We start from the raw sequence: 71,688 nt of genomic DNA on the forward strand, positions 1-71,688 counted from the left end.
CTTGTTCTGATCGGCTGCAGCTCCTAAGAAGAGAAACCCAATCAGGAGAAGGATGCCGTTTCTTCTAAAGTTGATTTATTTTAAAACTCTCGTCTGCAGCCACATCACCAGGGACGGTTTAAGCAATTCTCAACATGCAGAAATGCAGCATCCCATTGAAATAGCAATGAAAGCGACGTGGCTGCTTTAAAAAGGTGCCGTGTTGTCCCTGGGGGGTTCCCAAGCCACCCATGCTGACGCGAACACCCACCCCTCAAGCTAAAACATGCAAACCTGGAAAAGTGGAATTAAGAGGCAGTGCAAAGCCCCATCAATCTGATCATCCAAGTTCCAAAGCCAGGATTAATCAGAGATTTCCCCATGGGGGTAGAAAGATCTTGATGGCCTGGGTGAACTGCTTAGAGGAGCATTTTCAAAGAGGGGTGCTACCACCGCAGAACTGGCCATTTGCAACCTTTGGTGGCTGAACTAAAGTTGGGTATCTATGGAAGATCATCGTGTGAGGTGAGTAATTTTTAACCTGCAACCCATATTACACCCCTGCCCCCACCCACAGCTGCTTGGGCCCCTCCAAGCTCCCCAGAATGATTGGAAGTTGGGTCTAAAATGTTTGGACCAAGATATTTCCTTCCTTCCTTCCTTCCTTCCTTCCTTCCTTCCTTCCTTCTTTCTCTTTCTTTCTTTCTTTCTTTTTCATTTTGAAGGAATTTAAGGAGCAATGTTAGTAACATATGGCTGCGAGAGCTGGACCATAAGGAAGGCTGAGAGAAGAAAGATAGATGCTTTGGAACTGTGGTGTTGGAGGAAAATTCTGAGAGTGCCTTGGACTGCAAGAAGATCCAACCAGTCCATCCTCCAGGAAATAAAGCCAGACTGCTCACTTGAGGGAATGATATTAAAGGCAAAACTGAAGTACTTTGGCCACACAAAGAGAAGACAGGACACCCTGGAGAAGATGCTGATGCTAGGGAGAGTGGAAGGCAAAAGGAAGAGGGGCCGACCAAGGGCAAGATGGATGGATGATATTCTAGAGGTGACGGACTCGTCCCTGGGGGAGCTGGGGGTGGCGACGACCGACAGGAAGCTCTGGCGTGGGCTGGTCCATGAAGTCACAAAGAGTCGGAAGCGACTGAACGAATAAACAACAACAAGGAGCAATGTGGCTATGTTAAGCCTTGCGCTCATAAAAGGCACTTTGCTGCAAGTGGACATGCTCATGGACTCCACCTCATTTGGTTAGCTGTCAGACAGAAAGGATTTCAGGATGTTTATTCTGCTTCCCAGTCTAGCTTACAGTGGTGGGATTTCCTTATGGCCTCCCATCCAAGCGCTAGCCAAATCTAACCCTGCTTAGCTTTTCCGATCAGCCAACTATTACCAATCGCTGTGCCCCTTATGAGCCTAAGCCCTGTGATAAATTTGGTTCAGTTCTCCTACGGGTGTGCCGAAGAGGCGGAATGAGTATCTTAAACCTTAATCCAATCCAAACTAGTGTGGATATGTCGGTCCCCCCTATTCCTGTGGGAATAGCTCAAAGACAAAGGGTGGCCCCAAGGACGCAAAGCTTTAAAGGGAAGATCAGGATTTTGAACTGGAGTTGAAATACTGTAGACTGGGACCCAGTGCCATCTTTATAAAGACATAATTTCCAGTGGCAGTTGCGTTTCAGAACAGTGGCAGTTTCTAAACTGACTTCAAGGGTAGCTCTCTATATAGCATGTTGTAGTAGTCTAGCCTGAAGGGTTTGGGAGTCTGAATTCCTGAGCCTCCTCCAATTACAACAATTATTTAAGAATCACCCACCAATTCCTGTGCCCAGTTGCAAACCTATTCCTGCTACTACTGTCATTGAGGATTGCCACTTTTATAAAGTAAAACTTGCTTTTCTTCAACCCCTGTGATGTCCAGCATGTTGGGTTGGCGATGTTGGTCTGTCTGAATTCAGAAGTCTCATAAAATTTGTGCATGGTGATTCTGGAGCACTTTTTAAACACTTTATTTTGTTTGTTTGTATTTCTTTATTATGATCCATTTGAACATTATGATCCTACCAATACTATGGGGCATCAAATTCATACTTCTTGCATAAAGTCCAAGTTTTGCACGCAATTGTGTCTTGTCCTAGATTATCTTAGATTGCCTTAGATTGCCTTAGATTGTGTCTCATCAGGGCAATTTTGCTAAAGCAAAACAATCTCATCTTTTTCTTTGAATAATCTCCATTTGCTGTGGTTTCCACTTTTTTCAAAGTGTCATTTTGATCGCATTTATTGCTAGCACTGATTCTTGTGCTGCAAATATTAAGCCTTCTGTTTCCTTCTTGATGGATCCAATCTGAAGCCATTGCCAATTTTGCTAGCTTTCCACCTGGCCTTCAATTTCTTGACTGTGCAGACGTTTATTTTCCCAATTTTTCATTTGCTGCTGTAAGTGTTCAGCTTTTTAATGTCACCTTTGATTCCGTCACGTTCAAAATGTTTTCCTTGCAGACGTTTATTAACCTCCTCTCTTCGCTTGCTTTTATGTAATCGCTCTTTGATTTCATCCTGTGCTGTCTGCTTCACTTGCAACAAGCCACAACCACTGATTTTCCTTGGTAAACACAAGCGATCTATGGGCCTTTTGGGGTGCGGTGCAGAATGTACCGTTGTAGGTTTTCAGGTTTTGTGTCTAAAGTAATGTTGCTCAACCGCAGCAATTTCAAGATGGGTGGACTTCAGCTCCTCGAATTCCCCAGCCAGCATACTTCAAGAAGGGCGGACTTCAATTCCCAGAATTCCCTAGCCAGGTTGAGAAACACTGGTCCAAAGCATCTGTTTCCACTCATGTCCAGTTAAAATACCTGTTGTGTAGCATATTACGGAGACAGCCCAAGTATTAATGGCTTTGATTGTGTTAAACCACTGTTCAGCTTTGATTTTAACATTTTTCTCACTCCTTTTACATATTCGGTGCTGGTTTTCTTTTTCACTTGGGCACGGAAAATATTGTTTGCTTCTCAAATATCCAAACACTTACACCTTTCTCTCCTTGTCAGTGCTTTAATTTTAGCACCATTCCGCAGTTCAATTCCATTTAAATTTTAAATTTTCCCTTTTTTTATCTGCAGGGTTGCACCATTATCCTATCCAAATTCCATTTGGATATCCTCACCAAAGATCTGAGCTATATCTAAAAGTGAATGTATTTCTCTAGAGGACTTTGCATATAGTTTCACATCATCCAGATAGAGCAAATGGGAAATGTTTGTCTCTTGCTTGGATTAATTCATAGGCAGAAGACATTTTTATTCAAAATTATCACCGGTACAATCCGAGCCATATTAAAAAGCAGTGGAGACAAGGAGTCTCCTTGAAAAATTCCCTTTCTGGTTTTAACTTCCCTGAAGCCTTTTGTATTTTCATCGACGTTGTTTCCCATTTTTTCCCATTGCATTATTTAAAGAACGTTATAATTTTCTCATGAATCCCAAAAAGGTCCAAACATTTTTAAATCCAACTATAGGGTAGTGAATCAAACACTTTTTGTAATCAATCCAAGCCATTATTGTTGTTCAGGATGTTGTTCTTCTACTATTTGCAGAAGAAAAACAGTACAGGTCATCCTTGTGTAGCAATTGCCTCATTTAGCAACCATTCACAGTTATGACAGTGATGAAAAAGTAACTTTACGACCAATGCTAGCGTGGACGACCTTCACCGGTCTGTAAAGCAAAGGAAAGCTGAAGTCAGATCGTAAACACAGTTGTGGTTTTACTTAGCGACCATCTCAGTTAATGACTGAGTGGCCGGTCCCATTTGTGGTAGTTAAATGAGGACTACCTGTAATCACTTCAGCCTCTCACCTTAATGGGCAGAAGCACTAAATATGGACCATTGGAGGAACATCGGAATCTTGTCCATGTTCTCCGGCTCCTTCTATACGGCGGTCTCGATATCACACTTTTCGGGGAAGGAGGGCTGTTTCCACCTGTTCACTGTTTGGATAACGGAACCCCCTTTAATTAGGCTGAGCAGTTACTCTCAGGCTGCCTTAGGGCTTACATCAATTTGGAACGTTATTGAGTAAAGCAGAGTGATCGGTGGAGGGGCTTACGAGCAGGTGGGGAGAATGCAAGTGAGTCAAGTTAGACGGTAAGGCTGTTTCTCTCTATTCTTATTGGCACTGTTAGGAATCGGGTTTACAGGCTCAGGAATTTATAGTTGCCTGCATGTTATTTCGACCGGGTCTGTAGACACCTTGTGGCGAGGGTTGCTTTTGTGTAATGCTAGTTGTTTAATTTTATTTTGTTAATTTCAATTGCGGTTGGACTATGCCCCAGTGGGTGGCGTGTTTCCATCCTTGCCCCCACCAAAACACCAATATGCTTGGCAAACTATTATTGTTGTTGTTGTTGTTGTTATCCACAACAACGTGAAATCACAGCTGCCAGTTCTTTAGCTGGTGTTGGCCTTCGTTTGCATCGAGTTCTTCCCAAGAACCTGGGAGGTTGTAATGTACCGGCACAGTATATGTGTGGATCCAAGCAGTGTGGCCTTTTGTAAGTGACAGATGGGAATTTTGTCAAGGTGCAGATTTGCTAAGTGCCATCTGAGGCTTTTTGGAATGGCAGCCGGTATGCTGACAGCCCCCGGGACCACCACGGCTGGTTATGCCACAATCTTTCAACTTCGATTTTCAGATCTTAATACTTTGTGATCTTCTCCAATTTTTTGTTTTCTATTCTACTATCCCCTGGTATTGCCACACCAATTATCTACACTTATATAATTCGGAGGAGGAGGAGGAGGAGGAGGAAGAAAGCAAGGAAGGCCTGCCTAAGAACTTTCTAACTGAAGGCCCAGACCCAAAAGCAAATTTTCTTTCATCCAATTGAATGAAAACTGGTGAAATGCAGGTAGACATCTCTGCTCAAGGCTAGAATTTTAGGGGGGAGACCCTGGGGTGCTGTAGCAGGACAGCAGTGGCTTAAGAAAGAAGGATTGTGTGCTTGGCAGTACAGAAAAAGAACACGGTTTTGTAAATCACAGCTTGAGGACAAAACAAGGCCAGTGCTTGGGAGTAAAACTGGCATTGGGCTGTTCCAGTGACGTTGCAAAGTTTGGGGAAGAAGGGCTGGTATGTTTGGCGGAAAAAACGGTGACATTATTGACCCGGGACCATAAGCTATGTCTCTGTGGTCGGTTTCACTTGCTGGCCCGTTCTGACAGAGCTGGCTCGTAGGCCTAATGGGGCAAAATAAGGTCCCTTTTTTCAATCCGAAGAAGCCAGTAACGAGTCTTGTGGGGGCAAGAACAAATCCAGCTTTGGTACAGCTCTTTTTATTTTCAGTTTGCTGCCTGTCTCCCAGGTCCACATTTTCTGGTTTCCCCTTGCTCAAACCCTGCCTCTTGTGCCTTCTGTCTTTCTCTGTTTCCTCCTGGTAGAAAGAACAGCCGGGCAATGGAGACGGATAAGTTCGCCTCCCTCCTACTCAAGACATCTTGATTTGCTTTCCGGCGTCCATGATTCCCCATTCTCAGTGGGGGCCTCTCCTCCCCACTTCTCTCTCAGCCCTCACTTCTAATTCTTCCTCTCTTCTCCCCAGATCTGAGCTGCTGCTTCTTGTTAAAAACGTTTTAAACACCTGCTCATCCCTCCCTCCTATTTTTTTCCCTCTCCCTCTTTTCTGTCTCTCACAGCCAAGGTGCCTTTTCACACCTAAAGGCTTCTGGGCAGAGATCCAGGGAGTGAAATCTCCTCTGTCTAACAAGGGGAGGCTGTCTGTGTACACACGCCTGGCTGTGTGCGGTTATTTCCAGGGGATTTAAATATATATATATAAATATATATATAGGGGCAGATCCACCACTCCTCGTCCTGCTCTTCCGTCTGTTTCTCTCCCCTTTTCCCTATTTTAATGCATCCACAAACACAAGCAAGTTTGCGCCTCTGGTCAATATGGGGAGGGAGGCGTGGGGGGAGAAATCGAAGCTACAAAATGGCCATTAACTACAGTGCAGTTAAGAGAAGTGGGGTGGGGGGGGGAGAGGGAAGAGTTTATTCTCTAGGGCTTAGTGCCAAAGGGGTGGGGGCGGGAGGAATCTCCGCCAGCCAATCGATAAAAGCTCCCTCCAGCTTTCTGTCTCTTTGCAAATCAATTTCTCCACTCGTCCTTAAGAGGATGGATCGGGTTACTGGGATTTTTGCCTCTTTGTAGTTTCCTGGCAGGGAAAGACGACTTCGGTGCTCCAGTCCCTACCATTTGGGGAGGGGGGGGCGCTTTGTTTATTTATTTGTTTATTTATTTATTTGTGGAAGCGGCCGCCTTCCGCCCCTTGCACGAGCGAGTTTCATCCTGGCGCGTAAATTTCATTCCCACTTGCGCTGGCGAAGGTGTCCCTCCTCAAGCAAATGTCTTTTCCCTTGGCCAGTTTCACTTCTCCTGACCAGTTTCCCACCCACTGGTAAACTGCAGGCAGGCGGGGGGGGGGGGGGAAGAGAGATTGTTCTTGAGAAAACAGGCGTGCAGTTCGTGGCAAAAAGGGGGGGGGGAATAAAGCAAGTAAACTAATGTTAACGACACTTGGCTTTTTTTCCCCCAAGTGAAATCATATCCGTTTTCCGTTTAATTCGGGAGTCCTATTTTTTTTCGGGTCTTCTATATCTGTTTTGGGTCCTTTTTTGGTGGGGGGGTAAATTTCCCACGGCTTTCCCATCACTTCGTCATTTGCCCCCACCGAGATCTTAAAACTAACCAATCCTCAGGCCGGCAGAGGTGTAATCGGGGTGGGACGCTTTGCTTGGCCCCCTCCCCCTGAAAAATTAATGGAGGGAGGAGAGGTGGATGAGGCATATTCTGTTTTGTTTTGTTTTGTTTTATTTATTGAATTTATCTCCGCCCATCTCCTCCCATCGAAGGAACTCTGGACGGCTTTTCTCTCCCCCCTCCCGTCAGAAGGGGGGGGGGGAAAGGAAGAACTGTCACGAACAGAAAGGGAAGCAGTGGGAAAAATCCCTAATTCCTCTCATTTCCTACTGCACTTCTGCTCCGGGCTATTCCCTTACAGAGTGAGTGTGTAGACCCTGCAATGCACATTTACTCCCAAGTAAGTCCCTTGTGCTCAGCCTGGTTTGACAAACCTCTTCAGGCTTGCAGCCTCAAAAATAAATAAGCAAACAAACAAACAAACAAACAGACAAATAAAAATACAAAAGCACCACTTCTTTTTAATAGAAAGGATGCCCTTTCTTCCCACTTACCTTTAAATAAATAAATACGTAAATAAATGTCGTAACTCTCCCCACCCTCCTGAAACAATATGCAAAGGAATAGCATCTGGGGGTGGGGGGTGGGGGGAGAGACTAAATAATACTGAGGCTGAAAACCTCTTAACCTTTCTTTACTCACCCCTCCCATTTTGTTTAAAAACATGCTGTTGAGGGGGGAAACCCCTTGAGCTCTATCTGATATACCTTCCTAACTATAAAAACTGCAGTTTTTCTCGCTGCCCAGATGTGTTCTTCGCATTAACTTTCCTCCCCTTCCTATTTTTCTTTCTTTTTTAACACAACCACCTGTAAATTCCTCAACGGCCCCCCTCCCCGCTCAAGCTTGCAAGGTTTTCTTTCCTTTTTAAAAAACACAACCTTTTCGGCGGGGGGGGGGAACACAAGAAGAAACGGGGAAGGGCTGCGGGGCGGATTTACTGTATCTCTCCCTAGCTGCAAGATATTCTTTAATTTCGCCCCCCTCCCCGCTGTTTGCAGGAAAAGTCCCGGCGACGTTTCGCTTCTGCAGGCGGGGCGGGGGGGGGCACGCTGGAAAACGCGCCTCTTAAGATTCGTGCTGAGATTCAAAGATTGAGGCGGAAGGAAGAGGTAGGAAACGCGCGGGGGCTCTTCCCGAAAGGAAGGCTGTTTTTTTTTAAAAAGGGGGGTGGCGAAAGCGGGGGGGGCGGGGAAGGGGAAGCATCCTGGCAGCGAAAGTTTTCCATTTCAGCTTTTGCAAATCTCCTTTAAAAAGGAAGGAAAGGTTGGGAGTGTGACGGAGTTCTCCGTCCTGCCTCTTGATCTATGCGGGGCGGGGGGGGGGGTGTCCAGACTCGTGGAGGGGTTTGGGGGGCGTTGAGGAGGGGGCTTTGCAGAAGATCCATCCCGGTACTCATCCGATCCGCCTGAGCTGAGAAACTGAGCTGGGTTTTATTTTCTTTTTCTTATTATTATTGGTTATTTGCCCGAAACTGTAACTGCGATCAGATGCAAACAAAGAAAGCCGGAGCGACCTGTCCTTTGGAGGTCCTTCCCGGATAATTTCATTTAAAAGCAACAAAAAAGCCAACACCGAACTTTATAACAACAACAGCAGGGAAAAAGCGGCCGGAGAAGGATTCGCGGGGGGCGGATGGAAAGGAGCGAAGTCCCGATGCGGGAAGAGGGACGGGCGGCTGGCGAGACGGCGTGCTTTTCGGATTTAAAGATATTTTTTATCCGACAGCATTCCCGCTGAATTTCCTTCGGATCCTGGCAGAAGGCGCCGGTAAATGGATTCCCCTGCCTCCCCTTCCCGCTTTTCTTCTTCTTTTCTTATTTGAACAGGGTTAAAACAAAATCGAGTTATCTATCTCCGTTTCAGGGCTCAAAACATTTGCAAGGTTGGCACCGGTTTAAAAAATGGAAGGGCTTTTTTGCGGGGGGGGGGGGATTTGCAGGCGGGAAGAACAATCCTCCCTTTTGATCCAAATCGGAAAGTCTGCGCAGTCTTGTTGCCCTTATGCTTAGCCTCCAGCTTCCCACTTTTTTTTTTAACTCTTGATGTGAGCCCTGCTGAGTTCAGTTGACATAAGCTAGGTGTTTGTGTAAGATTAGCATCTTTTGAAAGATTATGGGGGTTTGGGGGTGTGTGTGTGAACGTTCTGTGTATTAACCAGTTTGGATTTCCAGGGACGACTTACTTGAAAGTAAATATCACCGCTGTACTTTTTAAAGGGGCAGTGGGAAGGGGGGAAATGTAGTCAAGGACAGATGGGGAAGACATGCAATTTTATATTTTGTGGAGGATGGGAGGCTTGGAGGGAGCGATACTATCAATGACTTGTTTGTACCGAATGCTTAAGTTCTTTTCCTAATTGGTTCCATTTTGGGTAGAATAATATCTAAAAGCCCTTGTTTCCATCTGAAAGAAACTCTGAATGAGACAAGCGAAGAGAGATTTTTATTATAGCAGTAATAATAATAATAAGAATAACAATAAGAATAAGAATTACTGAACTTGGTTAGAACGGGAATCATCAGAGAACGCCCAGTCTATAGATGGTGATGTTTGTTAGATGAACCAACACAGTAATAAGGCTATATGTACCTGACATTGATATGCTTACAACAACCCAGTGAGGTAGGCCAACAGGGTTGGCTTCGTACCATGAGAAAGCAGCTTTCTGTAAGTTGTTTGCAATCCTAAATGCCATTTTTGGGGGGTGGGGGAGTGCAGTGTCCAGAGTTCCCCCTAGAAGACTTGATAAATAAAATAAAGTGATTGCACCCCAGAATTTCAAGGCTGCCCTTGCCAAAAACCTATAGGGCCTGGTCTGGCCAATTTAAGGCAAAAGCTGGTGTCGTATGTAGCTTTGTATAAGTTTGAAACCGCCCCCCCCCCAAATCCACATTCCAGCCCTGCTTACTAGACTGAGATGTATGTATGTATGTATGTATTTATGTCTCAAATTTGTCCTACTGCCCATCTCCCCCCAGGGAGGGACCCTGAGGGGGCATTGATATTTTCCAGCAATGCCCTCCCCCTGGCAGTATCTCCCCACTGCCAGGAACATAAAATGTCCTCTAAATATGGGCCACAGCAGTTTATTTATATTTATTTATTTATATTTCAAATTTCTGTCACTGCCCATCTCCCCCAAAGGGGGACTCTGGGCGGTTGACAACACAATAAACAAATTAAAACCATAACACATAGAATGCAATACAAAATATCATTATAAATCAATCAATATACGACCCTTGTGGCAAAAAGCTCTGATTCAATGGGGAGGGCACTACGGCGCCAATCACCCCCGGAATTATGCCAATATTCCTTACAATAGCCTAGGGAGGTAGGCCAAAAGTCCTTTCATATTGGAGACTGGCGCAGGCAACGAAGGGCAAATTGATGGCTTGCCTAAATCCACTTTGCCAAGTTCCCTTAAATTGCAGATCTTTAGTTTCTTGAAATTCTTGTGCCCGGTATGAGTAATTTATTCCCTGCAATTGCTTTTAAATTCCCCTCACTCCCATTAGACAGATTATGAGATAAGGTCTGCGTGATGGAAAAGCTTGGGTTACAGGGGGAAAAAAGCACATTTCTGGGAATATTGTAGGGTGAAATAACCATTCCACTTCCCTTTCCTTCTTAATATCAGGAGCCAGTGATGGACAACTCCTAATCTGGATTATAAATCCCAATCCACACGGATGATCTAAGGGAGAATTTGGAGCTTGCGTTCTGTTCCTATCTGGCTTGTCTGGACAAGGAAATTGGGGGCTTGGCTGCCACTGACCGTTGGGTAAAGGGGACAAATGGCCAAGTGGTTTAAGGATTATCTAAGTTTCGGGAGCAGGAGGTCTCCCCCACAGCCCCCCAAACCAGATTACACCGAGAGTGAGATCTTGAAGGCGTATCGGGCACAGAAAAGTTTAGACTTTGAGGATCCGTACGAAGATGGGGAAGGCAAAGCTGATCCGGATCCCGGAGGGTCGCCTAACAAGGGGGGCACCTGCAGTGGCAATTTGGAAGGAAAATACGGCTCCCCCAAGCACCGCCTCATTAAAGTGGACGCTGCCGATCTCAACCGGAGCAAAGCTCTCCTCGCCACGGCTGCCGAGGAAGCAGACGCCCCGTTAGACCAGGTAAAAGGCGGTTTCAACACCCTCTTGGGACAGTGGGCAGTGTGGGTCCCGGGATGTTTTCTTCCCCGGCTTCTGTTTTTCTGCTTTATTTTCGGGGAGCTTGAGAATTTCAAATTCCTCGGGGGCTGATTTCCTTGTGGCAAGTGGCTGTAGCAGTGTGTGTGTGGGTGTGTGGGGGGGGCATTTTCCACGTCCCACAGAAGAAGCTCATGTGTTGAGATTGAACGGTGAAGGGGAATCCAGGAGGCCGTTTGGTGTGCATTGAACCACTGGATGTTCGCCCTCAGCCCTGCCCTCCTTTCACAGAATTCACGCACATGTGCCCCACTCAGCCCCTCAACATTTCCCCAAGTTCTGCTGTGTTGTCCTTTGAAAGAAATACAGTATTTTAGCACATCAAAGGCATACTGGGGGACAGAAAAAAAAACCAGGGAAGTGTTTCCGCCCAAGTGAAAATTTACCCCAATGAAACGTTTTACAAGCAAGTTTGGCATTCCTCTCTCCCCACTCCCCCAGGGCCAATTTTTTGATCTTCCTGCCTCTTGGAATAACTTTTGAGAAAGAACTCCCAGAAACAGGAAGATGTGAACGTTTGGAATCCAAGAGGCAGGCTGTGAAATCAAATCGATGATGTGGGGTGTCTGAGAGGCAGATGTGATGTATGTTACTGAATTTAAAAACAAAACAAAACCACAACAGCATTCTGCCTGAAGTGCTGTGACTAGACCTGTCGCTGCCGTTTGATCTGTGGCAGTCCTTCCCGCATAAAACATGCGCCCTGACAGTCAGTTGTCAAGTGGTTTGTGTGCACATGGTGGGTGTGGGAGCAGGGCTTCGGATAGCTGTTGATTGACTTGTTCGTGGTGCTAGTCCTCATTAAATTGGAACCGTTGCGACAGAGAGTTGCGAGCAGGAGGCAGAACTGACTAGCTTCAATCACCACTATGATAAAATCACTCCCAAGGATGATCTTTCCAACCTGTTTTTCTTCTGATGCATTGAAACTGCAACCCCTCGAACAGCATTTCTCAACCTTGGCAGCTTGAAGATGTGGGGACTTCAACTCCCAGAATTCTGGGAGTTGAAGTCCCCACATCTTCAAGCTGCCAAGGTTGAGAAACACTGCCCTAGAATTTTGCACCCAGCCCCAACACACTTGGGGATAGCAGAAGCAGGGAAGTCTGAATGATAGAAAACAAAAAATTATCATTTTTTGAAGTCTCGGGATATCAAAACGGATGTGTGTGATTTGAGTCAAACCTCAGTCAAACAGCATCAAGCTGTTCACCTTCTGAGAAGCCTTAAAGGAATGTGGAAGTTCAGTCTGGTTTGAAACCAATTTTGCGCCACGGCTTCTGGGGAAAAAAAAAAATTAGGCTGGTGTTTTGCCTACAGTCTTGTCTTTTGAAAGAAAATAAGATCCTAGTCCCTAAGGTTCGGGAGAAGGAGGAGGTTCCTTAGGTTACAGCACACCTGTGGGGCATCTTGCTCTGTTTTGCCTGACTGGCTATCCTGAGATGTGGTTTGTGAACTCTGCCAATGGGACAGACCCAGCTGGCTGTGATTTATGAACTAAACCATGCTTAAACAATCTTGGCTCATCTCGAAGTGTGACTTCAGCCACTGATCCCCTTTCAACCGGTGACCTTTCCCACCCCTTCTCTCCTCACACCTAGCTTTGGACAAGACGCCTAACTGGGATTAACAAAAAACCACATATCTGCATTGGCCTAGCATGCTAAATGTGATTAGGATTGAGTTTGGCTTGCTGGAGTTTTTTGCTGCCTCAGGTAGTCCTCACTTAACAACCATTTTTTAGTGACAGTTACGGACTTATGACGGTGCTGGAAAAAAATGACTTACAACCGGTCACATGATCACGATTTGGGTGCTTGGCAACTGGTCTGCATTTATGACCATTGCAGCGTCCAGTAGTTATGTGATCACCATTTTCTACCTTCCCGGCTGACTTCTGGCAAGCAAAATCAATGGGGAACTGCGTGGTTCGCTTAACGACCACATGGTTCGCTTAACGCCTGTGGTGATTTGCTTAACGACCACTGCAAAAAAGGTTGTAAAATTGGGTTGGATTTGCTTAATGACTGTTTTGCTTAGCAACTGAAATCCCAGGCCCAATAGTGGTCATTAAGCAAGGACTACCTGTAGGATGAGCTCAGCTGCTTTGGTGAGTTTAGGATTTGGTGTGATGTGTCAGTCAGAAAGCTCGGTAACCAGGTTAAATGTGTGGTGTGATTGCAGTAAAAAAAATCTATGGACCTGATTCTGATCTATGGCAAAGATGCAAAATAAAAAAGGTAGCCTCCTTCAGACGGAACTCAACTTGGTGACTTCAGGAAGTCCGCTAAGAGTCGCTGGATGTCGGGTGACCTATAAGTTTAATAAATGATGATTATTAAGACACCCCCATTACTTTCCTGGCATCAGTAGAGAAATGGTTTGTTAACTGGCTTCTACCAAGATTTTATTTTTTTTTTGCTTTTTCAGTCTACTCTCCCAGCCTGGGAGTTTATCGTGGTCTCCCATCCAAAGACTAGCCAGGTTTTACCTCACCGTACTTAGCTTCCAAGCCTAGACAAGCTCATGTTCAACCTGCCTTTGAAACAGGGATGTGGGAGCTACATCAGAAAACTTGGCTAAGGGCAGGGAAACATGTGAACGGGGCCGTTATGGGGTGTTCAGCAAACGGTGGTTAAAAGACTCCAACGTATTAATTAAAGCCGTTCGTGGGTTGTGTGCATTTGCTGTGCTTCTCTGCGTCTGCATCCAGAAGTGGGTTTTTTGACGGTGAAGAAAGCCGGGACTTTGATTTTTAGCCCCACAGGAAAAAAGCATATTTGAAGGAAACCCCAGCTGTTTTCATTTTACATCCTCAGATTCCCTCCTGTCCTTTTAAACGTATATCCCTGCAGAGGGTGCCATTGGAAAGTTCATAAATATTACACTATTTTTGATTAATTATGTAATTCTAATATGTTTATGATATTATTCATGAGCTTGTTTTACTTGTTTTAATTTGTCTGCCCCCACAGGGGGCCCTTTCACACGGGAAGGGGATTCATAAACAATGCCATGTATAAAAGAAATTCCTGGGTTTGAAATTATAAAAACACAGGATCAGGGTTCTTGATGTCTTGCGCGCCTGTTCCCTGGGGCGGCTGAGATTGATGGGAACTGTAGTACACCGTCCACAGAGACTTCTAGATCAAAAAGTGATGAATAAGACATTTATTATTGTGGGGGCCACATTGCACAAAGGCTTTAACTCTTACTGGTGGCGTGCAGAAAGTTTCACCTTTGAGACCTTTTTGGGTTCGAAATGCCCCCTTCCAAGAATGAGTCCCACTGCCTTGACTGTTCGATTGACTGATTTTGCATCTATATTTGATCGATTGGTTGGTTGGTTGATGGATTCTTAGCTGTTCACAGCCCTTAAGAGTGACCCAGTCCAACAATAAGTATACAAAATAAGAACTTCAGCAACAGCAACCATTTGGGATGTGGTTTGCTACATTTCGATCCTGCTTTGCCTCCGGCTTAAAATGTTGCTGAAATAGGAGAAGTATCTAGTTTGAAGCATAAAACAGGGGTAGCGGTAGGTGGCGGGGCCATGAAAGCAAAACCCTGCGTCTTTGTTACATGTGTTGCGAGACTTCACTGACAGCCTTACCAAGTACACCAGAGAGGAAATGTGGCCAGATGAGCTAATTCTGCTTTATTGTAAAGCTACATTAACAAAATCTTGCAAGTCTGAAAGTACAATTCGCCCCCCCCAGTCCCCTTGACAGCCTGAGAATCTAGGGAGGGTCCCTTCTGAGCCTCTTTCTCCCTCCATCATGCAGCTGTGGGCTGTGTCCTCTCTTATCTGACTGTTCCCGCGACAGCATCTCTTCACCCCATCTCCCAAGGTCTTTCCCACATACCATGACATCACCCTCCCCTTCAGACTCATCCCCCCTGTCTCCTTTACAGCCCGAGAAACTAGGGAGGGTCCCTTCTGAGCCTCTTGCCCCACCCATTATGCAGCTGTGGGCTATGCCCTCTCTTATCTGACAGTTCCCTAGGAAGCATCTCTTTCCCTGTCTCCCAAGGTCTTTCCCACATACCATGACATCACCCTCCCCTTCAGACTCATCCCCCCTGTCTCCTTTACAGCCCGAGAAACTAGGGAGGGTCCCTTCTGAGCCTCTTTCTCCACCCATTATGCAGCTGTGGGCTATGCCCTCCCTTATCTGACCATTCCCTTGGCAGCATCTCTTTGCCCCAGTCTCCCAAGGTCTTTCCCACATACCATTATCTCACCCTCCCCTTCAGACTCATCCCCCGTCTCCTTTACAGCCCGAGAAATTAGGGAGGGTCCCTTCTGAGCCTCTTACCCCACCCATTATGCAGCTGTGGGCTATACCCATTCTTATCTGACCATTCCCTAGGCAGCATCTCTTTCCCTGTCTCCCAAGGTCTTTCCCACATACCATTACATTCACTCACACGGTTGTGGCTGCCATCTTGACTTTGTTTGACACCACCTGCGGATACCCTTAGTTCCAAGCACAGTGAACCATAAAAGAACCAAGTCACCGAAAACCAAGCTGAAACAAAACGTGACCTCACTCATCAGCCACCAATTGTTTATAAACTCGATTACTATAAGTGTATTGTGTGAGCACTGTTTTGGTCTTGATGCTCTCTCACCCTGACTTTTCACCCATGGCATGCTCTCTAAGCGCATTAACGCTGTCATCAGCCTTAAAGTCAGTAAATAACAGTGGGGGATCGTTGCGGCCAACCCAGTGGGAAACGTGGCTTGCTCCCTCTGACCCTTCTGGGGAAGGTCTGAAGCAGAGCTGCAGGCCCGCTTTCCTTCCACCAACATTCTCTCAAGGGAGGTGGGTTGAAATTGCAGTTGTACAGAATCTTAAAAGGAGACAGGCTGGAAAATGTTGGGCAACTTTGCAGGCAGTAAACGGTTAGGCAGGGTCACTTGATGAGCTGACTGGATGAACTTAACAGGCATCGGGGAGGATTCCACACATGGGGAGAGGGACCAGGCTTTGGGGTTTAGCACCATATAATGTGAAGCAGACCATCACCTCAAGCCACGCAATAGCATAGCTCAGTGTTTCTCAACCGTGGCAATTGTAAGAGGTGTGGACTTTGACTTCCAGAATTCTGGGAGTCGAAGTCCACACCTCTTAAAGCATGGTGGCTGGGGAATTCTGGGAGTCGAAGTCCACACCTCTTAAAGCATGGTGGCTGGGGAATTCTGGGAGTCGAAGTCCACACCTCTTAAAATTGCCAAGGTTGAGAAACACTGCTCTAGAGGAAAACTGAGTTTCTACCCTGAGATTAAAGCTTACGTCTCTGGGAGTTGAAGTCCACACTCTTAAAGTGGCTAAGTTTGAGAAACCCCAGCATAGCTGCTTGAGCATCGCAGGATGGGTGAACACAGCAGCTGTGTTTTGTTGAGATGGGTTGAGCGTGTTTTGTGAACCAAGCACTGCACCACCTCGTCATCCATTGATCCACTTATACCCTGGATTTCTCTGCTTCGACTGGCTATAACTCCTCAGTTTCGACAACTACCGGAGGGTGTCAAAAAAGTCAAGACGGCACGAAAGAAAGGAAGCGGGCTTGAATTGCACAGACACAGGCCCCTCCCAACACCATGGATGCCCCTGTGTGGAGAAAAAGGCCAATATACTTAGATATGTGTGAAGCAGATCGGTGGAAAATGGAACCCTGGTTCTATTTCTGTCTTCCTGCATGGACACACTTTGACGCCAGCTGTTTTTGGAAGAGGTGGGGTCTGCAGAGATGTGTTAATGGCCTTGGGGGAATTCTCACACGGCCCTTCCCCTCCTTTCCATCTCTCTTGGCATCCTCTTGCATAGGTGTTTGAGGCAGAATTTCACACTTTGCCAGCGAGATCACAGCTTGCTTTTTATTCTCATTCCTTCCCTTTCAGTTCCCTTTCTCTGCTTCCTTTTGGGGGGCTAGCTCTAAAGGAACCCCCAGTGGGGAGCCCTGTAAGATTAGGGGCTACCTACACGCTCTACCCAGAAACAGGATGATGGCGTGTGGGCTGGCTTAATGTTTCTGTGCACAGATTTTTATTTTTATTTTAAACAGAACTCCTTGCGCATTTAGAAAGGGCCATGCAAAGTTGGGAAGGTTTACTAAAGAACCAGGTCCACAGGAAAGATAAAACCGAAGCATAATTCCCTTTCTTGTGCGGGAATTAAGAAATGGCTCTGCCTTGATCCAGGTGTGCAGAGGGTCTTCTGCGCATGTCTTGTGCCATGTCTCCAGCTGACCAAATTGGCTTCCTTTGACTTTTTCGAGTCGAGAGGCAATTCCATAGCAAGGTGCCACCTCAAATTGGACTGCGCAGCAGCATCACGCAATCTGTGACGCATCTCCTTGTATTGAGGGCAGCCACAATCAGATGGATGCTGAGCCCACTAGAGCATTAACACTTGATATGGAGCTGTGAAATCTGATCTTTTCTTTGAACTGTCTCTTGGTTGGACAAAAGAGAAGCTGTGGAGAAGAGTGGATTTGGGGGTGGGGGGGAAATAAGAGATAAAGGTAAATGCAGGAAAATTGGTGGCAAACTCTTCAAGGACTGGGTGCTAAGATGAAAGTGGGGCTGTGGATCCAAACATCTTGAGTGGTGAGTCTTGATTCAGACTTAGGGAAAGATCTTCCCAAAGATGTGGGCCCTGTGTCAGCCCAGTTACTAAAGTCTGGAAATGAAAGCTGCAAGGGCATAAACAAATGCATTAGGCCCAGGACAATGTAACTCCCAGAGGCATTCAAAAAAGTCAAGATGGCAGTCAGGCTGAGTGAGCCCTTTTAACGCACATTAAAAGTGCAATGTATTTTTTTTTAACCCCTGTGCTGAACTTGGGTTTTGAATGGTGTGCTGGGGCCATACTCCTGTAAGTAGAATTGCTGAGGACAAAGAAATGGATGGGTGCAGGAGAAAGCCATTTAATTCTACTTCAAAATGAGGTTAATATGGATCACGCAATTATTCCCCACAGATAGGCCATCCTTTCTCTCCCTTGTCAAGTTAAAACTGAGAATTTGACAGTCGCCTCCGGAGGGCGGGTGGGAGTTCACTCCAAATTTGGGGGGGGGGGGCTGTATATCAGCTTACAGTTTCTGCTTCTGTGACCCTGTTTTAGCTGGTTGAACAAGGGAGTCTAAGCCCAGCACTGAATGGATTACCACTTCTCAGTGTTTGCATTTCACAGTTAGCTTCCTCCGCTCCCCCCGGCCCCCTCCGGTGTCCGATTTTAATTAAAATATCGACAGCGTTTACATGGCCTTCGCTCGTGACATTTAATTCACCTGTGATAATAGATCAGAGCACTTAATATATATTCTGATGAATATATTCTCGATAATGGAGTTGGGGAAGGGGGGCCCAAATTCACAGCAATCAAGTATGGGAATTAAATGGTGGAGGGGGTAAAATCTGAAATGTGGTCCGGCAGTGGGCATCCATGGGAGGGGGGAAGGGGGAGGTGACATCACATCCACCCTGTTACAATGTCATTGCACAAAAGATGGAAATGTGGACTCTTGCTTCAGCACATTGGCAGTCCTTAGCAATGTTTGTACGATGGGTGTGATGTCATCGCGGCTTGTACCAGCTGCCTGTGAATCTTGCCCTTCCTCTCCTTCTGCTGGATCCAACTCCCATTATCCTCAGCCAGGATGGAACCTGGGGCATAAGACCTATCTTTTTAGGATTGGGCAAAGCTTCTGTTTGAAATTGGATGGAATTGCTGAATTGGTTTGATAAATCATGGGTCTTTGAACCAATTGGGCAGTTTAACCTGGTCTTTTGCACCCAGGCATGCAAATCTTTTTAAAAAAATGGATCGCACTGACAGTTTGACCTGAATGTTTCCAATCTGATTATTCAAGTGCGCTTAGAATTTACCAAGGTCGGAGCGCAAGAATTTGGGTTTAGGGGGCAGAATTGCTGAGCAGAAGACTTGATCTTTCACTTGATCTTTGTTCATTTCGATGCGCTCTGTTGCTGGGTAGGCCAATATGCACAACTATGCACAAAAATATGCTTTCCATCAGATTACAAAAACATCAGCACAGGAGGGAAGGGGTAGAGAGACCCCTCTAGCTTTTTTCTCTCCCTTTGGGTGAAACAATTATTAGGTTTATTAATTTAGGCATTTGATTAATTATTGGAATTCACTGTGGCATTTCCTAGCGGTATGCTGTCATTGCTTTTGACCCCTGAAACCTCGCCATGTACCATTATCTTACAGTTTTTAGTCTATTTGAGAGTACACTGGGGGCATTTTCATGGAATTAATAAGGTAAGAGTGAGCAACCGGGGCCTCCTGGTCAGACTTGGCCAACATGTTTCTTCCGTTTGGGCAGCTGTTGGATCTGCTGTCCTCTGCGCTTCCAGATTTTGCTGGTTCAGTGGTTGAAAATGAGTGGTGCAGAAGGTGAAAGATTTGTGGAAGCTCCAAGACAGACCTACCTTGCAACGGGAAAAAAGAAAATCATGGAATGTAAGAAGTCCCTTTGGAGATCATCTAGTCCAACCCCTGTCCAAAAGAATCCACTCTCACAGCACCCTGATTGATGCCCTTCCCACCTCTTTTTAAACACCTCCATCAAAGCAGAGTTCCCCACCTCTGTTCCATTGCTGAACAGCTTTTCCTATTAGGAATTTTTCCCCAATCACAGAATCCTAACATGGAAGGGACCTTGGAGATCATTTAGTCCAACCCCTTTCCCAGCATCCCTGAAAGATGGCCATCCATCCTTTATTTAAATACCTCCCAAGGCAATCTGTTCCATGGCTGCACCACTTTCTCCTTTAGGAAGTTCTTCCTTAGAGTAAAATCCTGTCAGCCTCCCCAAGTGGACCAGACAGGAAACACGGCCAGATGAGCTAATTCTTCTTTATTGTGAGGGTACATTAACAAAATCTTGCAAGTCTGAAAGTACAAATCTCCTACCATCTCATTTACAGCCTGAGAAACAAGGGAAGGTCCCTTCTGAGCTTCTTGCCCCACCCATTATGCAGCTGAGGACTCATGGCCCTCTTCTTTCTATAATCTATCCTGTCTAATAATCAGCCGTAAATCACAAGTTCATTTCTTTCATTTTTATGCAAAAAGCCCATAAGAGGTTTCCAGTCACTAGTAAATGTAGATACAGTTAGTCCTTGACTTACGACTATCCGTTTAGCAACTGTTCAAAGTTATGACGGTGCTGAAAAAGTGACTTACGACCGGTCCTCGCACTTACAAGTGTCATAGCATCCCTGCAGTCACGTGATCAAAACTCAGGCACTTGGCAACCGGCATGTATTTATGACAGTTCCAGCATCCCAGGTCATGTGATCATCATTTGTGACCTTCCCAGCTGGCTTCTGACAAGCAAAGTCAATGGGGGAAGCTGGGTTCACTGAACGACCACTGAACAATCACGACGATTCCCTTAATGACCACAGCAAAGAAGGTTGTAAAATCGGGCATGTCATTTAACGACTGCCTCACTTAGTGACGGAAGTTCCGGTCCCAATTGTGGCCATAAATTGAGGACTACCTGTAGTATCTTTGCTCTAATCAAATAAGTTAACTTATCCTTCTCAGCAAGATCTGTCCATTTCACCAGCCATTCCTCCATAGTGGGTAGTGTCAAATCACTCCATCTCTGTGCATATAATAATCTTGCCGCAGTAATCATATATTGAAATAATCTTCCTTTTTTTTTTCTAACTGTCCCATCTGCAGCGTTCCAACCTTGTTCTGGCTCTGCTTCCATTGCAGCTTGGAAAAATGTCTTGCTTTCTGTAGCATTACGGATGCTCCTTTTCTTCACTGGTGGGGTGAGGTACACAAGGGTTTGGGAGGAAGATGAGAAATGCCCCGGGGATTTGTTCCTTTTCCAAGTATATCCTGATGAAACTCCTTCCCAAATCCCCATCAGCTGGTCCAGGAAAGAAAAATAATGCCGTTGTGCCTTTGGTCTTCCTTCCCAGTTGCTCAGTGTAAAAAGTTTGCATTACTCACAGTTTGAAGATGAACGGCAAGAAGAGGGGAAGGGAAGGTGTTGGGCCCGTCTGTCCAACCAGATGCTTCTTCCAGGGGTTGATTTCAAGGCCCTGAGGCTGAGATTATGGGACTTGGAATTCAGTGCTCCTGAGCAGAACCAGGTCGCAATATGAAGCGGTCCAAGGTGGCTTGCAAGTTTCAGGTTACATCCAGAGATGCTGGGAGAAAGAAATGTGGCAGCGTGGGATGATGCTTAGGTGCTGGATTGGGTCCAGGGCTAGAATGCTAGTTGCTGATTTTAAAAAAAAAAACATGGGCCCATCTGGGTTGGAATTTTGCATTTTTGGAAAAAAAAAAAATCTTGATTTTTGGGATGATTCGGCTTAGCTCTTCGAATCAAATTAACAATTCACAATGGATTTGGGGTGATTGGTAAACCTCTGATATCTTGTATTATACCTTTTAGAGGGCTTAAATGACAGTGGTTGAGTTTTCCTCTTGCGGAATAGCAGAAAGGGTCTGGTGGCACCTTTTCAGACTAACAAATTTTATTAAAAAGCAAATATGTTCTTTTTAGTCTGACCAGACTCCTACAAGACTCCTTCTGAGTTTTGCTTGCCATAGACTCCTATGGTATCAGGAAACAGTGCTGTCCTTTCGGTTTCATTCATTCATTCATTCATTCAATTTTTATCCCACCTTTATTATTTTTATAAATAACTCAAGGCAGCGAACATCCCTAACACTCCTTCCTCCTCCTCTTTTCCCCACAACAACAACCCTGGGAGGTGAGATGGGCTGAGAGAGAGGGACTGGCCCAAGGTCACCCAGCCGGCTTCATGCCTAAGGCGGGACTAGAACTCTCATACTATGCCTGATTGGCTCTTGGGCTGAGAGGGAGGGACTGGCCCAAGGTCACCCAGCCAGCTTCATGCCTAAGGCGGGACTAGAACTCTCATACTACGCCTGATTGGCTCTTGGGCTGAGAGGGAGGGACTGGCCCAAGGTCACCCAGCCGGCTTTCATGCCTAAGGTGGGACTAGAACTCTCAGCCTCCTGGTTTCTAGCCCAGCACCTTAACTACTAGGCCAAACTGGCTCATATTCATATTGGATTTATGAAGGACTCCTCTAATTTTTTCCCTTCAACAACGAGCCTGGGAGGTAGGCCAAGCCAAGAGAGCACAATTGGCTTCAACGTCACCCAGAAAGCTACTGTGGCCAAGGGGGGACTTGAACCAGGATCTCCCCAATCTTGTTCCAGCACAGTGTTTCTCAACTTTGGCAACTTGAAGATGTGTGGACTTCAACTCCCAGAATTCCCCAGCCAGCCTTGCTGCCAAGATTGAGAAACACTGATCTAATTTGTAAGAAGCTAAAATAAATCACAATTGCGCAAGCTTTTGGCATCACAGAAATCTTTTTCTGGTGGGGCATGCAATGTGTCACCCCCCCATTCCATGCCTTCAATCAAACGCAGCCCGGGTCAGGGTGGTGGCAACAAATGAGAACGAGAAAGGAGGAGAGCCGTCGTTTTGCAGTGGAAACAATGTGCATTGGGCGCTGGAGATCTCAAAGAGATGGAGCACGCACTCATGCACATGGGGCGGGGGCAGGCGGAAGAAGGATGCTTCTTTGCACCCCCCACCTCCGTCCCCCGAGCACCATTCCGCAGCTCTCAAATGGCGCACACTGGGGGGGGGAGGAAGACGATAATTGCTTTGTGGAGAGAATAATTACATGTTTCCATAGGATTGTCTTCCTTGCTTTCTCTTGTCCTTCTAAGCGCATCTAATGCGCCATCGGGCGGGGGGGGACGGCAGCCATTAGGGCAAACGAACAGAGGGGGCTGAGGGCAGTGGGAGGGGGCACCTGTCGGGGACGCGTGGGGCTGATGCCCAGGCAAGGTGCGGCAGGGCTGTCTCCCTTGAGGGGGGCGCTCAAGGGCACCCGGCGCACTCAAGGACGATGAGAGGGGGACATGGGACGGTGGGGGTCCTGAACCAGCACATCCATCCATCTGGGGCTGGGATGCCGGGATGCTTTGCCCTGTAGGAGGGTGGCAGCCCTGAGCTTGGCCAGCATGTCTCCAGTTCAAAACGGCGGGCTGCCATCCTGACCGCCACAGAGCTGCCCCCCTCCCTGGGGGCGAATCATGTGGCTGCTTTTGTGCCCTAACGCTGAACACGCCCCGTTGCTCCTGGCTTCTCCCAAGGCTTTTATTTCAACGTGCAAGAGGCATCTACAGGGGTTGGGGGACGTTGTATCAGAGGATGAAAAGTAGCATCGTGCCATTGCAACGCATGTGTTGCGATGTCACAGGAAGGTCAGGAAGGGGTGGGGTTGGTTGTGTGGTGGTGATGATGCCACTTGGGCAGGTGGGAGTGTGGCTCCCTCCTGGATAAGACCTGTGACTCAAAGGAGTTTGGTGACTCAGGCAGAGAAGCAACAGGCCGCCCACGTCTCATACATTAGAGATAAGCCTCTTCACTGTATCACAAGTGAGTCCGTCCTTGAGTTGCAAAGAAAAGGCAGGAGGATTTTAACCCCCAGCTCGTTGGAAAGGTGCACTCCAGATCACTGGATCACACAGAGGCCGGACAGGCAACCTCCTCATAGCCATAAAATGATCCTTTAAAGATCAATTTGACCTGCTTTGTGTGAATTGCTAACCTACTGTTTACAGGCAGCCCTCGCTTAACGACCACAATGGGGACCAGAATTTCGGTTGCTAGTGATGTGGTCATTAAGCGAATCTGACCTGATTTTACAACCTTTTTTGCGGTGGTCATTAAGTAAATCACGCGGTTCCCCATTGATTTTGCTTGCCTGAAGCTGGCTGGGAAGGTAGAAAATAGTGATCACATGACTGCAGGACGCTGCGATGGTTGTAAATGCAAATGCAGATGTCCCCCTCTTTGGGGGGAGATGGGCGGTAATAGAAATTTGAATAATAAATAAAAACTGGTTGCCAAGTACCCAAATTGTGATCACGTGACTGTGGGGAGGCTGTGACGGTCATAAGTGGGAGGACTAGTCACAAGTCGTTTTTTTCAGTGCCATCGTAACTCCAACCCGTCGCTAAACAAACAGTCATTAAGCAAAGACTACCTGTATATATCTGTTAAAGACCTAGAGTTGCACACCAGTCTTGGTGGGTGTTAACCTCGGTTGCATTTCTGGGAGCTGAAGTCCACACACCTTAAAGTTGCCAAGGTTGAGAAACACTGCACAAGATGACGGATTTGTTTGGAGGTCGGGCATTTGAGATCCCGACTGATTGCGAATGCTGCAGGGCCCTAACAGTCGGAATGTGACATCTCTGCTGAAACCACTTGTTTCTTTGCCCACAGGCCCCTGGAGAGAGTGAGTATTCAGACCCCTTTGATGCTCACCGGGAACCAAAAGGTGACATGGAAGAGGATGTTGAGTTGGAGAACAACGGCTACATGGAGCCCTACGATGCCCAGAAGGTGGTGGCTGGTGAGTGAACATGGAAGGGGCAGGCAGGAACATGGAAACAGCCCGTGGTAGATGCTACCCACTCTTTGGAACTGCTATGCCAGAAGTTCAGCCACCCCATGCAGAGTGGCGGGTGCTGCACCAGTAATGGAAAAAGCCACTGGTTAATTTTAGATCCATCACTCTCAACCCAAGCTACCCCGCAGGGCCGTTGTGGGGTTAAAGGAGGGGAGATCTCCAGGTGTGCCACCAAGAGCTGGGGGGGATACCATATATACTTGCATATAAGCCCATCCGTGGATTAGCTGACCCTTGAATTTTTCACCAAAATACTGTGAAAAATGCACCACCCGCGGTTAAGCCAGCCCTTGAAATTTTGGTGTGTTTCAACTTTCTCAAATGGCTTATCCATGGGTCATCCCTGGATTATTCATTCAGGATCAGTTTTTCCACAGATGGGCTTCTATGCCAGTATATACGGGATATACGGGTACCTTAAAAAAATATTACCATTTATACCTGTGGATAAGCCCATCCACAGACAAGCTGAACCCAATTTTGGGGGTGTATTTTGGCACCTAAAATTCTTGGCTTATTCACAAGTAGATCCAGTATATGGGTAATGAAACAGTAATAAAATTCTGCAGGAAATGAAACTGCACTAAAGGGCATCCAGCTGCTAAAGAAACCTTCAGAGAATCATAGAATCATGGAATCCTAGGGTCGGAAGGGACCGTGGAGGTCATCTAGTCCAACCCCCTGCCCAAGGCAGGAATCAACTACAAAACTGACAAATCCCAGGTTTCTAGTCCCTATGGATGAGAAGGAGGGATTGAAATGGTGAAGGAGAGACTGAAATCTCATTCTGAGTGATGACTTTTAGAGTTAGGGTGGAATAAAAAACAGATAATATCTAACTGGGAATTACGTCCATTCCAGGAGACGGGGACAACCCTTACTGGGGGGAGGTGGGGAGGATCTGCATTCCCACTGTTGATCCAGGCGCCAAGCGCTACCTAGCTAATTTAATGTTTGCGTAGAAATCTGCTTTCCGTTGGTCAGATTCATAGAACCCAGAAGGGTCCAGTGTGTTATGTGAATCCAGTAACTCTCTCAGTAAAGGGGCAAAAGAGAAGCGGTATGAGCACAAAACCTGGACAATTATGAGTCCAAGGGCTTCCTTGTCTGGGTTGGTGTTAACTTTGATTGCATTTCTGGGAGTTGAGGTCCATGCATCTTAAAGCATGCTGGCTGGGGAATTTAGCATCATGACCTAGTCCAGTGTGTCTCAACCTCAGCAACTTTAAGATGTGCAGACTTCAACTCCCACAATTCCCTAGCCAGCATTTGTGGACTTCAACTCCCACAATTCCCTGGCCCGCCTATTGCTTCCTGTCCGGCCAGTGATGAAAGGACCGCTGATGAATGAAGACTCTCCTAGCGCAAGGGCTTATGGGCTGTTGAGTAGGACTGGTGGGGACTCCTAATTTAATACAGTATGATTCAGTGGTGTCAGTTTGAAAAGTCAGGAGCCGGACCAGCGACTGGCTGATCGTGTGAACACAGCTGCAGAATAGCTGTCATCCACGCTGATGCATATGACGGGATCCTTTCCTGAAACAGCGTCTAAACTTTTTGCCCAGATATCCAGCGGAAGAGCGAGTGGGACGAACAGCGGGTGAAGAAATCCCGGATTGGTCTGCAGCTTTACGACACCCCATATGAGGAGAAGGAAGTGGAGGCCGACCCAGAGGCCGTCCCCACGGATAAGCCTCGCAAGAGCCGCCTGCCCCAGGAGGATGAGCGCCCGGCCGATGAATACGACCAGCCATGGGAGTGGAAGAAGAACCACATCTCCCGGGCTTTTGCTGGTGAGTGTGCAACCCAGGAGGGAGACCTCTGATTTGCAGCATTGGTGCGATTCAAGTACAGGTAGTCCTCGCTTAGTGACCACAATTGGGACCGAAATTTCGGTTGCTAAGCAAAGTGGTCATTAAGCGAATCCAACCCGATTTGCAGTCGTTAAGCAAATCATGCGGTTTGCCATCGATTTTGCTTGCTAGAAGCTGGCTGGGAAGGTCAAAAATGGTGATCACATGACCATGGGATGCTGCAACGATCATAAATGTGAACTGGTTGCTGAGCGCCCAAATTGTGATCACATGACCATGGGGACGCTGCGACTGTTGTAGGTATGAGGACCGATTGTAAGTCGGTTTTTCAGCACCGCCCTAAGTCTGAACCATCACTAAATGATGGTTCAGACTTGTTAAGTGACGAGTACCTGTAAAGGCTGTGATTTTGGGACTGCATCGAAGCTGGCTGAAACTTAGCTAGGGTTAAAACCAGCACTAGGTCTTTTGCTGATGTGGCTATCCCTGATTTGTGAAAGCTGCTGCTGCTAAGTTTCTAGTCCTCTGTACACTGTACAAAAGAGTACAGAGGAACTCTTTTGCATTTAAGGTGGAATCAGTTTGAATGTGCAGTCAGCCACAAAAAGTACCAGATGCTCTCACACAAAAATACACTTTTACTTGAGTGTAAAATCCACCTGCAAGAGAACCTCTCTTAAAAATAAACGTGCAACCTTCTAGTCCTTAATGCTTTATCTTTTTGCAAACTATGTATCCATAGCCTGTTGAACCCCTTGGTAGATGAGGGGAAGGGATAAAACTGTTGCAGCATGAGAGGTTAGCTTCTGTATCATGCCCCTTTAGTAAAATTAAACTAAAACATTTAAAAAAGCCTTTTTTTTTAAATTGCAAAGTTAGATGCGATGGAGAAAAAGGCCTGAGAGGTTGTTGGGAATGTCTTATACCATCAGGAAACCTTTCCTAATATTTTCCTCCTGTTTCCTAGCCATTTCAGTCAGGTGGGTAATGCTCTGGAGCTGTTGGTAACTCATCAGCTCCATTATCTCTCTCCATCCAACTATTGGAAAGGGATTCTTGTGCTTCCCTGAATTACCAGCTTCAGCATTTCTGATTAGACCAGTGTTTCTCAACCTTGGCCACTTTAAGATACGTGGACTTCAACTCCCAGAATTCCCCAGTCAGCCTTGCTGGCTAGGGCATTCTGGGAGTTGAAGTCCACATGGCTTAAAGTGGCCGAGGTTGAGAAACACTGGTCTAATCAGAAATGCTGAAGCTGGTAATTCAGGGAAGCACAAGAATCCCTTTCCAATAGTTGGATGGAGAGAGGTTGTCCTAGGACTACACAGTAGGAAGGGGCCCCTTTCCAGGTTTGGTCTGTGCCGAGTCTCCACCAAGGACTGGCCAGCAGCTGTGCTTATCCAGTGAAGCCTCATTTTATTGAACAAAGTGGGCAACAGGGTGTGTCCACTATTGGGGAAACCCTCTTTATCTGGAGATTAGGGCCCTGGGCTTTTTGGCCTTGGTGTGATGTCAGCCCTGCAAGGTAGACCAGACTAAGAAACCAATGCCATATAGGTCTGGACTACATCTGTTGTAAAGGTATAACAACCGAATCCTGCATGCGAATTTATCTTCATGTGAATTAGGGAGATGCTTACTCACGTTACTTTCCTGGCCCAGACTCAAGCCCCTCTTATCTGACCATCTGCCTTGGCAGCGGCTTATCCTCCTCTCCTTCAAGGCCTTTCCCGTTGCCCCCTACATCCAATAATGTCCACGCGCATTGTTGGTGTGATGGCATCCTCCCGGAAACACCAGCATTTGCCTCGTTTCTATGACACCTCCACCCAACCAGTGTAAATCACGGTGGATAGCCGGTCCCTTGTCGGCAAAACCCGTTGCACTGAGGTCCCCTAAAACAGGTTTTATGGTAGTTTATTCCTTGCTGGAAATGTTTCCCTTTTGTTATCCAGCGCATCGCTAGCTCACCGACAAGGCAATGATGACAGGATAACAAAAGATAGAATAAATGGATAGGAAGGAATTGTCCACTAAGCTCTCATCTTAAGGTAAATAAAAGATAGTTTGGAAGGAGATGAGTGATGGCTAGTTTTCTTTTTTTTAAAAAATGCATCGTCCTACAGCATTAGTTTCTCATACAACACTCAAAAGTCCTTTACATCTGCTTTCTCCACAGGACAGTGTTTCTCAACCTTGGCAACATTAAGCTGTGTGGACTTCAACTCCCAGAATTGGCTGGTACATTGCTGGCTGGGGAATTCTGGGAGTTGAAGTCCGCACAGCTTAACGTTGCCAAGGTTGAGAAACAACTGCCATAAGAGGATTTCATTGTTGCATCCTTTACGGATTCTGAACCACCAATATCTCCCCCCCCACCCCAAATTTCATCTTCTTCCTATTGGCAGCTGTAATAAAGAGACGCAGCTAAATCCCATTTGTCCATCTCTCCCCCCCTCTGTTCCAGAATCATTCCTTAAACCCTTCCCCTGATCTTTTTATCTCCTCCTTTTATCTTTATCCCCAGTTTTCCCTCCCTCTCCCCAAGACCGGGGCCTTAATTACGACCAGCGATGATCCGTTTTTTGTTTGGAGAAGCACAAACGCCACTTAATGAAATAATAGATGCGGCTGACTGTCTGGAATTAACGTGCCCGCTCTGGGTTGGGGGTGGCAGACGACTGCTGAACATTAAGCCTGATTGAGGCATGTGTGCGTGTGTGTGCCTGGGCGTGCGTAGGCTCTTCAGATCTCCCTCCTGTTTTCCATCACTCATTTTGAATGCTGAGAGCTTCTTTCCATCCGGATGATTGGTGCTTCCCTGTGGGTTTCGCACCGCAGCAAAGGGGGGCTTGGATCAATGGAAAACCCAGCGGTTTGTTTTGAAAAGCAGCAAAGCCCCTGGATGCCCAGAGATTCGTGTTCTCCTTGTTTTCTCTGCAATGTTGGCAGCACAAAGATAAAATTATCTTCGGCAATATACCAGCAAACGGCTCATCCATAATTGCATGCACAGAGCGGAGAGCCGTTGTTTTTATTGCTAGATTGCATCTCCCATTTTTCCTCCGAAAAGCTCCAAGCCAAATTGTTTTCCCCAGCCTGTTTTTATCCTCACGGCAACCAGTGACAACTAGGGCATTGCATCCTCACCCTTTGAGACAGACGGCCAGTAAAAATGGGCGAAGTCTGTCCGTTTCTTTAAATAAAATTTAAAATGTCAGCTTCTTCCAATTTCTCATTTTGGCAAATATCTTCAAGTCCTCAGATGGGAGAATTTTTGCAAAGGTTCCCCCCATCCCTCGCATGTATTTTGGAGAGCATTTTTCCCAAGTGCTGGCACCCTGCTTAGAGTGGTGCAAAATGGGCAGAGTGCTTGAGCAAATATTTTCGCTTGACATAATGGAGGCTTGTGCAAACTTTTCTCTAATGCTCTTTGTTTTATAAGGATGGGAGAATCCCATTACCACGTTTGGAGAGCGGGGCATCGTGAGCGGTGGCTGGGTTTTAGCTTGTGAAGGGATTGAAAAATGTGAAATTGATTAACAAGGAAAGCTGGATTCTCTTATCTGTTCCAGAGGAAGATACAATTCATTAATAATTAATCCACTTTAGCTGGAACTTATGAGAATCCAGACTTAAGAAGGACTCCATCTAAAAAAAGAAGGACCAGGTTATCTCCCAGGTGATTCCTACAATACCTGGTTGAAAATCAGCCTGAAATGTCGATTCATGCAGATTTTTGTTTCCAAATCCTGTTTGAAGCAGGGGTATAAAAAGTAAGGGTGGGGGCCATGAATGGCTTCCCAGGAACCTCTTTATTGCCCAGAAGTGGTGGACCCCCCAAATTAGACCTTTTGTCATTTTTTAAAAGGGTTAAGGGGAAACTATTTACTCCATAAAACTCTTGAGCTTGTCTTCCCAGCCCCCAGGGCACAGCCCTGCAAGATTTGTAAGCCAGAGGCTGGGGCATTCTGGGAGTTGAAGTCCAGACATCTTAAAGTTCCCAAGGTTGAGAAACACTGCTTTATGGCATCCTCTCTATGGTGACAAATTAATTTAACTACTCAGTCCTATTTTAGTTCTACTTTAGCATGCTGTGTAAAGTTACGCAGCGGATGTGTGAATGGGGTGTCTGATCTGCTCTGGATTTGCACCCTTCCAAGCAACCTTGTCGCTTGAGGATCAGGAAATGTTGTTCTGAACATTCTCTCAGCTGGCTTTGAAGCATTTCTTTGCTTACCAGACTGTGGCAAAAAGACTTGCCTAAAGGATAGATTGCATTTCCCTGCACGAGTCAATGGATCTGGGGCATAGCTGCTTCCAGCTAAGAGTTTTAAAAGTGTTTTAGTGGGTTTTCTAAAAACCCTACAGGTTAATGGAGCTCTGGAGAAGAGGTGCTTCTCAACCTTTCCCACTTTGAAAATAAATGTGAAGGAGTGATGACCGCCCCTCCATTTTTCAGCCAGAGAATGAAGTGGGACAGCTCAGAATTCAGGAAAGGAGATTTCTTTTTGAAAACATGCTATCAAAGAAGGAGAGAGATGCCCCCTAGAGCCATCAATATTCTTTCAGCCCACTCTGGGGGCTCTGAGGACACAGAAAAGTCACATACAGGTAGTCCTCGAATTACAACCACAATTGGACTGGAATTTCCATCATAAGTTGTTGCGGTCATAACTTGAGTCACCATGTGACCCGACCCGATTTTATGACCATTTGTACAGCAGTCATTAAGCGAGTCACCAAGTTCGTTAAGCAAATCCAGCTTCCGCAATGGGGGTTTTTTGCCGGAAAACGGCAAAAAAGTTGCAAAACGCGATCACGTGACAGCTGGAGGCTGCAACCGGTCGTAAATGTGAGCCAGTTGCCAAGCAACCAAAATGCGATTGTGTGACCGTGGGGGGCGGGTTGCAATGTTTTGCGATGCTTGGAAGTGCTTTATAGGCCATAAAGCACCCATTCTGAGGCTGTCATAACTTCAGACTGCCATTAAACAGTCGTAAGTCAAGGACTACCTTATGATCCGTAAGTTGTCTCTTTCTGGCTTAGCTGGTAAGTGGTCCAGCTGACAACTTTGGCTGCTGCGTCTTGTCAGCAATGATATTCTTCCAACAGGATCAGCCTGGATTAATCAGAAAAAAATGACAGGTGAGGTGCCTGCAGTTGTCAAAGGCTGCCTGTTGTCTGTGAGTCCCCTGCTCTCAGAAATCTATTTTGCACATCAGGATTGGATCTGAATGAGATCTTGGCATCTGGGTTTCCCCATTCCCCAACTACTGTTTTAACAGTGGGCAATCCAACTAGAAAGTGCCAGCTGGAAAGTGAGGGTTGGAACCCTGCCATCTACTGATATTGGGGATCAGCAATTTGGGGTCTGGCGCTATCGTTCCCCAAATGCTGTTTGCAGCCCCATTAAATCAAAGACATGGCAGTGAAACCCATTTTGTTGAAAAATTTGATAACTGATAGCCCATCAGATTGTCAGAGCTCACACAGTCCTCTTAATCTCGCCTCAGAGTTTCACCAGATCTCATGCGCAAATGCCAAAGTTTGCAGAATGTTTTGCAAGGCAGTTGAAATCTCCTGAAAATTAGGACCGGGTTCAAGGCAGGGTTCCTAGACCATGGTACAAGGGCACTGAATGCAGCTTTTTTTTTTTTAATCTGTTCGGTTGTGTCTGATTCTTGGAGACTGACTGGACAAGTCCCTGCATTCGGGACTTGGCAAGGTTTTTTCGAAGTGGTTTGCCATTGCCTCCTTCCTAGGGCCGAGAGAGCAACTGGCCCAAGGTCACCCAGCTGGCTTTGTGCCTGAGGTAGGACTGGAACTCACAGCCTCCTGGTTTCTAGCCTGATGCCTTAACCACTACAGGCAGTCCTCGCTTAACAACCACAATTGGGACTGGAATTTTAGTTGCTAAGCGAATCCGACCCGATTTTATGGCCTTTTCTTTGGTGGCCGTTAAGCAAATCACCACAGGTGTTAAGTGAACCATGTGGTTGCTAAGCAAATCAGGCAGTTCCCCATTGATTTTGCTGGCCAGAAGCCAGCTGGGAAGGTCGAAAATGGCAATCACGTGACCACAGGACACTGCGACGGTCATAACTGCGAACTGGTTGCCAAGCCCCCAAATCATGATCACGTGACTGGGCATGCTGCAACAGTCGTAAGTGTGAGAAGCGGTCATAAGTCGTTTTTTTCAACACCATTTTAAGTCCGAACCGTCCCTAAACAAATGGTTGTTAAGTGAGGACTACCTGTACACCAAACTGGTTTTCCTTAATGCAGCTTAGGGCCTGAAAAATGGTTGGCCTGATATTGATTGCATGTAAAATAGTTCATGAGCTGCACCTAAAGTTTAGCTCTGAACTACAGGATTGTACCACAGAATAGGTGAGGGCAGAATTGCTCAGCCAAGGGGGATCCACAGATGGAACAAGTGCGTTAGAGAAAAGACAGAATCTCACCCTCAGTTGATGCTGTTACTAGAAGACTTTTGGGACTGAAATCCAGGGTCTCTTCTGCAGAATGGATGGGAGAGCATCTAAAAGGGACGGAAAGAAGACAGTGAAACCTTGAACTCACCAACTACATTTAATGGAATTTAGATGCAATGGAACACATTTCCATCTAGACCAGTGTTTCTCGACCTTAGCAACTTTAGGATGGGTGGACTTCAACTCCCAGAATTCCCCAGCCAGCATGCTTTAAGATGTGAGGACTACAACTCCCAGAACTCCACTTGTGTCAGCGCAAAAGACACGAGTTGTCTCACAACGCGAGTGTGATGCACTTTCATATTTAGCAGACATTTGGGAATAACAGACGACTCCTCCCCCACCGTCCATTAAATGAGGTTTCACTGGATTGCAAATCAGTCCAGAATCTAAGGATGGACCAAGTCAGGGCCTCCACCTTTTGGGCTCCCATGTCTATCAGCCCCTTGCAATGGAGGGGTTGTGGGGATAGGGGTTCCAGGCCAGTAATGCCCACCTCTGCTCACGGGACCTCGGTAAGGCTGGCATAGGGGGCTTCCTCCAGTCTTCCCATGTCCGTCTGTCTGTCTGTCTCGTTCAGTCTTTATTTTATCATGCCAATTTTGTCTTCTCCTTCCCATCCCTGTTCTCATCTTCTCTCTCCCCCCTTCTCATGAACTTTTGTCCCCTTCCCTACAATCTCTCCACCCCACCTTCATGCCGTCCCTTCCCCTTGCAGTAGACATAAAGGAGAATAAAGTATTGCCTTGGCCACCGCCCGTAGGACAACTTATGGGGACAGAAGAATCCCTAGATCCAGAAGGTGATGCCTTGATTTCAACCCTCCCCTGATTCCTGTTTGCTTTCAGCCGGTCGAGAACCTCTCCTTCCCTTTCCTCCACCTCCTCCCTCGCTACAGCTCTTTTGATCGTTCGGAGCACTGCGGTTTCTCGCCTCCCGCTTGGTGGACAGAAGCTGCAGTTTGGCAGGCAGGCATTCAACAGGTATGGCTCCCTCTGACCTCCATGTTCCTGTGCCAGATCGATAGAAGCGCAGACGGTCTTCCTCTAGGCCAATTGCAAGAATCGCAAGTCCCTTTTCAATCCCTGGAGGGGCCCGGTCCCAAATGTACGGCCGCTGGGTAGCCCCTTGCCAAATTAAAAAAATAAAATAAAATAAAATCGTGCCATCAGATTTGGCAGACTCAGAATCTGGTGTTGGCTTTTACCAGAAGTTCGCTTTTCATCATTCATGGGAATATGGGAAGCCTGGAATTAATCAGGACTGATTTTTAAGCTTTGTCTGGATTGATTTTCCAACTTGGAGAAACGGCGGCGTATTTCCTTTTTGAATGAAGAAGGCATCAGTAGCTGTATTTATCTGACTGCTGCAAACATGGCTCAGAGAAAAGAGGCTTTTAAATCTGACTTTCATATATTTCAAAAGACTCTGAAATCCAAATGTCTTATTTTTAATCTTAGAAACCCAAGCATTGCTCTTTTGACTTGGGGCTGAAAAACGGGGGTGATCTGCGTGATGAGTTTTGCAGGAATGAAATTCGAAGCCTATCACCTCTCACACTTTTAAAAAAGTTGGCACAGAACAGGGGGCTGGATTAAAAAAGCTTCAAGCTCCCATCCCGTTTAGCATTTCTAAGTAACTGTTTCTTCCCATCCTGGGAATTTCCCCCCTTTCCCCCTTTTTCGCACCTTTCTCTCTTTCACCGTTGCTCCTTCTGTTATGTATGTGTCAACCGTGTTGCATGGGGTTGCCTGTCCCTGGCATGATGTTCCACTCACTGCCTGTTCCTATGCATTTTCCACATCCCCTTTTAATCCCTCTCCCAAATCTCTATTTCCAGAGTTGTCTGTAAAATCCCAACTTTTGGTCCAAGTGAGAAAACAAGATTTGCAATGTTGTGATGCCCTCTCTGCCTTTTACGTCTGTGTGTGGCGTCCTGGTGCATGTTCAAAATGGGGGGAGCTTGTGCTGTGATGCCTGTTTCTTCATCGGGGGCCTCCCCTTTCCTCTGGAGACACCAAGGCCTATTGCTATCACTTTGAATAACGCAGTCTTAATTAACAAAGGTGAAGTTAAGTCTGTGCTATTTTCTTGGCAAGAATATGGAAGAGTTTTGCAAACTTTCTTCCAAGATCGCCCAGTCTAGCCTGCAGCCCGGAAATCTCCTGGTGGTCACCCATCCAAGGGCTAATCCAGTCCAAGTCTGTTTAGCTTCTGAGCCACGATAAGATAATTCAGATGTTGCTACCTGCCGAGATCTCACCTTACCCACCATTTTGATGACATATAGATCATCACACACGCACATACACACAGAGAGAGAACCCTACACTTTTAATGTTTGTGTCTCAGCAACCTAAAACTGTTTATGTATCTAGTTATATAGAGCTAGAAAAGGAAAACTTATAAAACTAATAAAACATTTATTCCTAATGGCATTTGCTTCAAGGAAAGTGCCTATTTCTGAACCCAACGCAGAAGTACTGGGCTTTTGGCGGGAAAAAAAAAGAGAAATTAAACAGTTGTCGGGGTGTCCACAGGGAGGGGGTCAAAAAAGTCAAGATGTCGGCCACAGCCGTGATGGAAGCCCTTTTAGCTGCTCTGGGTCACTTGCTGAGAAGGGCGGCTATAGAAATTGAATAAACAAACAAACAAATAAATAACAGTTTGTGACCACCATCTTGACTTTTTTGATCCCCTCCCTGCGGATCCCCTGATAGATGCTTAGCCTTCTGCTCCACTGCAGTTTCCAAATTTTTACAAAGCAATTTGGGGGTTCTCCTTTCAGATAAGACTCAGGATAACCCCAGGCTGCATTTTGAGAAGTTTTTTTTTTTAATTCTTGGATGGTTGGGGGGTTTCCACGGGTGCAGCAGGCATCTTAAGCCCAGCAGAGACTGAAGGCATCAAAAGTGTTTATAAACACCTTGAACCTTGTGCCACGGCCACGCGTAAAGCATCATTTTACTAAAACCCAGAAAAACGTCGAAAACGGTGCCGAAATTTCAACACCAGCTACCCACTTCAGGGGGTCGAAAAAGTCAAGAGGGCCGCTGATGGCAAAAGGCAAGATGGCATGTAAAAAGGGGGTGGGGCTTGCCTTGTGCAGCTGCCATCTTGACTTTTTTGACCCCTCTCCCCATGGAACCCTGATAGCAAAGCCGTGCCAAGCAGAAAACCTTGTCTGGGATGGAAAGTGCCCGTCAGCTCGTCCGAGACGCCTCTCCGACTGTCTCAGAGTCTGTCCTGCTCCTCCCACAGCGCAGTTCGAAACCCCCGAGTGGGACCGGACCTCCTCCTCCTCATCATCCTCGTCCTTGGCCCACAAAGAGCACCGGCCGCGTCCGCCGAAGCCCCTGACGGGGTCCGCCAAGTTGGGCCGGCCACAGAGCCCTGAGTCTGGCACCCCCCTGGCCGAGCGCATCGACCCGTCGCTGCCCCTGGAGAGCCAGGCGTAAGTGGCACCGGCGGGGATCCGGGACATGGGTGAGGGTCTTGGGGAACGGGGCCCGCCCAGCAGGCAGGTGGCCTCTCTTGGATTGGCTTGATTTGCACTGTGTGCGAGTTGGGCAGCCATATATTGTCTAATCAATCAATTAATCAACCAGCCAACCAACCAATCAACCAATCAATCAATCAAATGCCCGGGTACCTCAAGGCTTCCTCCGTCCTTGGGGCCTTCTATTATTATAGGATGATGATTTATCCTTTCCTGATTTATACTGTTTTATCACTCATTCAATTTTTGTTTTTTAATTTAGCACACTCTTATTATTATTTATCTTATTATTTATTGTTTTCAATATAATTTACTCTCACGATTTTAATTTTTATTTAATTTACATTTATTTACTATTATTTTTATTATTGATTGCAAGCTTAATTTAATGTTATTGTTTCCTATGTCGATTTTCTTTGTAGAAAATGTCCATATTCATCACATGTTCTTCTATTCCTTTCCTTTCCTTTCCTTTCCTTTCCTTTCCTTTCCTTTCCTTTCCTTTCCTTTCCTTTCCTTTCCTTTCCTTTCCTTTCCTTTCCTTTCCTTTCCTTTCCTTTCCATCTTTCCTTTCCTTTCCATCTTTCCTTTCCAGTATATGTTGCCCAAATCAAAGATTTTGGGCAGCTCATTAGAACAGATAAAAACAAAGCCAGCAAAAAAAATCAGAAAAGCATCATCTGCTGAAGTCATAACTATGCCAAAGGACGCATCAAACCAGCAGGCCCCCTCTAAGGCAGCCCCAGACGTTTGGCAGAAAAAGTCCGTCTTTGCTACCCCGGGCCTCAAGAGACAAGCTCTCGCCCAAGCAGGGCGGGGTCCCCCAAAAGGCCCGTTCCCAGAGCCAGGCTCCTTTGCATCCTGGGAAGGGGGTGGGGGGTGGGAGCCCCCAGCATCTCTCCCCGGATTATCTGCACAGGAGAAACCAATCCAGAGATAACAAGGACCTGACCTATGAAGAACTTCGTACCTAAAGCACCTGACATTGCATCAGAAGAAACAAACTGTCAACAGAAGATACCCAAGATCTGGATGCATCTTTAGCAAATGCCAGCCCTTTGAGGTAGGCCAGACCAGGAAACAGACTCCACAAAAGTACTGGAATTCTACTTTATTGCTAGAGGCTGCAATAACAGAATCTTGAAGGCCTGACGGTGTTTCCACTTGCATCTCTCTTATACCAAAGACAGTCAAGGCAGGACAGTCTTGAGTTTCTTTCGTACACTTTCCTGTTTTCCCGGGCTAAGTTCATGTTTGGCTAACTGCAGCATTGCTTCTCCAAAGTCATCTCTTGTCAGCCCTGAAGTCATAGGCTGTGAGAATCACCTTGAGGAAGGGGAGGAACAGCCGCAGGAAGGCAACGGTCAGATAAGAGAAATCTGAGTCCAAAGCAGGAATGTAATTTGAGAACGGATTTAAAAGTACTTTGATCCCGGTGGTATCAATATATAATCTGTTGCAGCAGGGAGATAATCTCTGGCAAAACTTTAAGATTAAAACCCACAATTGCTTGCGTCTTATTGACCTATTTCATTATTTAATGTAGGTTACAAATTATGTTCTGAAGCTAGGATCTTTAACCAAATATAGGTAAGATTGTGCATTGGAAACGTATTGGCAAGTTTAGGAATACAGGCAGTCCTCGCTTAACAACCATTCATTTAGTGATGGTTCAGATTTGTGGTGGTGCTGAAAAAACCCGACTTATGACCAGTCCTCAAATTTATGACCGTTGCATGTGATCACAATTTGAGCACTTGGCAACCGGGTGGCATTTATGACTGTTGCAGTGTCCCGGGGTCACATGATCACCATTTGTGACCTTCCCAGCCGGCTTCCAACAAGCAAAGCTGGATTCGCTTAACGACCATGTGATTCACTTAACAACCACAACAAAAAAGATCATAAAATTGGGCACGACTCACTTAACGATGACCTTGCTTAGTGACAAAAATTCCAGTCCCAATTGTGGTCGTAAGTCGAGGACTACCTGCACTCCTTCCTCTGTGGATATGTCCAGTTGTTGGTGGGGGAGGAGAGGTCCTCTCAGCGGCTGGTCCCTTACGAAGTTTCGTAGCATTTGGTCTTCTCCTTCCCACTTCGTAACATCTCCATGAAGCCACTGGGGAGCTCGTTCTTCAGAGCGTAGCACTGATCCCCTTGTGGTACATTGCCATCCCAGGCCAAGTGGTCACCCTGCTGAAGTCTTGCCTTGGTGTGTGGAGGTTACAGTCTCCTCAAGGCTCCCCAGCAGGCTGAAGTTGAACCCCAGCAAGACAGAACTGTAGGTTGTTCGTTGAGCTTCTCCATCAGCCTTGTGTTGTCTCTCCCTGGGGGAGAATTGTCCCTGACGGAGCAGGTCCGTGACTTGGCGCTGGTTCTGGAGTCACGGCGACTCTTAGAAGGGCAGGTTGAGGCCATAACCATGGTCAAGGGGACCTTTGCCTGGGCTGGCTGCTGTGCCAGCCCTATCTGGAGTTGGAGAACGTCACAACAGCGACGTCTCCTTATCACTGCTCGGCTGGACCACTGCCACATGCTCTGTGTGGGTTTGTCCTAACAGCCAGGAACCACGCTGAGACAAGGAACAGGTCTCTAGTGTTTTATTGCTGCTACATAACAGGAAAATCCTAACAAACTGAAGAAGCGTGGGAAAAACCCAGACATATAAACCCCAAAGGTTAAGGCGGGCCCGATCTGTGTCTCTTGGAATGGCCACCTAATTCCTCAGTGCTACGCATGCGCTTTACAGCCTGGATGGGAGCCCCCTGCTCGCCATCCTTACTCATGACAGGGTTCCTCTGAAGACCCCAGACCCCACTTTGAGAACCACTGCTCTAGTGCCCTCTCAGAGCACCCCCCACAAAAAGTTTTGGCCCCACCCACTCTTGTGACATCATCTCACTGGCCACACCCTCTGGGATCCCCAGAAGCCATTTTTCTTAAAAATGTGGGCGAGACAGCAAATTGCACTTCCCTGACACCACATCCCATGCACACCCCACATTTCATTTCCTTACTGCCTTAACCTCTTTCCTAAACCCGCTTGCGTTTCTCTTCCAGAGGGATGCAAAAAACCTCCTTGGAAGTGATGTAGCTGTGAAAGTGCTAAAGGAGGATCAAGAAACCCCAGATCCAGCTCTGCCATGGAAGGTCACCAGGTGGTGGTGGGGCTAAAGGGGGAGAGACCCCTGCGTGCCCTTTCGCCCCCCACCTGCCAAAAAGCTGAGCTGTATTTCTAATGGATAAGGATAAGGCTGGAACTTGCCTTTCCAACTATTTTTTAGGAAGCAATCTTACAATGAGTAATGGCTGTTGCGTGGAGATATAACCCACCAAAATTGGTACTAAGAACATCTGTGAGGGGGGCAAAAAAGTCAAGATGGCAACCACCACCGTAGTGTGATGCACCTTTTTACATGCATCGCACATGACCCATATAGAAAAAGAGGCGGGCCTCCCATTGCACGTTTGACTTTTTGACATCCTCTCTTGGTTTAGATTTTCCAAACAAAACCCATTAATTTTTTTTCTTTTTTTTTTCCCCTTCCATTTTTCTTTTTCCTCTCCAGCAAAGTTCAATAGATATTATTCCACGACGTATATCGACTGCTCAAAAGTAATTATTATTGGTGTCCTGTTCCCCACAAATTGTTGATGTTTTAATTATATTTTTGTCCCAGTGATTTTTCTCATTAGTGGCTATTGACCAAATTATCAGGAACTTGGCGTGTGAATAGGTGTAAATAAGTGGTCACTTTATCGTGCTGGGAAACGTGCCAGGCAGAAGGGAAGTTGTTCAAACAGGGGTTGGAAGAGGGAGTTTGTCATTCCTATAATCATTTGCATGCTTTTTTTCTCTTTTACGAACCACCTAGACAAGTTGCTATGGGAACCAGGAATAACAGAAATATTAATGATAATTGAACATATCTTGCAAGGCTGTTGTAAAGGAACAGCACAGAAGACTTCTTCCTCTTCCAGATTTAGACTGCAACATTTTGTTTAATACATCTTTGCCTGGGCACTAATATTATTTCTTAGGTTTTTTATCCTGCCTTTCATTCACAAGCTCAAGGTGGTGCACACAGCGTTCCTATTTTTTCCCATAACAATGACCCTGTAAGGTAGGTTGGGCTGAGAAACTGGGCAAAGTCAAGGGTTGTTGTTATGTGGGTCTTTATAATGTGCATTTTTAAAATCCTATTTGTGGGTGAGCACCTCACTTAAATCATTGATTTAAAACCCCTATTACAGGTTTGCATCAGACGTGGGGCCAGAAGCTAACTCAACAGGCTCGGATTCCCACATTAGGGTAGATTAGGGATAAACCTGACCAGCTGAACCCAGACAAGCTTAGCAGATTGTTTGACAACAGCCACCCCATTTCCCACCCATCTGAACCCCATTTTCTGGCCCTCTAGCAGCTGCCTCAAAGTGAACGTGGTTCTTTTCGGACCCTGATTCTCACAGACTTCTCTTTAACTAGATTTGTTGAGAAGGAAGGTCCATGGGATTCTAGTCCACTTGGACCTGTAGGGCAACTCTCTCCCCAGTATGGCTTCCGCTGTGTTGATGTCCAGAAATAACCACACCCCATTTATCAGGCTCTTTGGCAGCTGCCTAAAACCCAAAGGGATTCTTTCCAAGCACGATTTTTCCAGAGTTCTCTTTAACAAGGCTTATTGAGATGAAAGGGAATGGCGTTGCAAGTATTCCAGCAACGGACGCATCTTGCATTTGCAACCAATATATCCCTGTATACGTTAGGGTGGAGACTTCCTGATTTTTTTTTCCCCTAGTAACATTCCTGAGATCTGGCAAACTAACAGGATCCTGCAGCTGGTCCTCTTGCATCTTTATCCATCTGGGAACTAACCCACCCGTCGTTTAGCATAGTGCACAGCTTGGCTTTGGGTGTCTGAGGGAGGAAGATGATGTTCAGGTCAGCCAGGATACATAGAAAACAAGCTTTGTTGGTGGAATAGTCTACCTCTGATGTTGAACAGGGGTGTTTAACCCAGAGGAGGAGGATCAGCACTAGGAGATTGGACTGGTTCAGTCTTCCCCAGCCTGTAACGGTATGTGGGAAAGACCTTGAGAAATAAGGAATGGTCAGATAAGAGAGGGCCGAGCCCGCAGCTGCACAATGGGTGGAGAAAGAGGCTCAGAAGGGACCCTCCCTTGTTTCTCGGGCTGTAAAGGAGACTAGGGGGGATGAGTCTGAAGGGGAGTGTTATGTAAAGGTATGTGGGAATGACCTTGGGAGACGGGGCAAAGAGATGCTTCCTAGGGAACGGTCAGATAAGAGAGGGCATAGCCCACAGCTGCATAATGGGTGGGGCAAGAGGCTCAGGAGGGACCCTCCCTAGTTTCTCAGGCTGTAAATAAGGAGGGTGGGAGATTTGTACTTTCAGACTTGCACAATTCTGTCAATGTAGCCTTACAACGAAGTAGAATTAGCTTAGCTGGTTGTGTTTCCTGCCTGGTCCACCTGGAAAGACTGACATCAATCTTGCAAGGCTGAAAGTCCAATCTTCCCGCCATCTCCTTTACAGCCTGACAACTTAGGGAGGGTCCCTCCCAAGCCTTTTGCTCTGCCCATTATGCAGCTCTGGGCTATGCTCCCTTTATCTGACTCTTCCCTCGGCAGCATCCATTCGCCCCGTCTGCCAAGATCTTTCCCGCATGCCATTACACAGCCTGGTGCTCCCCAGCTTGCACTGGGTCTGCAACACCCCCAACTGGAGGAGAGCACAGGAGGAAGTCTGGGCCAGACATTCTCCGAGGATCATTCCAATCTCGTGTTCATGCAGAGTCCTCTCTCCAACAGGTAGGTGAAAATGTCTGTTGGGCAACCAAGCTCCCAGCTACGAAAAGCAAGGGGAGGTAGGACAGATGTACCAGGATGACTCTGGGTTCCTGTGCCCCCATACAGGTGGTTTCATGGCCCCATCAGCAGAGCTGAAGCCGAGACACTCTTGACGCTGTGCAGGGAAGGCAGCTACCTGGTTCGGAACAGCAAGACCAGCTGCGATGAATATTCCCTCTCGCTCAGGTAAGGCAGTGCCATCACCTCCCCCCTCCCCTGGGGCCCTACAGGTAGTCCTCAACTTATGACCATTTGTTTAACAACGGGCCGATGTTATGTCGGCCTTAGAATGGGTGCCTTACAGCCTATAAAGCACTTCTAACCATCACAAAACCTCGCACCACCACCACGTGGCCACATGATCACATTTCGGGCGCTTGGCAACCGGCTCGCATTTATGATGCTTTTTGCCATTTTTGAGATGCTATTTGCCCATTGGGGAAGCTGGATTCATTTAACGACCTTGGTGATTCACTTAATGACCCATGATGCGCTTAACGACTGACATAAAAATGGTCATAAAATCGGTCCGGACACGTGGTGACTCGACCTATGACCACAATGACTTATGATGGAAATTCTGGTCCCAACTGTGGTCATAAGTTGAGGACCATCTGTATTCTGTTTCTCCTCTCTTTGTGGACCCCCTCCAGGAAGGGCACATTTAGAGCTAAAACATGCTTACCTCTGATTTTTTTTTTTCTCTTTGTGGGATGAAATAGAATAACCAAAACATAATAAAAAGGCGAAAATATGCAACAGTGATTCTACAGTCAAAAAAGAAACGAATGCATGCTAGTGTTTAAAGTGAATTAAAATTGAAGGGGGAAAAAGAACTGTGAAATATTAATACAGAATTAGTCCTTTCATATACTGCTAAACCTAAACCATATAGGATCACATTGCTCCGCCTTCTCATTTTTATGAGATAAAGACATTTCAGAAATTAATGGGGAACACATTTCTGGAATCCACTCTTTAATATTAGGAACGTAAATTTATTTCTGCTGATGTAGAACAATTCTCTTTGCCAAACCTTCAGATTCCATAATTTAGGAACGTCATTTAATACTATGTTTACAACTTTAACTGCTATTTTCTCCCCAAAATTATATGAACGTACATATTAACTTGAAGCCAAAATGCAGCCATGGAGGGTCATGTCCAAACCATGAGTCAGTTGCCTTTAGGCTTTTTGCAAGGCAGACACAAGGAATCTGATAGACAGCCTTTTTAAAACATTCCTTGAAGAGTTCAGAAACAGTGATGCACCTTCCTTATTCTTTACAGCAGTGTTTCTCCGCCTTGGCATCTTTAAGATGGGTGGACTTCAACTCCCAGAATCCCCCACACAGCCTAGTGATGCAGCCATAAACTAACCCTTGGGCTTCACCCACGTGTGATGCCCAGAGGTAAAATGTGGTAGATAAACTGATGGTTAGCAGGCACAACCTTAGAAATGAGCTTCAGCGTGGTCTCCTTAAGATAGTGAAGCTCACAGTACAGAACAGCCCAAGCAGGCTCTTAATCTAAAAGAAGCAATAGCACGTAATCAATCAATCAATCAATCAATCAACATGAAGACCCAGCTCTCTGGAGAAGGTTCTGATGCTGGGACAGGTGGAAGGAAAGAGGAGAAAAGAATGATCATCAGCAAGGGGGAGGGACTCAATTACAGGGGCACCCTTGGAAAACCAGATTGTCCTGGAGAAAATCTATATGGTCACTAAGAATCAACACCAACTTGATGGCACATAATCAATCAACCAACCAACCAACATGGGCGCCATTCGGCAAGCAGAGAAGAGAGTTTAGAGCATTTTTTTTTCATGGCTGAGTTCTCCTTCCCTAAAGACTTTTGGACAGAGGCTGGATGGCCACCTGCCAGCGATACGATTGTAGGACCTGCATGAAGCAGAGGGTTGGATTAGATGACCTCTAAGGTCCCCTTCAGCTCTATAATTCTAAACTACTTCTCTCAGAGCCGCTTAGTTTTAAGTCAACTCCTCTAATTTAGGAAGAAAAACCCTCAAGTCAATCACAGCGGTCCAGTGATATCTGAACCATCAATTCCTAATCCTCCTCCCCACCTTCTTCTTCTTTTTCTTTTTCTTTTTCTTCCTCTTCCTCTTCCTCTTCCTCCTTCTCATTATTCAGTTTGTTCTCTAGCTGTTTGTTCGGGGGTTTTTCCAGCATCCATCGGCAAGTTTTTCATGCATATTTCTCCCACCAGCCTGGAAATCTCATTTCGATATACATTTCGAAGTAGGTTTCCTCAGCAAATGCACGGAGCTTAAATGGATTCGATATGCAGCCGGGGGAGCCTCACTGGGCGACTTGGCGAAGGGGATGGTGGGGGGGCAGCTCCCTTCTGCATCTCCACCCAGGAGATGCCAGTCCGGCCTGTTCGGATCAGAGTTTGCAGGCATGAAATCTTCCTGCCTCCCCGAGAGGCAGAGGCCTCCCAACCAAATTCTCTGCTGTGATTATGTGGTGGGGAGCTTCCACCTCATTAAATCCCTGTGTGCTGGGACCGGAGGAAGGAAAATACAAATTGACAGGAGGGGTATAATCTGTGTCGGGAAGGTCAAAGCGGCACCCCCAGGGTTCACACTGCCCCCTTCCGCTCATGGGGCCGCCAGCCCTTTGATCACACCGTGCCGTGTCGTCGGCTGCTGTGGCGCAGCCTTTTGTTCTCTTTTCTGCTCGGTCAGACCCGTGAAATTACAACCGTTTTTCCTTCTGGCAAACAGAACACCTTCCTTCGGAGATGGAATTACCGTCGTTTGGCCTGCGATTCTGCCAGACAGCAGAGTCAGTGCCTGAATCTATCCTCTTTTTATTAAATAGGAGCAGTCTCCATTTCTGCATAGTCTGTCTGTCTGTCTGTCTGTCTGTCTGTCTATCTATCTATCTATCTATCTATCTATCAATCAAACTTTATCACCGCCCACCTCCCTCCCAAGGGGGCATTCTGGGCGGTTTACAATTAAAACGGAATTAAAATCAGAACAATTACAAACTCAATAAATACACTAAGATAAAACTTGACGGAGTCAAAATGGCTGAGAGTTCTTATTAATCCATGAGTATAGTAGGTCCATCGGAAATCACTATCTCCACATAGAGATAAACCAGGTTGACACCCCATTCGAAAGAGACAATAAAAAAGCTAAGGAGGAAACAAAAAGAGCAGAACATCCTCTCCAGCAGCCAGCGCCCAGATAAGCAGGGATTAACACCAGACAAACCATCAAGCAGAGAAACCATCAAGCAGAAAACGATGCCCTGGTCAAGGAGCTACCAAGGAGAAAGCCACATGCCCACCAACACTGGCAGGGCAAGCTCCTGTATATAAACAGGGAGCAAACTCCACACTCAGCAGCACTGATGATGCTGCCTAGTTGGGTAATGAAAGGTCTGCAGGCCAACCACCAAGCTCAGAGGGCACCAAGGAGTCCACAGTCTCCAGTTTTGGGAGAAGGGGTCTGTGCCCGGGTGGATGGTAGATATTTTTTTCTGCTGCTTTACTTTTGGGAGGAGCCCCTTTAAGGATGGAGATAAAATCAGAGGCAGCTGGATAACGATGCTGAAAGCAGAGTCAGTGAGAAGGGGCTGTAGAAAAGGCAAATGCCTTTTTTGAGTTTTCGGATCTAGGGAATCGATCATTCCTACTGGCCTTGTCTGGGGATATGGTCTCGATGTTCGGCACTGTGGTTTTTAAGACGATCTTTGAGAAATTGGAGCAAGCTCAGGAAAAAGCAGGGAAGATGAAGAGGCGTGGTCAGTTGGACAGCCTATACGTTGATTGATTGATTGATTGATTGATTGATTGATTGATTGATGAGAGAAAGGTGTGGGCATTTGGGATTTGAGGGAATGGGGAACCTTGGGCCTGCAGAAGGGATGACGCTAACGAGGGTCATCTAAGTCAGTGTTGCTCCATCTCAGCTGGGGAAATTCTGAGAGTTGAAGTCCACCCATCTTAACGCTGCTGAGATGGAGTAACACTGATCGAAGTCTTCTTGAGATCCCTGAAAAAGCCTCAACAGAATATGCGGGGTCTCTGTTGCCCAGAACCAGAAGCTCAGAGAGGTGGGTGGCCTGCAGAAGACACAGTAGCTTCTCTTTCCCACTTTCTCTCTTCGGCCTAAAACGATGCCAAACCGACCCGTTAAAGCTTTGCAAGTCTCAATCCCCACCCCCATTTTGTTCCTTGATCCCCTTGGCTCCCCCTTGCAAAAGAGGGGTCCCCAAATTCAGCTCCCCATGATGTCACAACGCCACAACGCCAAGGGAGTGACCCTTCTCCTGCAACATCAGCTGCTGCTTCAGGGATGGCTCCCGGTTTAAAAAAAACAAAAACCCAGCTTGTCCCATCTTGTGTGCGCCTTGTGGATGCACCTCGGGAGGAATATTGTAAGCACGAGAATAATTTGATCTTGGGGGCCACCAGAGGCATGAGGGAGCTTTCCCTCCCTTGCAGAGGCACGGGGAGGAGGGGGTTTCGAGACCTGCAAATGGTAGGTGTGGTGTCACAACGGAAGCCCCACCCCTTTTGGACACAAAGTTCGAATGCCAACAAGGCAGAACTTTGGGTAAACAGCTCAGACTTTCCACCCAGCAGGTAAAATAATACAGGTCGTCTTCCTTTAGGGACCACAGTTGGGACCAGCAACTCGGTCACTAAGCGAAGTGGTTGCTAAGTGAAACCACATGGGTGCTTACAATCTGACTTCAGCTTTCCTTTGCTTTACAGACCTGCAAAGGTCGTAAAGGCGAGGTTGGGTGGCAAGGTTCCTTTTCCATCACCGTTCTAACTGTGGATGGCCGCTAAACGAGTCAGGCGCTAAATGACGATGACCTGTAACGCCACTGAAAGCGGGGAAGAGTTGTGTCCAGTTTCTAAAGCTGCGAAACTGCATTGTTTCCTTTCCTCCCTTGCCCCTCCAAATTCTGAAACTTCTTTTCAAGGGGGGTTTAATGTCAGGGGATGCCCGAAAGCTCTCTGCTTAAAGCTCCTTTGAAAGGATTTTGGCTCCAGTCTGTTGGACGCAGCATTGTTTGACTGCATGGCATTCTAAATTCTGGAAGAAAATGAGTTCTTCCCCGGGGAGATGACCAATCTGGAATGCGGTATCCAAGGAGCGTAAAATGGGAAGCAGGGATTAAACAGGGGAAACATTAAGGCTTGCACAAAAAACACGCAGGGAGATTGTGCCAGGTGTGAATGTATTTCGTGAGCAATGCCCGAATCACAGCGATGACCACCTCCAGATATGCTTGCCCTTAGATGCGCTGGATGATCTTCTGCGATTCATCCCCACATTCAGGTTGATCCTCAAAGCTGTACTCCGCTTGGGGCATGACACCTCTGACCTTAGGGTCACCTTGGGGCAGGTCACAAAATTTGTATTTACTTATCTACTCATTCGAGGCCTGTAGCCCCCCACCTCAACAAGTGACTCTGATTTATGCCCCACTTTCTTCCCCAGGAGCAGCCAAAGTTTTACGCACATGAAGTTCACCCAAACAAAGGACAGCAAGTACATCTTGGGCCAAAACAGCGCCCCGTTCGACAGCATCCCAGAGGTCGTCCACCACTACACCACCCGAGAATTGCCCATCAAGGGGGCTGAGCATCTTTCTTTGCTGTATCCGGTGGCGGTTCAGACTCTGTAACGCAAGCGGGGCGGAGGCCGCAAAGTTGCTCTGGGTCCAAAGAGTCGGCCCTGAACGTCGTCTGGACCAGGGATGGTGTCTTGCTGACAGTCTCTCCCCTTTCGATGGGAATTCCTCTTGCTGGAGAGCGGCTGCCCCCCCCTCTTCGTCTCCTGTTTTCAAGCAATAATGGTGCCACGTTGCTTCTGAAATACCACGCTGTAATTTCCTGTTCTTCTTGTAGCTCGCTGGCAACCTGGAAAGGCTAGCTCAGAGCTTCTCAAACTTGGCAGCGTTAAGACATGTGGACTTCAACTCCCAGAATTCCCCAGCCAGCTTGCTAAATGTCTAAAAAGGGCCAAGCTGGACCTAAGGTGGCTGGGCAGGAGCAACCATCGTACCGTAACGAGATTTCCATTTTATGTCCGAATGCCCCTTCGCAGCCCAACTGTTCGAACTCTGCCCTGGAGAAAGAGGCGGGCACTGGCTGGTCGTACAATGCTCTGAGATCGGCGGGCATTCAAAATCCCCCCTCCTGTTGAATTGCTTCTCTGAATTCTCCGACAAGCCGAGGACGGGGTCCCGCGTGCTGTCTTTTCCTGTCTGAAATGTTCCTCCTTTGCTAAGCCATTTGAGGATGGTCTGCCTATGCAAGAAAGCGGGGGAGAGGGGAGCATCCCTCTTCTTGACTGTTAACGGAGGGCTGGGGGCCTTGCAGGGGTGGGGGGGGGGTAGGGCAAACCTTTTATCTACTGTATATTTGCAATGGCTACACTGGGGCTGAACGAGCTCGAATCTCCCCATTTACTTCTTTTCTTCAACACTTTTCATGGGATCCACTGACCCACTCGTTGCAGGAAGAGAAACTGACACGGAGGGGCATTTTTGGTTTCTCTGGTCCTTCTCCAGAGACGGATCAGGAAGGAGTGAGGCTTATCCCTCGCTGAATATTACGGTGGCCCCACGTCACCTGTTTGTCTTCCCCCATGACATTTAGCAAGGAAGAACATGCTCTGGGCATGGCGCCCTTCTCCTCGCACCTCCCCCTGTCTTTGTCCTGTATTTCCTTGGAAGTCTGTGCGTGGACCGTTCCCTCCGTACGTCCGGTGTTCTGGTGCAATATCCCCCCGCCTTCTGTTTCCTTCACCACGATAGCCGTTCCTTTCCATTAAATGCTGCCGTTCCTGCGTGGTGGGTGTTTCGTTTTCCTTTCCCCGTGAGGATGGGACAGGGACTTTGCAGGCCAGAAAGAGCGGCACACCGAAGAATCAGATGAGGCCCTTGGGTGAAGCCCAAGGGCCTCCTGCCAGCCAGTTTTGAGTTGCTGCCAGCCAGAGCAAGCAAAGTAAAACCAGATGTGCAAATATAAGAGAGCCTCGAGTAATGGGAAGGGCCGATCTGTGCGCGGTTCGCCCCACTTCTTCCTCCTGGCCTGCCCCTCACTTCTGAGCTGGCAACCAGACAGATGGCCTCCCTCTGGACCAGTGTTTCTCAAACTTGGCCACTAAGATGTGTGGACCTCAGCTTATAATTCCCCAATCAGCATGACTGGCTGGGGAATTCTGGGAGTTGGAGTCCACACATCATAAAGCAAGCTGGCTGGGGAATTCTGGGAGTTGGAGTCCACACATCATAAAGCAAGCTGGCTGGGGAATTCTGGGAGTTGGAGTCCACACATCATAAAGCAAGCTGGCTGGGGAATTCTGGGAGTTGGTCCACATGTCTTAAAGACTAGAGCAGTCTTTCTCTAGACTTTAGGCCTATGCAATATGGAGTGGCATTGTGCCACAGAGGGAAAGCAGCTTTTAAGGGGAAGAAACAATGCAATTTTTTAAAAAACTACACTGCCCGGCATTGTTCAGGAATTGGATGGCTCTAAATCTAATTATCAATAATAGATTTAAGCCAATAATCAAAAAGTACTTGATCCTGCAAGCATTGCATTTCTTGAAAGCTTCGCCTCGCTCTCCAGATGCTATGATTTGGGATATTCCCATCATGCATTGCTTGGGGCACCTCTTCCCTTAGAGCGGCTTTGCGGGTCAGGAATATGGAAGTGGGAAGGGGGACATTCAGGTAATCCTTGCTTAGTGACAATCATTTGTTTAGTGACAGTTCAGACTTACGATGGTGCTGGAAAAACCGACTTACAACCAGTCCTCACACTTAGGACTGTCACAGCGTCCCCACAGTCACGTTTGAGAACTTGGCAACTGGTTCCCATTTATGACCGTTGCTGTGTCCCATGGTCACATGATCGCCATTTTCAACTCTCCTGGCCAGCTTCTGGCAAGCAAAATCAATGGGGAACCGCGTGATTGGCTTAACAACCATGTGGTTTGCTTAATGCCTGGAGGGATTTGCTTAATGACCACTGCAAAAAAGGTAGTGAAATTGGGTTGGACTTGCTTAATGACCACTTCGCTTAGCAACTGAAATTCCAGTTGTTAAGCGAGGGCTACCTGTACGTGGGTTGCCTGAGCTGTTTCTGCCCACTTGGGACAGCCCTTGCATAATTCCTGGTTTTGACTGGAATTGCACGCTCCAGGTGGTGCATGATGAGCAATTCAGGCCCAGCGCACCCCTCCTTTCTTGTCTGTGTGCAGCACCTGTCCCGAGTCCATCCTAGTTCTGTCTCCTGGAGGACACCTGTCTCCATAGAAACGAGCAGATCTGCCAACTGCATCCCCCATCACTTCAAGGTGAAAGAGGCAGGAGCAGCATTACAGCCAGCCCAACAGCAGTTCCTCACCTGAGGTTGCAGGCATCGGCCACAGCTCCTCGGCCTTAGCAGGAGCCCCGTGGGGCAAAATTGTACAACCCCCCCCCACACACTTTATGTTTTTTCTCCTGATTAGGAGCTTGTGGGTGCTCTGGGTTCAAAGGACAGAGTCACGGAAGAAAACCACTCAGCAGTTAAGAGCCCAAACAATGGGGAAGTGAATGTCTTTTCTGGCAGTCTCAGTCACCCCGTCTATGATATGCGGGGAGACCAAAAAGGTCTAACGCATTCAGCCATACCTTAAGGGCACCCAATGTCTCCGTGGGGCACATTTTAGCTCTTGGGGACAGAGAAGGAACCGGCCATGCTCTTCTCTAGGTCTCCCAAATTTAGACTATAGAATCATCAGGTTGGGAGGGACCTTGGAGGTCATCTAGTCCAGCCGCCTGCCCAGGGCAGGAATCTTCAGACCGTGCTGGACAAATGTCTGTCCTGCCTTGGTCTGACACCTTCCAGCGATGGAGCCCCCAGGACTTACCATAGACTCCTAAGAGAGGAGGGGAGCTCGGAGGTCATAGAATCAGACTCATAGGGTTGAGAGGGATCTTGGAGGTCATCTAGTCCAACCCCCTGCCCACGGCAGGCATCCCCAGACCATGCCAGACAAATGTCTGTCCCGCCTTGGCTCGGAAACCTCCAGCGATTTTGCTTCATGGCTCTTGCAGTCAGGAAATCCCTCCTCCTTTCGAGACTGGATCTCTCTCTGTAAAACTTCCACCTGTTGGTGCTTGTCCTGCCCTCGGGCACTCCGGAGGATCACTCCACCCGCTCTTCCCTGGGACAGCCCTTCGAGAATTGCCAGGCTGGGATCACATCTCCCCTTCGCCTTCTCTTCTTTAGGCTGGAAAGACCCAGTTCTTTCCCCTGCTCTTCACAGAATCTGGCCTCCAAAGCCCTCTTCATCTTTTCTCTGCACGCTGTCCAGTTCTTCAGCATCCCACTTTTACTGTGGTGACCAAAACTGGACACGGTGTCCCAGGTGTGGTCTAACCCCTGCAGGTAGAGCAGGTCTATCATTTCCCGTGATCTCAACATTAAATCTCTGTAGATGCAGCCCAGGATTGCATTAGCCCGTTTGGCAGCTACAGCACACAGCTGGCACTGGCTTACTCTGTGGCCCACCAGATCGCCCAGATCTTTCCAGAATTAATGACCAGTACCATACCTTTTCCACCATTCTCTGCATTATGTCACAAGGTGGAGTCACTCAGTTCTCCCCAGTTGTCACAGCCCCGAGTGCCCCTCCCACCACCGGGACCCCTTTGGCCTTCCCTTTCCACATCCGCCCCAGTTCCTCCTCCAGGCCCTGGGACCTCTCTAGCTTCTCAACTTCTCCTTCCTGAAGCTTCTGTCTCTTGGCACTGCCACATCAATCACCACCACCGTCTTCTGGTCCTTGTCTACCACCACGATGTCCAGTTGATTGGCCAGGACCTGCCTGTCTGTCTGGATCTGGAAGTCCCACAGGATCTCAGCCCTGTGATTCTCCACGACCTTCTGTGGAGTCTCCCATCTGGACTTGGGAGGGTGCAGCCCATACACTGTGCAGATGTTCCTGTACACAATGCCAGCCACTTGGTTGTGCCGTTCAGTGTCTGCTGTTCCTGGCTGCATCTTACGCCCTGCCACTGTGTGTTGCATTGTCTCTGAGGCCTCTCTGCACAGCCTGCACCTCCGGTCCTGTCTAGTGTGGTAGACCCCCATTTCTGTGGATCTGGTGCTTAAGTATATGTGTATGTATATAAAAACAGTGCTTTCCAAACTTTTTCCTTCATTACCCAGAACCACTTATCAGAAAGTTATTTTTACCCAATGTGGATAAAACTCCTTAAGTCAATTTAATGGGTTCATGTGGCATTACCCAAAGAAAAACCACTTTTACCCAATTTTGGGTAATTTACCCAGGTTTGGGAAGCACTGTACTAAAATGACAGGATGGAACTGAAAAAACAGTAATACAAATGAAAACTAAAAGAAAAAAACATAAAATGTCCATCCATACGTACGTATATCAGTACATATGCTATTAAAAAAAACATTTTAAGCATCAATATCCAACATTTCTGTCCAGAAATATACTTAAACAGACAAATAATTTTAGGAGAAACATTGCTAACCAAACCAATAAATGGTGATTTAATTGGAGCAAATTCATCCTTCGCTGCAGGAGTGTTTCCCAAGCTCTTTGATACATTCCCTTTCTTTGGCCAAGCAATTTCCCACACTTTTATATGCCACTAATCCAATGAAAGATGTGGTTTGCTTTTTCAATTTTGTGCAATTAACGAACCCGGCACCTCATAACAAGAATGGAATCCATTTATTATGGCACAAGAATTTACTGGCATTTGGAAAAACGGAAGTAAAAGAACTCAGCCTTCACTGGGAAATACCGCCTGGCCGATTTCTCAATTTCTCCAGAAACTTTGCGCTAAGGACTCATTAACTGGCCTGGCCACTAAAAATGGCAAATGTCCTTATTGAACTAGCACATAATGACCCTTTGCAGAGTGCATGAATTCCCAGGCAGCTGTCCATTGGGGGCAGACTAGTGATAACCCACAAAATTGTAGCACCAGGGGGTCGAAAATGTATGGCTGAACAGCTCCTAACACTCTGGAGGAAGATGTTTTGCATGTCTCTGCTTCATTCTGCTTCCTGATGTATTGCATTTTGCAGCCAGTCATCCCCCAAGCACGTGCAGAATGCATTCGCCTACCCACTAGACCAGTGTTTTTCAACCATGGCAACTTTAAGATGGGTGGACTTCAATTCCCAGAACCCCCAGCCAGCCTGCTTTAAGATATGTGGACTTCAGTTCCCAGAATTCCCTAGCCACCATGCTTTAAGATGTGTGGACTTCAGTGGGGAATACTGGGAATTGTAGTCCGCAGCATCCATCTGATCATAGCTATCCCCAGTAAGAGGAGGTGCGCTAGACTTCTGATTAGAGGGTCAGGCTTAGCAGTGCCATGCAAGGTGCCGTAGCATCCTTAAAATTGTTTTGAAGAGTCAGTGTAGTGAAGATGCTAGATGGCATTGGGGAGACTCAGTTTCTACTCCCCGCTCAGCCACAGAAGCTCCCTGGGGGTCTTTGGGTCCTGCAGCCCAGTCTCCCTTGCAGGGTTGTTGTTATAGGGAAAAATTCGAAGGATTACTATGTGCACCCCTTTGAATTTCAGGAGAAAAGCAGGATACAAATCTGACAAAAATACTTAAAAAAAAAAATAAGCACTACAGGTAGTCCTCGCTTAACGACCACAATTGGGACTGGAATTTTGGTTGCCAAGTGAAGCAGTCATTAAGCGAATCTGACCCAATTTTATGACCTTTTTTGTGGCAGCCATTAAGTGAATCACTACAGTCATAAAGCAAACCACACGGTCATTAAGCAAATCATGCGGTTCCTCATTGATTTTGCTTGCTCGAAGCTGGCTGGGAAGGTCAAAAATGGCAGTCATGTGACTGCAGGACCCTGCGAAGGTCATCAATGCAAACTAGTTGCCAAGCGCCCAAATCGTGATCATGTGACCACGGGGAATGCTGCGATGGTCATAAGTGCGAGGACTGGTTGTAAATCAGTTTTTCAGCACCATCGTAAGTCTGAACCATTACTAAACAAATGGTTTAGCAAGGACTACCCGTATTGACAACACAAAGCAACGTGGCTAGAGAAAAAGGCAGACCTTTTTATTTATTACACAGATACACGCAAGCGTGCAGACGGAAGACACACACACCACGAGGCAAACTGCAGGAAAGAAACAGAAAGAAGAGCGACATTGATTTTTCCAAGACATAAAGGACGCCTTTCTGTAAGGTCACATCGTCTGATTCAGCTGTTTCTGCTCTGAATCTATTGAGCATGAAAGAGACTGCCAAGGTAGGGCAGAGACAGGGGAGGGGGCTGGGGGGAGGGAGGGGGGGAATAATGCAAAGCTCTGAGCAAGCAGAGCAGATGGCCCAGCGCTGGCTATTTTTTAACCGCTTGCTTAGCACCAAAAGTCAAAAGCAACCCCTGTCACCTGCTGCATTATAATACAGTATCATGAAGCATAAGCGTAAGAAGGAGGAGGAGGTTGAACCCCCAGGACGTGGAGGTTAAGCATTCAGAAAGGCACCAAAAATATTGGTCACCTCGATTCCTTGGAATCTTTGTAAGAACGACAACTCGCCAGCAGCGGAGGATCGGAGGAAGGACAATATGGAAAAATCGGCCGAGGACGCAGAGGTCAAGATCCCGCCAGGCTTGCAAAGACAGACGGATAAGCATTTAGCCCACCCTAAGCCGGATGTGACCTTGGTTATCCAGAAGCGAGAGCGGAGAACTGACACGCAGGGGCTGGAGATAGGAGGGTTGAAGTGGAAGAACTGGGGGAAAAAATCAGGAATAGAAAGACCTTCCCACAGAGATCGAGCAACGGTGGAAAAAGGAAGTCCGGCGATGCCAGCAGTGGTTGGTGTCATCCAAAACATCTGGAAAAGCCCTTGGACGCAATCTCAACTCATCGATTACCAAAAGTTGCATTGCTTGGGCAGCGCATAAGTTACGACGATAACTTTAACTAGCCTAGATCTTCGGGAAGGATCCAATGGTCAAAAGTACCAAATCCAATCAGATTAACTGTTTCAGTAGCCATAACAATCATTCTTCTGTCGGTGTGTAGGACGGAAGGCTGTCTACAGGTAGTCCTCACTTAACGACCACAGTTGGGACCAGAATTTTGGTTGCTAAGTGAAGCAACCGAGTGGGGGAGATGTGCGGTAATAAAAATATGACAAATAAATAAATAAATAAAATAAGTGAATCCAACCTGATTTTACAACCTTTTTTGCAGCAGGCTTTAGGCAAATCACTGCGAGAGTTAAGTGAACCGCATGGTTGTTAAGTGAATCACGCGGTTCCCCCATTGTTTTAGCTTGCCAGAAGCGGGCCAGGAAGGTTGAAAATGAGGATCACATGACCACGGGACACTGTGACGGTCATAAATGCGAAGTGGTTGCCAAGCGCCCAAATTGTGATCAAATGACCACGGGAACACTGCAACGGTCATAAGTATGAGGACTGGCCATAAGTCAGTTTTTCAGCACCGTAATCAGTCCTAACTGTCACTAAACGAATTGGCAGTCATTAATACCTGTATTAATGACTGCCAATTCAGTTAATGAAATTTAGGGTTGGGAGGGAGTCTTAATAGGGAGGGGGGAAATGCTTTTTTTAAAAGATCTTTTTCAACGCTTGATTGAATGTAGGCATCCCTCCCTTTCTTCTTTAAAGTTTAATAAAGTTTCCATAAACCCATCCTGGATATCTAGGAGCATTTGGGAGATCTGAACTGGGGCAACTGGGCAATGCGAAGGTTGAATATTTGGGGGGGGGGGGCATCAGGAAGAGGATAACGAAAATCCTTCTGTCCTGGGGCCAACATGGAGGCCCGCGGACCCTGCAGGGTTCGGCCCGGGGAGATATTTGGGTTGTCTAATTGGAGCTGAAAGGGAAACCAACTGGGAGGCAGCTAAGCGGTATTTTTAGCCAAGCATCCCCCCCCCCTGGTTATGGGGCTTCGTTGGGGCCCAGCTGTCTGATACATTATTAATCCGACATGCTCCAACACTTCTGGGGGATGAATTATTGATAGGATGTGGTCCTCGACTGTCTGTAACGATTAGCCTCCCTGGGCTCAGAGCCCTTGAAGAGAGACGACGATGCATCCTTTTCCTTTCCCTTCTCTTTTCTTTTCTTCTTTTAAATCAATTTTATTAGAAGTTTTAAAGGGAGCATAAAAAACTAACCCAAACAAAAGAGGAAGAACAAAGAAAGACAGAGGGAGAAAAGGAAACCCCAAAGTGCAGGGAGAGAGAATGGAGAGGAATAGAAAGGAGAGGATTCCGATTTTCAGACCCAAGTGCGATTACAAAATTCTCTCTTACTCAATGATGGCAAAAAAAACCCGCTCACTTTTTCCTGGCGTCCTTTTCTTTTTCCGATCATCACAACCACAGTGCATTTTTTTCCCCATTTCATGCAAAAAGTCCATATGGGGTTTCCAGTCCACCGTAAATGTAGATATTGTCTTTTCTCCGACCAAGGGAGTTAATTCAGCCCTCTCTGCAAGCTTCATCACCTTCACCAACCATTCTTCCATTGTGGGTACAGTGGTGTCAAATGTATCTGCTTTTCTTTTCTATTTTTTGATCCCTTCCCATCCCTTTTCTTTTCTAATCCTTCCCTTCCCTATTTTCTGATCCCTTCTTCATCCATTTACCTCCTTCCCTTCCCTGAATGCAAATGCACTATCTTTCTATTAAATAATAATAATACATCTATTCATTGCACCAGCTCTGCCTGGACTGAGGTTGAATTGTCAGAAAGGTCAAAAGTGTTCTTGGGCTTTGGTCAGAGGACAGTTGGAAGTCAACTTGCTTCTTTTCCCTGGAATCATAGAGTTGGGAGGGACCTTGAGGTCCTCTAGTCCACCCCCTGCCCAGAGCGGGAATCTTCATCCCGTTCTGGACCAATGGCTGTCCGATCCAGGAGCACAAAGCTGCAGCTGACATTTTGGGGCACCTCAGACAGGTCTGGTCTCATCCTATCTCCTGCCCAACGTCTCCCTCCAGAAGCTCTGGAGGTTTTTGGCTCCTCAGAGAAGTCCAGACTGGCTTCAAGAAGGCCCAGCCACCCACCCCAAGTTGCTTCAGTAGATTCAAGTCCCCTTGAAGTTGAGCTGGACTTTTGGTGACCTCATGGACACCCCTCTGTAGTTTTTTGGGCAACACAGTGGAAGCGGTTTGCCACGGCCTTCTTCCAGATTGCTCAGTGGTCTCCCATCCAAGGATCAAGAATGTTTTTCTTGCTTTCACTGCCTTGGCAACAGCCCTAGAATTTCCTTGTGGTCTCCTATCCAAGTACTAGTCAGATCTCAACCTGCTTATGCTGCTGGTCAGACAGGAGTATCTGTGGGGTGTAGTCCAAAAAGGCAAGATGGCCGCTGCCATGGTGTGATCGAAGCCCCGCCTGTTTTTTATGACCAGGCTTTGATCGCACCATCGTAGGCACCATCTTGACCCTTTTGATCTGCAGATACACCTGGGTCAAAGCCAACCAAACGTTGTTCCGTGATGCAGTTTGGACTGGAGAAATGAATATGCTTCCCAGGTCCCCACAACACAGGGGTTGTCAAACCATAACCACCTTCCAATGCCTCCTATGTTATGTTATGTTATGTTATGTTATGTTATGTTATGTTATGTTATGTTATGTTATGTTATGTTATGTTATGTTATGATTTGATTTGATTTGATTTATTATTTATTTTAATTTTATTTATCATTTCATTTCATTATTTATTTTAATTTTACTTTATTTTACTTTACTATTTCATTTTATTTTTACATTTTTTACTTTACTATTTCATTTTTTTATTTTATTTTACTTCACCATTTTATTTTATTTTTACTTTACTTTATTTTACTTTACGATTTTATTTTATTATTTTACTTTACTATTTTATCTTATTATTTTACTTTACTATTTTATTTTTTAATTACTTTTAAAAGCTGGGCCACTGAGAGACGGGGGACAGAAGTGTGAGGATGTTTCCCTCCATCCGTCCAGCAGTCCAGATTGCTAATTTCCTGTTGTTTGGATCAGCAGCAAAAAGGAACGCTGTGGTTTGCTCCCTACCAGCTATCGCCACCCAGAATCACACTGTTTGAGCTGGGTGGCCCTATCAACAAACAAAAACCCCAAATAAGATCCTTCTTTGACTTCCCCTGCATTTAACCGGGGAAACCAGCATTGCTGATTCGAATTACTAAGAGGAGCGAAAGAGCAGCTGTGCTCGAGGCCAAGGTTTTCCCACTGGGAAACCAAAGATCGGGCACAGTCTTATCAATAGGCAGCAAAGGGCACTGTGCTGAAACTCAAAGTCCAGGAAGTGAATATTGGCCAAAGAATAAGAATAAATGCAATTTCTCCGCTCCTTTGCTACATTTGCACAACCCATTTAACTAGGTCAGGTTATTAACTTGGTGGTGGCATTTGCATAAGTCCTGGCTTGTTTGAAGCATTTGGCACCCAGCTCACACTTACGACAGTTGCAGTGTTCCGGGGTCACATGACTACCATTTGCAACCTTCCCAGCCAACTTATGACAAGCAAAGTCAGTGGGGTAAGCCAGATTCACTTACGATCACGGTGATTCACTTAACAACCGTGGCAAAAGTCGTAAAATCGGGCCGACTCACTTAACAACCGCCTCACTTAGCAATGGAAGTTCCAGTCCCAATTGTGGTCATAAGTCGAGGACTAGCTGTAAGCGACTCTGAGTGGCTTACAAGTAAAAAAGTCCAGACATCTTAGACCTGGTTATGTGCCCAGCCCTGGGGCCCAGAGTATGTTAAGGGCCCCGTTTCTTGGCTGTACTAACATCTACGGCATTTGTTTACTCGGCGACCATATATATTTATTTTGCATCATTTTAATTGTTTTATGGTTTTTTTATGATTGTACATCACCCAGAGTCACTTGTTGAGATGGGTGGCTATAGAAATAATAAAATAAAATAAAATAAAATAAAATAAAATAAAATAAAATAAAATAAAATAAAATAAAATAAAATAAAATAAAATAAAATAAAATAAAATAAAATAAAATAAAATAAAATAAAATAAAAAATGACTTTTTGGTGCAATGACTTTTTCTTCCCTGCTGCTAAACAGGTAGAAGCGGCTGAATGGGCGCTGTGGCTGAGTGGGCCTGTCAAGCCTGAGCATTTACTATCGGAAAGTTTCCAAGGCTCTTCTGCCTCCTGACAGCAGCTGACAGCTCGGAGGCAGCGGCTGTCACAGCATTCGATGCTTTCTGCCCTCTGGCACGCCAGGGCCAGATCCCATCGCACTGTGGTGGGCAAGAGAAGGCAGGGCCCGGGTGGGCATCTCATCTCCCTGCTTGTTCAGCTGGAGTGGTGGGGGGCGAGAATGCCAATCCCGACTTTCAGGCCTGGAACTTGAACCTGCAAGTTGGAGGGTGAGGCTTGGAGGCAGAAATATGCCCTTCTCCCAAGCAAAAAACGTTGGCACACTTTCTTTCCACCTTGGCAGATCTCTTGCGTGGGCAGTGCCAGGGGGAAATGTCCAAGCAGTGCAAAGCTGTTGCCCTAGGACAGTGTTTCTCAGCCTCAGGAGCTCTAAAATGTCTGGACTTCGACTCCCAGAATTCCCCAGCCAGCCATTCTGGGAGTTGAAGTCCAGACAATTTAGAGTTCCTGAGGCTGAGAAACACTGTCCTAGAATAAGGCCAAGCTCCCCTTTGTGGTCACCTCCTCACTGACTTGCACCCCGTTTTTCTCTCGGCTTCCTGCCAACCAACCACTGGATGCTTCCCCTCTAAAGGCCCTTTTGAACCCTTTCCAAAGCGAGGGGCTGCGACTGAGAAGGCCATGCTGAGGGGCCCTGCCCCTCATTCTCTCCATGGAAGGGGGTACTCCTAGTGCCCTTCCCTGGCTAAACTGTCTTAGCTGGGTAGATTCCCAAAGATGCCTTCTTAATGCAACCGTTTTATAGAATCTTAGTGTGGGAAGGGCTCTTAGAGGCCATCTAGTCTGATCCCTTTACCCAGGAGAACTAGAGGCACAGCATTCCTAGCACGCATGTAGAGAAGGAAGACTTTTTCACTTCTCTTCACACATACCTCTAACAGTTCGAGTGAATGATAAGCCTATAAATTTAGTTCAAGGTTTGGGCCCTTTACACCGTTTCTCCTCTTGTTTCGTGTCAGAAATGCAGGAAACAGAAGGGGGGAGAGTATTAATTAAAATTCTAAAAGTTGAAAACATTTAATACAAATCTAAAATCTAGATAGCTCTAGCCCAATGCCAGGCCACACTGATAGCAGGGGTGTTTCCGACCAATAAGTCGCTCTGTGGGCACGTCGGTCCCGAAGGGCACTGAAAAAGGTGGGTCGTTGTTTGCACATTGCCGCATTCGCAGCAAATACCCTTGCCCTCAGGGAGAAACCCCCATTTGCCCATATAATCTTTAGTTCTGGCCAAACCAGTGCGCAGTCTGTTTAAACATCTCCAAACCATCCGCTCCTCCTCCGGACCTCCAGGCAATTCCTCAGGCGGTTCTATCCAATTGTGAAGATGTTTTACTTGGGATTTCCATCTTTTTAATCTTTCTGTCTGAGGTGTAGTAGCCATCCCCTCAGTGCAGTCTAAGAAGCTCCTTCTTGACTTCGATCCTTTCGTACGAGGCCAAATAATGGGTGTGCTGGATCGTGTAACACCATTTTAAATATGTGCGTTAAAGTTTTTATTTAGATACTGTATGAGAGCATAGGGGTATTATTGATGCTTGGGTGCATAGCATATACATCAGTGTTTCTCTACCTCGGCGACTTTAAGACGTGTGGACTTCAACTCCCAGAATTCCCCAGCCAGCATGGCTGGCTGGGGAATTCTGGGAGTTGAAGTCCACACGTCTTAAAGTCGCCGAGGTAGAGAAACATTGATATATGTTTTTAAGTCAGCATCCAGAACTGGATGCAAGTCGGCAGATGAGATCTAAAGATGGAAATGTATGCAGAATGAGCAATGATTTCCCGCGATATGAAATCGCTTTTCTAAGGAATGCAGTCCGAAATCGCATTCACCTTGTTTGCAGCTGGTCACACATTATGGCTCATCCCACTTATTGAATTAAGTAATGGTGAATCGGGGGGTATAGATACGTAGGAGTGGCTTAGTGGTCACTGACTCAGCCATGCAGTGGCCTGCAGTCTGCATGGGTGACAGTGAAGGGTCCTGGGAGTTGTAGTTCACCCAGGAGACCATCTTTAAGCTTGGTTCAATGGGCTCTACCTTCCATTCTTAAGAAACACCATTGACGGTCCTGTACCTTTTCCTTGGCACAGAACAATCACAAAAGGAGTGCCTCTAGCACAATTTATTTGGGATTGTTGGGTGGGGGGTGGGGGTGTCAATCAGAGCGCAGAATGCTTTGCAATCCTGCTCCCTGCCAGGTTGCTGACAGCCTGCGCACACATTGCACATTTCACTCTGGCTGTATTTATTCAACAGTTCCTTTAAACGTGAAGGTGATGTCAGTGCAGCAGAAGGCCTTGAAAGGAGTGGTGGGATGGGGGGGGGGGACAGGGAGCGGGGAGGGCAGGGAGAAAATGGTGGAATTAATCATCCCAACATAGGCAGCTGTTTGGTGCCCCTTGGCGTGCCAGGAGCTATAAGGAAGCCTCACAGCGGGGTGACATTGCAAGTAATTTCAAGCAAATCATTAAATGGAGGAAAAAGGGGGGGAGACCCTCCCACCATTCAGGTTTTCTGCAGGGGGTGGAGAGAGATTCAGGGAGCAGAAAACACCCCTCCCTGCATCCCAAATTTCCATTCTGATCTCTTAGAAAATCAAAACCAGGAAAAATGGAGGGCAGGGAGGAGAAGATGGAGGAGGGAAGATCCATAATTTCCTGATGGTGGAAATGTAAAAAAGTACTTTATGGGGTTGTGTTGGGAGTCGGTGGTGGAAGGAATGTTGTCATTGTCAGAAATGCCAAAAAAGAAAAGAAAAGGGGGGGGAAAACCCACAATTCAGTCTCTTTAGGGGCTTCATCTGTTGTCGAGCAGCTGGTCTAATCAAAATTGTCACCAAAGGTTTGATTGAAGCTGATATATATATGACTGTCAGCCTTTGAGAAGAGCATGAACCGAAGCATCTGTCAAGCTGGTGGGTGATAAGATCTCAAAGCAATTTGGGGAGGTGGAATCTGGAATGGGGAGCGGGCTTGAACTGTCCCCTCGTCAGTGCCGAGGAAGGGGCAAAAGCAGGAGAAGAGGTGCAGGGGACAGGACAGGAAAAAAAATGGAGAAAAAATTCTCCTACTTCATCTCGGAACCCAGGCTTCAAAAGGCAAAGATATGGCCCACCATCATTGATACCCCACCCAAAAATATTCAAGCTTTATGCCATATTCACTGAGTTGGGCCTACCTCAGCCTGCTGCCAGTCAAATGCTGGCTGGCATAACCCAAGGAACCCAAGTGCCACAAGATTTAGAGACGCTGGTGAGAAGCTGTCTAGATTTTGAATGGTTTTAAATATAACCAGCTCTCATCTTTTTCTTTTTTTTAAAAGATGGTTATCCTTTGTTTGAAATGTTTTTCTCAAGTATGACTTAAAGGGTTTCTTTACACCTGTGTTTTTCAAACTTGGCAACTTTAAGATGGGTGGACTTCAGCTCCCAGAATGCCTCAGCCAGCATGGCTGGCTGGGGCATTCTGGGAGTTGAAGGCCACAAATGCTGGCTGGGGCATTCTGGGAGTTGAAGGCCACACATCTTAAGTTGCCAAGTTTAAAAAACACCTTTAAAAACTGTATTTATCATATTAAAAAGAAAAGTGTATCACAGCTGGTGGTGGGTATTGTGAGGCTGTGGAAAGAAAGAGAGCTTTGCCAATGGCTAGTAGCCACAACAGAGTATCTATAGTGTCTAGGAAAGAAAACAGATTCTAGTGACAGTAAGATATGGCTGCCCCCCATTCCCACCCCAGTAGAGGAAGAGGAAGAATTGAGGGCAGATAGTGGAAATGCTGAATGAAAGAATACTGAATGTATAGGATAATGCTGCTTGCATTTTTGGCCCAGACTGGATACTATGTGGATGATGACTCCCAAAAGAAAATAGCTGTCAGCCTTGCAAGGTAGTTCAGCCAAGAAGCATGCCCAAATGAGCTAATTCTACTTTATTTACTTCATTTACATATGGCAATTCGATCGGCCGGGTAAGCAGAGGCAGGGCTGAGCTGCATTGAAAAAAGATACATAAGGAGGCACATCAGGAGAAAAACCCAAAATGAAATTGCTCCATGGTTCAGAAGCCTACGGCAGCTTTCTCCTGATAAGCACGTCCTATGCTGGGAGTCCAGCTGCCAGCATTCAAAGCCAACATGGAATTGTAGTCCAGAAGCATCTGAGCTGGGAATGGTTGGTCTACAAAATGCTGCAGGTGGCACTGAAAATACTTCATGGGGTGAAAACCTTAGGGGCACCAGTGAAACCAGTTCCAGCCCTGCTCCCATCAATCAGTGGGGAAACAGGTCTTTCAAGACAGCAGAGATTGGGGCCCGGATAAGATCACCAAATCAGAGGCTTGGAAGAGGCTCCTCTTCCTCTTCCTCTTCCTCTTTGCCTTCTTCCAATCCACCTTCTTGTCTTGTAAAACAGGCCTAGGCTGCTTGCAGGTGGTCTGCCGGAGGTGTGAAACCAATCCAAGCCCAACTGGGCCCTTTGGGTCGAATGCAGAAGCAGGTGATTGGTCTGACTGCCAGAGAATGCATCCTATCAGGCGTCAGGGTCATAAATGGTGCTTCTGTGGGGCAGGATTCTCCGTCTCTGCTTGTCAGAGATAACGGCCTACGCTGTGGACCCCTTGTCGGCTTGCTTCCATCTGCGTTTCAATTTCCTTTCTGGCCCAGCTCTCTGGGTCCTCCCATCTCCCCGCTCCTCCCCAGCCATAAAGAAGCCTGCAGCTAGATGTCACACATGCTCATAATGAAGTTTCCCCATTAATTACCACCATTAAAAATCCAATTAGTCTATTAGAACTGCTGGCAGGCACGCAGGGGATGGTACAAGGCAGGAAATGGGAGTGTTGCCTAAAAGCATCTTTTTCCTTCTGAGCCTCGATGTAAGCCAGCTTCCCACCCCCCATAATACCCCTGGATTACGTGGGAGGAAGAAGAAAGATCTCTCCCAAGCCTATCATTAGGACTTGGAAATGAATCGACCTGCTTTTCTCTCCTTCCTTGGATTTCTGCAAGAACATCAAGAATCCTGAGGAAGTGCAGAGTTCTCGTTCTGCACGCAGAAGACAGGATGACAGCCACCCCACTGTGGGGTGGGGGACCTGGGGGGCTGTGAGTGTTATTTCGTTCCTTTGCTTTGTCCTTTGTCAAAGGAAGTGACGTAGCTGGATTGTTTCCCGAAGTCCTTCTGCGTCTATAATAATATTAAAAGGGGAGGGAAGAACTAGGCTAGGATGCAGTGGCCTCTGAGAAAGTAAAGAGTTCCTTCTTCCCTGCAGGTAAACCTACCCAGATCCTAACTGGTCTCAGAAAAGGCTTTTGGGCCGAGTCTGATGGACAGTCTGATGTTCCCAGATCAAACTCCAAACACTCGGGGCAATTTTGGGGATTCCATCTGGCTTAAAGGCTCTCCTTGATTAAATTTAGTTTACAGATAGTCCTTGGTTAACTACCACAACTGGGACTGGAATTGCGGTTCCTAAGCGAAGAATCATTAAGTGAATATGACCTGATTTTATGACCTTTTTTGCGGCGGTCGTTAAGAGAATCATTGTGCATGTTAAGTGAACCATTGATTTTGCTTGCCAGAAGTTGGCTGGGAAGGCTGGAAATGGCGATCACAGGACCATGGGTCACTGTGATGGTCATAAACGCAAGCTGGCTGCCAAGTGCCCAAATTGTGATCATGTGACTGTGGGGACGCTGTGACGGTCAAAAGTGTGAGGACCGTCGCAAGTCATTCTTTTCGGCACCATCATAAGTCATCACTAAACGAAGGGTTGTTGAGTGAGGACTACCTGTATGACTGTAAAACCCTAATCCTGGTTTAGAAGAGGGAATTTTGGCATCGGCAGCGTTTCTGCTGGGAGAATTCCCGTGATGACAGAAGAGGCGCCAGAGAAAAATCCCCTTTTCAACTCTGCTGCAAAAGGCGTTGGACAGAGGTTGCTTTGCGGAAGAACATTAGCAAAACAGCTGCTTTGGAAACAGCAGTTGAAACGAATTTGAGTTTGAAATTCGTTTAAAAGAAGAAGAGGATTTCAGGGAAATTGACCGAATGCGGTAGGTCAGTGTTTTTCAAACTTGGCAACTTGAAGATGGGTGAACTTCGACTCCCAGAATTCCCCAGATGACATGCTTTAAGATGTGTGGACTTCAACTCCCAGAATTCCCCAGCCAGCCATGCTGGCTGGGGAATTCTGGGAGTTGAAGTCCACACATCTTAAAGTTGCTGAGATTGAGAAATGCTGCTCTAACATACCAACTCTTTAGATGCTGGATTGTGATGGGTGGAACTCCATCCTTGACTCCCTACTCCTGTTTTCCCACTAGTCCAGAGAGCCTCTTGCTGGCTTAGCAAAGATCAGGCTTAACTCTGGACAACTCCACCAACACAGCTACACAGAATTCTTGGCAGCAACATGGAAGCAGTTTGCTAGTGCCTTCTTCTGGGAAGTCTTTTAGACTTTTCAGCCTAGTCTCCAGCCCTGAGATCTCCTAGTGGTCTCCCATCCAAGCCTAAGGAGGCCTGACTTTACTCATCTTCTTCAGGATCAGCCTGCCACCTCTGCTACCAATGGCCTTTTTAGACTTGTTCAGATGTGTTCCTAGACCTGCGATTCAGCCAACAACTTCTACAGCTCGAACCTAAATCATCTGCGTCTTCTTTTCTCTCTCTCTTACCAGTCTCCAATTGATTAGCGCAGTTTGAAAAATTAGGGATACACACACTTCTGATCAAGATAAATGGAACCATCTCTTGTAGTTACAGCAAAGGAAAAGCACAGGAAGATCTGGCGGCCACTGAAAATGCAGGCATTGAAGAATAGATGGGAAAACCGATGGAAACCAGCGTCAAGTGTTAGAAAAACAGGGCAGGGTGACAGATGAGGCACCCTGCATCTAAAAATGCCATGTTCTAAACTTGGACCTGGCCCTGGTTGATTTCTTATGGGGATTTCTACCTTACCCGTCCATGAATTTCCAGAGAAGCTGGCAAGGAATCCAGAAAGGGCAAGAGTCCATAAAACAATGGAAAATAACCCACAAATAAATAAATAAATAAATAAATAAATATCAAATCATCAATCCTATTAAAATGAGCAGCAGGGAATTTGCTGGGGGAGGTCAGGCTGGGCAAAACCTGGTATGAGCACCATTTCTCAGGCCACCGGAAGAACCCAAATTTAGGTTAGCAATTAGCTTCTCAACTGCCCCAGGGGTTTCCAGCTCAGCTACCAAAATCCAGGAAAAGGGTTTTTTTTGAAGGGGATGCAAATAAATTGGTCTGATTGCAATCCCAAAGGCCTTGCATCAGCATTCTAGAGAGCAAATGGGTGTCATGACCCCGTTGCAAGGCACAAAGAGCCTCACAACGTGGATCATGATCATTAAGAAAGAAAGGAAGCAGATAATCAAATCAACGCTTAAACCAAGCACCCAAAGCACCCATACCCACGGACTCATATGCAGATGAATGGAAGGACTTCAGATAAGCAGCGATAAGCCGCACCTGGTGCCTGGAGGACACATCTGAACCAAGAGGACGGGGACAGCAACCAGGAAAACGCCCCCACAGCCATCAAGAAACCCATCAAGGGGAATGGGGACAGTGGAGGGTGGAGGAGCACGGGACCCCGCAAGAGGGGTATAAAGAGGACACCTCACCACCGCACCCCCATTCCCGTTTTTCTCTCTGTCAGACCCGTTTCAATGAACCGGAAATCCTTAATCCCTATTAAGTGAGCCCGGGTCTTATTCGGAGCGAGGCTGGCCCTGGCAATGGGCTCATCTCCCCAGGAGTTGGGCAGCCAATAGATTAAACTGCTTCTTCTTCTTCTTCACCATCATCATCATCATCATCATCATCTACAAAACACCTGGGGCTTGCAGATCAAAGTTGAACGCTTATGGGAAAAGAAATCAGCTGTTACGACGGCTGGGATTGGAGCCCTTGAAGCAATACCTAAAGGACTCCCTCAATATTTGGGAATTTTGAATTTATCAGACCCGAACACCCTGATTTTACAAAAAAATGCCCTGCTTGGAACTGCCTATATTCCTAGATGCTGCCTTAATACTGTAATACTTAGATCCTTGGTTAAAGGTAAAGGTTTCCCTTGACGTAAAGTCCAGTCGTGTCCGACTCTAGGGGGCGCTGCTCATCTCCGTTTCTAAGCCTTGGAGCCGGCGTTGTCATAGACACTTCCGGGTCATGTGGCCAGCATGACGACACGGAACGCCGTTACCTTCCCGCCGAAGCGGTACCTATTGATCTACTCACATTTGCATGTTTTCGAACTGCTTGGTGTGCAGAAGCTGGGACGAGCAACGGGAGCTCACCCCGCCGCGCGGTTTCGAACCGCCGACCTTCCGATCGGCAGCTCAGCGGTTTAACCCGCAGCGCCACCGCGTCCCTTAGATCCTTGGTTAGGACTTGAATTATTAAGGTTTCACCAGTCTTTGACTGGGAATCTAATTGCAGATGATGATGATGATGATGATGATGATGATAATAATAATAATAATCATCATCATCATCATCATCATCTTCATGGCCCTCTAACCATGGCAGTTTTTTGCACAGCTCTGGGTGCTGCTGTGATTCCTGCCATGTCCCCCGTTGCAATGCAATCATGCATCACAACGGGGAACATGCCTTTCCGGAAAAGGGAAGGAAGGAGGAAGGAATCATACAAATGATTGGCTTCTCGGTGTTTGATTTTCCCAAGCTTCAGTTTTCTCCACCCAGTACCTGTCCTGGCAGCTCTTCCACCTTAGCTGTCTGAATCTCTTGAAATGGAATTGCCCACAAACACTATATTGGTTTTTCCAGGTTTTTCCCACAATGCTTTGGAAAACCCAGACAACCCCAGAGCCTTGTGAGAAAATAAAATGGCCATTACAGGTAGTCCTCGACTTATGATCATTCATTTAGTGACCATTAGAAGTTACAATGGCACTGAAAAAAGTGACTTACGACCAGTCCTCGCATTTACGGCCCATTGCAGTGTCCCTGCAGTCACATGATCAAAATTCAGGTGCTTGACAACCGGCTCACGCTTATGACAGCTGTAGCATTCTGGGGTCACATGGTTGCCATTTGCAATCAATGGGGGAAACCAGATGTGCTTAATGACTGCGGTGATTTGCTTAATGACCGTGGCAAAAAGGTCGTAAAATCAGGTGTGACTCAACAACATCCTCGCTTAGCAGCAGAAGTTCCAGTCCCAGTTCTGGTCGTAAGTCGAGGACTACGTAAATCAGCCTCACTACTACCCCTGCTAGGGGTGGCTGGTAGAGTTGGGAAGAAAGTAGGAAAGATGTTGACAACCACAAGCAGAATGATTTCCAGTAATGAAAGGGGAGGTGCGTGGAAGAAATGTGAAAACTAGTACAATGTACAAACAGTACCGACTGCAGGGGAAAAATGAAATGAATGCAGCTTTTCTTGCTGGAACGCAAGTGCAATGTTGAAACGGAAAGTAATGTGCATAAATGATCGGGCGCTCCCTTCCCCGTGGATGCTACAGAAGCAAAGAACAGTCACGTCCCCCACAAGGGTCCTCAAACTTGTGAGCTGGATTTGATTTGGAGGGAAGAGCCTGTTGCCCCTTTGAGAATCCCCTGCAAGCAGCCACGCATCACGATTTTGAGATAAATCCACACTCCAGTCTTTAAAATTTATTGGTCGGTCGGTCGGTGGTTTTCCATTTTTATTCAGTTTGTGGCGTTCATCACCGCCTTGACCCCCCGCCCCCCGATTCTAGGTGGTCCAGATATTGAAAGAGGTGTAAGAATGCAAATACAGGAACGAACACATTGCAAGGGGCATCAAACCACCAGAAAAATATGCACGCGCACGCACGCCTCTGTGCTCGCAGTCTTCCGAAAAAGCAAGTTTTTCTCATTTCCCAAAACCCGCTAGCGTGGAGAGGCAAGGGTATTTGCAAGGCATGGTCAAAAAAGTCAAAATGGAAGCTCCCTCTGTGTTTTATGCGCATCAAAACCCCAGGACAGTTTAGGGTTAAAATTGCCCTTCTTCCTGAGGAGCTTAGCAAATTCCCACGGAATGGATTCAGCCAAGGAGAAATCTTATTGCAAGCCCTTCCGGGAAGGACCACGAGTCTCCAGCGGGAGGGGTCCGCTTGCCGGCTGGGAGGTGGCGCTGGGGAGCAGCGGATAACGCATTACCGGACAATCATATATTATTATTAAGATAGGAAGCAAGTGGGTGGGTGAATTCTCAATCAGTGAGGTTAGAGCTCCCCCTGCTGGTCATGGAGTGGACTGGCTGATCAGGCCTTGCAAATACAGGGTCAATCCATTTATTTGTGCGCGTTTATTTATTGTATCGGTTTACCTTTGGATTCAGACAACAACTCCTGGCATTTTAGACATCATAAAATAAAATCACAGAACAGCATAGCAGAGCCAGTGGGGTGAAGGTGTTGGATGGGAGTGGGGAGACCCAGGTTCGAGTTCCTCCTCACTCAGGGCATTTGGGGCCAGTCACATTCTTCCAGCCCAACCTATCAAACAGGGCTGTTGTTCTTGGGGAAAATACGTGGAGGGAACACTATGCCTGCTGCCTTGAACTCCTGAATGAATACAGGTAGTCCTCGATTTACAACCATTTGTTTAGCGACCCCTTGAAGTTACGACTCTGCTGAAAAAAGTGACTTGCGACCAGTCCTCACACTTACGACCGTCACAGCATCCCTGTGGTCACATGATCAAAATTCAGGCACTTGGCAACTAGCATGTATTGGGTTTAAGTGGGTTGCAGTATCCTGGGGTCACATGATTGCCATTTGCAATCTTGCCAGCTGGCTTCCAACAAGCAAAGTCAATGGGGAAAGCCAGATTCTCTTAATGACCACATGTTTTACTTAATGACCACAGTGATTTGCTTAACAGAAACAGCAAAAAAAGTCATAAAATTGGGTGTGACTCACTTAACAACCTCCCTTAGTGATGGAAGTTCTGGTCCCAATTGCGGTCATAAGTTGAGGACTTCCTATACAAATCTTGTTGTTGTTTATTTGTTTAGTCGCTTCCGACTCTTCGTGACTTCATGGACCAGCCCACGCCAGAACTTCCTGTCGGTCGTCAACACCCCCAGCTCCCCCAGGGACGAGTCCGTCCCCTCTAGAATGTCATCCGTCCACCTTGCCCTTGGTCGGCCCCTCTTCCTTTTGCCCTCCACTCTCCCCAGCATCAGCATCTTCTCCAGGGTGTCCTGTCTTCTCATTATGTGGCCAAAGTATTTCAGCTTTGCCTTTAATATCATTCCCTCAAGTGAGAAGTCTGGCTGTATTTCCTGGAGGATGGACTGGTTTGATCTTCTTGCAGTCCAAGGCACTCTCAGGATTTTCCTCCAACACCACAGTTCCAAAGCATCGATCTTCCTTCGCTCAGCCTTCCTTATGGTCCAGCTCTCGCAGCCATATGTTACTACGGGGAACACCATTGCTTTAACTACGCGGACCTTTGTTGTCAGTGTGATGTCTCTGCTCTTAACTATTTTATCGAGATTGGTCATTGCTCTTCTCCCAAGGATTAAGCGTCTTCTGATTTCCTGACTGCAGTCAGCATCTGCAGTAATCTTCGCACCTAGAAATACAAAGTCTTTCACTGCTTCTACATTTTCTCCCTCTATTTGCCAGTTATCAATCAAGCTGGTTGCCATAATCTTGGTTTTTTTGAGGTTTAGCTGCAAACCAGCTTTTGCACTTTCTTCTTTCACCTTCATCATAAGGCTCCTCAGTTCCTCTTCGCTTTCAGCCATCAAAGTGGTATCATCTGCATATCTGAGATTGTTAATGTTTCTTCCAGAGATTTTAACCCCAGCCTTGATTCCTGCATGTTGCATGATGTGTTCTGCGTACAAGTTGAATAGGTAGGGTGAGAGTATACAGCCCTGCTGTACTCCTTTCCCAATCTTAAACCAGTCCGTTGTTCCGTGGTCTGTTCTTACTGTTGCTACTTGGTCGTTATACAGATTCTTCAGGAGGCATACAAGATGACTTGGTATCCCCATACCACTAAGAACTTGCCACAATTTGTTATGGTCCACACAGTCAAAGGCTTTAGAATAGTCAATAAAACAGAAATAGATGTTTTTCTGAAACTCCCTGGCTTTTTCCATTATCCAGCGGATATTGGCAATTTGGTCTCTAGTTCCTTTGCCTTTTCTAAACCCAGCTTGTGCATCTGGCAATTCTCGCTCCATGAACTGCTGAAGTCTACCTTGCAGGATCTTGA

The 71,688-nt window shown here is 46.7% G+C and overlaps 1 protein-coding gene across 1 annotated transcript; it reads left to right on the plus strand.

The window, feature by feature from the left end:
- The first annotated feature begins 8,239 nt into the window (after positions 1 to 8,239).
- On the plus strand, positions 8,240 to 47,979 carry SHD (Src homology 2 domain containing transforming protein D). Its single transcript, XM_063290966.1, has 8 exons — positions 8,240 to 8,518; positions 10,392 to 10,878; positions 24,295 to 24,424; positions 26,047 to 26,274; positions 33,511 to 33,594; positions 36,054 to 36,246; positions 42,230 to 42,349; positions 47,659 to 47,979. The coding sequence occupies exons 2-8, from the start codon at positions 10,549 to 10,551 to the stop codon at positions 47,843 to 47,845; spliced, it is 1,272 nt and encodes a 423-aa protein (XP_063147036.1). The 5' UTR covers positions 8,240 to 8,518; positions 10,392 to 10,548; the 3' UTR covers positions 47,846 to 47,979.
- Positions 47,980 to 71,688: the final 23,709 nt, after the last annotated feature.

Source organism: Candoia aspera, chromosome 1 (assembly GCF_035149785.1).
Source record: "Candoia aspera isolate rCanAsp1 chromosome 1, rCanAsp1.hap2, whole genome shotgun sequence".
NCBI lineage: Eukaryota > Metazoa > Chordata > Lepidosauria > Squamata > Boidae > Candoia > Candoia aspera.

What these genes read in the sequence shown, in the direction of transcription:
- SHD (XM_063290966.1), top strand. Translation starts at nt 10,549, where the DNA reads ATGGCCAAGTGGTTTAAGGATTATCTAAGTTTCGGGAGCAGGAGGTCT. An exon ending in TGCCCAGAAGGTGGTGGCTG is followed by an intron (nt 24,425 to 26,046) that starts GTGAGTGAACAT and finishes CTTTTTGCCCAG; the next exon opens with ATATCCAGCGGAAGAGCGAG. An exon ending in AGAATCCCTAGATCCAGAAG is followed by an intron (nt 33,595 to 36,053) that starts GTGATGCCTTGA and finishes CTCCTCCCACAG; the next exon opens with CGCAGTTCGAAACCCCCGAG.